General features: G+C 33.0%; 2 protein-coding genes and 1 long non-coding RNA gene across 3 annotated transcripts in view; 1 reads left to right on the forward strand and 2 right to left on the reverse strand.

Annotated features, from left to right (window-relative positions):
- The first annotated feature begins 6,465 nt into the window (after positions 1 to 6,465).
- Positions 6,466 to 8,847, forward strand: LOC133670668 (adenosylhomocysteinase-like). The gene is made up of 2 exons (XM_062091226.1): positions 6,466 to 7,279; positions 7,789 to 8,847. The coding sequence occupies exons 1-2, from the start codon at positions 6,569 to 6,571 to the stop codon at positions 8,533 to 8,535; spliced, it is 1,458 nt and encodes a 485-aa protein (XP_061947210.1). The 5' UTR covers positions 6,466 to 6,568; the 3' UTR covers positions 8,536 to 8,847.
- A 13,436-nt stretch (positions 8,848 to 22,283) lies between these two features.
- LOC133671601 (heat stress transcription factor A-5-like) lies at positions 22,284 to 25,098 on the reverse strand. Its single transcript, XM_062092396.1, has 2 exons — positions 24,738 to 25,098; positions 22,284 to 23,672 (listed from the first exon to the last, which is right to left on the reverse strand). Exons 1-2 carry the CDS (start codon positions 24,963 to 24,965, stop codon positions 22,443 to 22,445), a joined length of 1,458 nt encoding a protein of 485 aa, XP_061948380.1. The 5' UTR covers positions 24,966 to 25,098; the 3' UTR covers positions 22,284 to 22,442.
- A 46,766-nt stretch (positions 25,099 to 71,864) lies between these two features.
- LOC133671665 (uncharacterized) overlaps positions 71,865 to 72,089 on the reverse strand; it is a 768-nt gene continuing 543 nt past the window's right edge. The window contains exon 2 of the long non-coding RNA XR_009834333.1: positions 71,865 to 72,008. This is a non-coding gene — a long non-coding RNA (uncharacterized LOC133671665). The remainder of the gene's footprint in view (positions 72,009 to 72,089) is intronic.

Raw genomic sequence — 72,089 nt, forward strand, 5'->3', positions numbered from 1 at the left:
AACAAAAATAAAAGTTTACAAAATTAAACACCAATTAAATGTCGTGATATTTATTTAAGACCGCAATAACATTATAAAAAGCAAACCAAATAAATTATGAAGATCTATTCAAAATCAACCAAATGTTAAAGGATGAATGAAAAGAAAAAACAATAAAAAATTAATAAAAACCTGGTTGACAATCTAGGCGCTGGAGGGGGTGGCTTAAAAACTCATTTTCAACCCAATTTTACCCAAACACATCTAATAAACACTATAAAACCTCCATAAACCACATATCAATTCCAAAACACCTTAAAATCACTAAAAAAACAAAAAAAATCAATTAAATAAAAAAATTTTAAATGGAATCTAACATATGATTTTAGGCATATTTGTAGAAAATAACTATTACCATCGAACTTCTCTTGTTGAATGGAACTCATTGACAACAAGATCAACTATTTTATCATCGGATTATGGATAAACAACAACTTTCTCTCTTTATTTTCATAATTCAACAATCTTTTCTTTCATCTCTCAAATCTAAGGACTGAAAAATAAACAAAATAAACACTGAACCACAATTAAAATTGCAAAAACTATAGGGATTGTAAGAAAGAAAAGGAAAAACATGTGGACCAAAACGTATATTTTATAACAAATTTGTTATTTGCTATGTGATTTCTTCTTGTTTTACACTTTGATCCTTTTTTGTTAAATTGTTTATTTCATTAATAAAATTTTAGAATTTGGCCATTAGTTTGAACATAGAATGATGCAATTGGAAAACAAAGTTTGAGGAAAAAATTAAAGAAAAAAACATGATACTATGAATTGCTATAATGATTTACCTAGGTCTCCATTTTCTTTTCCTATCTCACACCCTTTTCAATTGTTCTCACCATGCATAAGTTTGCTTTGTAAGTTAGATGACGATTAACTTCACCCTTATCTGTATAAGAATCCTCTCTACATCTTATAGTCAATAAATAAGTTTTTTTATTCGCAAATTTCATGTGAATACTCATCTCGATCAAGAGACTACATCTTTTACGCACCTCACTTTGAAAATGATTTTTTATAAATGCCTACAGATTTGTGGTCATCATTCTCTTAGTGATCCTCTAGGGCTCTCACCTCTGCTATCTAAAGGGTTGATTATGTAATATTTCCCTGTATGTCTCCTTGCCATTAATTTATAGAAATCATCAATGTATTCATCACAAACCTTCCTCTTTACCTCAGTTTGTGGAGTTACTGGTATAAAGTTTAAGTAAACATGAAAGAAAGGATGTGATCTTTCATATTCTCTCAATTATTGATCCTCTATTTACTTGCCTATCTCACATCTTTTTTTATTGTTCCAACCAGACAGAAACTCACCTTATAAGTTTGATGGCGATCAATTTCACCCTTATTTGTGCTAAAGCTTACTTATACTAAAAGATCATTTTTATTTTGTGCAACCAATCAATAATCTCCTCTACTTGCACGATTCTTGTGAGCTCAGAGAGTTTTGTATAAAATCTTAAGTCTTTGCAATACTTATCTCGATCAAGAGACTGTTTCTTTTACACCTTTCACCCTTGAAAATGATTTTTAAAACTGTCGATGGGTCCATGGTCATAATTCTCTTCGCGATCCTCTAGGCTCTTACCTCTGATAACTAATGATCAATTCTATAATTTATCTCTACATGTTTTTTGTTACTAATTCATGAAATATGTTTATCTTAGGGGACCTCCTCTTCTCTTTTTACATGAGCACGTCTTATTCTATGATCTCTTTCAGTCATGGTTACTTAATAGCATACAATAATTAACCACCAAGAACCGTCAGACTCTGATATCAACTGAAACAATTAGAAAATAAAGGATAATAAGTTTTGTTACAAGTAAAAACTTTTAAAGAGAAAGAACACCATAACTATAAAAAAAGGTCCAAAATATTTAACTTTTATTCATTCAAGTCTCATTTGTCAGAATGCCACTACAACTTTTTATTTAGAAAAAAACTGTAAAACCTTATTAATATTAAAAAAAATTAAAACAGAAAAATTATTTCATTCAAATAGAAAAACTAGAAAATTTTAATAATACTTAATAGAAAAATAAAATTTCTGAAATAAAAATATTTATTTTTTTCAAAAAAATCCCTCTTTTGCCACTTTACCACTATAAGAAGAAAAAATAAAGAGGTCTCTTTGTTTTTATTGCAAGCTATCAGTATATATTCATAAATCCCGATTCAATGATAACAACCAGTCTAAATCAATTACAAATTATTTATTAAAAAAAATTATGTGATTAATAATATATTTGTACTGCATTTAATTAAACTTTGGGAGGTAGTGATGGCCCACAACCTCATTATCACGTGGAAATATTCCCTGTGCTGGCAGCTGCTGCTGCTGCTGCATTCGCGTGATCACGTTTTTTTTTTTATCACTTTTCCATGTATAGACACGTTGCTTTACATTAATTGGATGTCCACTACAGATATTTTCATTCTTTTTTTTTAAAAAAATTGATTTCATCATAACCCACCGACAGTCCATGATCCTCCGTCCTTCCCTTCAGATCTGAACGCAGTACACCCGTATCTATCTCAGCTACGCTGTAGCATCAGGGCCCTACACGGCTGTCCCACCGAATCATCACTCCTCCAACTCCAACACCCTGTGATTGTTTCTGCATTTTGCAGTCGGCGACAAGAATCGGAGATGGAATGCACTCTTTCATTGTAGTTTAGGAAGCAAGATTCAATAGGCTATGAGAAAATAATTTTTTAATTAATTTTTTAAAAAAATTAATATAAAAGATGTAAATTAGAGAGAAATTTCAATTGTGATACATAGAAACACATCAGAACGTCGTTATATATATATATATATATATATATATATATATATATATATATATAAAATAAGCCACCAAAGTCAATGTTAATCTTCTGACGAGGAAGAACAATGAAATAAATGCATCCTAATTAGTTTATCAAAGAATATTAGAAGCAAGTAGTTAGCTGCCCAGGAAACTTTCTGGCGGTGTATTATTAAACTTAGTTTGGATCGGTGAAGCAACATGGTGATTTATTGACTCGGATTCTAGTATGTATCAGTTTTTAAATTAAATAATATAAAAGTGGTATAGAATGACTTAGTTAACTTTTTTTTATATATATAAAAAATTAAAATAATAATATTTTGGATTGACTCAAGTCAACCTGTCTAACTTGAGACTCAAGTTATGGATCTAATCGGATTTAATAATTTTACTTTTAGTACTTATTTTTTATTTAATGATATGACAATAAAAATAAATATTTTTAGAAAAGACAACAAATAAATTTATGGAGGAGAAATGTATTTTATTCATCAAAATTGTCTTTTTTATTGAAAAAATGTATACTTTTTATTAAAAAAAACCTACTTTTTTATTCATGCATTTCTTTTTTATTTTGAAGAAAACATATTATTTTTAAAAGTATTTTAGGTAAAAATATATTACGATCATGAAAGCAAGTCTTAAATTAAAAAAAAACCATCAATTGACCATTTTCACATGTTTATATTAAAAAATATACAAAAACAATAAATTGGAATAGTACGTAAATAATTTACAATAAAAACATATATATTTCATTCTTGTTCAAAATAAATGAGCAAATTATTTTAAGAATTTCACATATCAAGCTATATTGACGGTGCTATAAAATTTAGCATGGTCCAATTGGCCAACCTGGTGACCTGTCGACCCGGCTCTTAACCTCAGTCAAGTTTCAAAAGAAACTGGGTGATAATTAACATGATGAGACATAAACGACTTAGAAAGTGCATCGATGACTCAATTGGCATGGCCAAAACTTGATTTGACTTGTATGCACATATATTCAAAATGACATTGTTTAAATATTTATTTTTTTAATAATAAAATGATGATGTACTAGATTGACCTGAGTCAACCCGCCTAACTCTTTATCTACATCATAGTCCTAACCATATTTAATAAATATGCTTTTTAAAATCTATTTTTTTATCTAATCATACAACAATAGAAAAAGATATTCACATAAAAGATGAAGAATAAAATTAGGGAAGATAAACATATTTCTTTCATCAAAAATATCTTTTCTTATTCATGCAATAGTTTTTTTAGCAATAAAATTGTTTTTCCATTAACAACATAGTTAATTGAATAAAAAACAACAACAATCATAATATCTTCAGAAAACTATAATGATTTGAACTAAAAATGAAAAAATGTATATTTTTAATAAAACACCTAATTTTCTCATTAATGAGTTTATTTTTATTTTGATAGAAACACATTTTTTAGAAAGTGTTATTTTTTTGAAGTAAAATTTTATTGTGATCGTGAAAGCATATTTCAATTAAAAAATTATAAATCGATCATTTTTATGCACCTATATGAAAAAAATAATAAATTTGAGAAAATTATTTAAAGCATTTATAATAAAAAATAAAAATAGGTTTTTTATTCTCATTCTATAGTAATTGAGCAAATCATTTTAAAATATTTGTCTCCTTACCACCAATACATAATTATCAATAAAACAATCGATAATATTATCATGAAAAAACCCTAACCTTCTTAAAAATAATATCATAATTGAACAATCACCTAGATATCATTTTAGTAAATGATTTAAAGGGATTTTTCTTCCCAAATAAGTAAAAAATAAACAAATAAGGGATATATAACCAAAAGGCTAAGTACACTTAGGCCTGACCTTTCTAACCTAGTCATGCCTAGGCTTGAAAGTGACACATCACTTACTTATATATACAATGTCAAAAAATTCATGGTTTGAGTTTTTAAATTTTAAAAACCTATTTTTAAAAATTTATTTTCACATAAAAACACCTCTTAAATATCTTAAAACCCTTAATAAACCCATTTCAAACATAAAAAAGAGCCTATAATCACTTTAAAAAACCAAAATCAAAATGAATAAAAAAACTTCACAAAACCCGATTTAGTTTTTATGATATATTAAAAAAAATCATTTTCATTGAACCTCTTTTTCTAATACTAACCCGTTGACATTAAAATCAATTATTTTAGTGTTCTAAATGTTGTTAACTGACCTTTTTTTTTTCTATTTTTTTAAAACTCCCTCACTCTCCTTTCAAATTTCAAAAACTGAAATGTAACATAAATAAAGTGTGAAAAAGAAGAACAAAAAAGAAAAAGTGAAAAATTTAAAGACTAAAGCATAGTTTTCCGTGAACAATAAAAAATGAAAAGGTTGTTTTTTAGGTTAAATTTGGTCCTTATTGTTTGAATGTTTTTCAATCGACAAAACTAAATTTTATTTTGCAAATTGAGCATCAATTTAATTCTAGAATTTTTTTTGACTTTGCAAATTCAACGAAACACCTGAATCGAAAACCAATTACCAAGGTTAAAATTGTGAACATAACATGAAGGATGAAATAAAAAAACATTAAATTTACAAGAGAGTTAAAATTAAGCGCATAGTAGCAATTCAAATGGTCTCGAAGTCTTGAAAAACAATAATTCACCTTATTGGATATCACTTTAATGCCAAAACATTTTTTAACATCGCGAATACAATAAAGTAGCCGAAATCAAAATCAATTATGAAGTTAAAACTTTGTAAATATAATATGAAAGATGAAATTAAAAATAATTTAGGGATCAAAATGAATAATTCATCAAGAACAAAAATAAAAATAAAAATGAAAGTGCCATAATTTAGTGCACTGTGACACTTCGCAATATAACCGTGTTGTCTCGAGAAACATGAATTCACATTTTTATTTTAGTTTATAGTATAATTATTTAGCAATAATGTCTCATTTTCGCCTCTATGCTCGCATTAATTCAACAAATAAGCACCCGTGATTTTTTTTTTTTTTTTATCAAAGTTTCCCTATATTTATTATCCCCATCAATTTCATCCAACTGAACTCAATGGTAAATAAACTACTAATTGCACAGTAACTTTTACTAAGGTAGATAGTAATAGCCATAGGGCACCTGTTTTTGACGGCAGGGACACCAATTTCAAGAGAAAAGAGATAATGTAAATGTCACTGACTAGCATTTTTTAAAATATTTTTTTTTTCAAAAAATTAAAAATCCCGAACTTAAAAAAAAATTCAAAATTCAAAACTATTAAATAGTTAGAAATGCTCAATAAAGAAGAAAATATATTTTCCGGGAAAGAATTAAAATGATTTAAAGTTAAAAAGTCAATATATATATATATATGAAAATAAAAATTTAATGAGACAAGACAGGAAAAAAAAAAAAAAAAATACACACACCAAACTAATACGAGGAAGTGTGAACTGGTCTTTATTACTTTACAATGTACACTCCACCAACTCCCTGAAAATACCCTCAAGACCCCTAATTTTAAGCTCACCCTCTCAACTTTCAATCTCCACCGTCGAATCCTCCCCCTCTAACCTATTTAAAGACACACTCTTCCTCCTCCTAACACTCGCTCTTTCCTTCACAGCCGCTACGCTTCTATTTTCGCTATCGAGGGTGAAGGAAAATAACTCTTCTCATCTTCCATTCTTTCTCTTACAATGGCTTTGCTTGTCGAGAAAACAACAAGCGGTCGTGAGTACAAGGTTAAGGACATGTCCCAGGCTGACTTCGGCCGTCTCGAAATTGAGCTGGCCGAAGTTGAAATGCCTGGATTGATGTCCTGCCGCGCTGAATTCGGCCCCTCACAACCATTCAAGGGAGCCAAGATTACCGGATCTCTTCACATGACTATCCAAACCGCTGTCTTGATTGAAACCTTGACCGCCTTGGGTGCTGAGGTTCGTTGGTGTTCTTGCAATATCTTCTCCACTCAAGATCATGCCGCCGCAGCTATTGCACGTGACTCAGCTGCTGTTTTTGCCTGGAAAGGGGAGACCCTCCAGGAGTATTGGTGGTGCACTGAGAGAGCTCTTGATTGGGGCCCGGGTGGTGGTCCTGATTTGATCGTTGATGATGGTGGTGATGCTACTCTCTTGATTCACGAGGGTGTGAAAGCTGAGGAGATTTATGAGAAGACTGGTGTTTTGCCAGATCCAGCTTCGACTGATAATGTAGAGTTTCAGCTTGTTTTGACAATTATTAGAGATGGGTTGAAGAGTGATCCCATGAAGTATCACAAGATGAAGGAAAGATTGGTTGGTGTTTCAGAGGAAACCACAACTGGTGTTAAGAGATTGTATCAAATGCAGGCTAATGGGACTTTGCTTTTCCCTGCCATTAATGTTAACGACTCTGTGACCAAGAGCAAGGTATTGTTTTTTCTGCCTTTTAGATCTGGGTTTTTGTTGCTTAGATCTGTTATGTCTTTTGTGTTTTATGTTTCAGATCTCATATGATTCATATTGGTGTTTTCAAAATGATAATTGAGTTTTAGATCTGATATTTACTTGATTTTTTTAGTTTGATTCAATTGTGGTGTGGATTTTTCTAAGGAAATTTTTTAGAGGTTTGTGGCGAAAGAATCCTTTGAAGATCTAATATTTTGTCTTCTTGAAGAAGCAAAATGACAGTTTTGGAATGTTTGTGTGATTCTAACTCCATTGGAACTAAAGGCACTGTTAATCAGTCGATTTGACTATTAGTGCTCAGCTGTTTGTGTCATGCAGTATGAAGTTGCTAGATGAATATTATGAGTTCATTATATTTTTTTGTAAGAATCAGCTGTTGATGGCATGATTGCCGAATTGGTTAATCGGGTTTTCCATGATTTCATTTCCTGTTTTGGTCAAACAGTTTCTCATAATCTTTGTGGATGCAGTTTGATAACTTGTATGGATGCCGTCACTCTCTCCCTGATGGTTTGATGAGAGCTACTGATGTCATGATTGCTGGAAAGGTTGCTGTTGTCTGTGGTTATGGTGATGTTGGCAAGGGCTGTGCCGCTGCCATGAAGCAAGCTGGAGCTCGTGTGATCGTGACTGAGATCGATCCCATTTGCGCTCTTCAGGCTCTCATGGAGGGTCTCCAGGTCTTGACCCTTGAAGATGTTGTCTCCGAGGCTGATATCTTTGTGACCACCACCGGTAACAAGGACATCATCATGGTTGACCACATGAGGAAGATGAAGAACAATGCCATTGTCTGCAACATTGGTCACTTCGATAATGAAATTGACATGCACGGACTTGAGACCTTCCCTGGCGTGAAACGCATCACCATCAAGCCCCAAACTGATAGGTGGGTTTTCCCTGATACCAACTCGGGCATCATTGTCCTGGCCGAGGGACGTCTCATGAACCTGGGTTGTGCCACTGGTCACCCCAGTTTTGTGATGTCCTGCTCATTCACCAACCAGGTGATTGCTCAGCTTGAGCTGTGGAACGAGAAGACATCCGGCAAGTATGAGAAGAAGGTCTATGTTTTGCCCAAGCACCTTGATGAGAAGGTTGCTTCCCTTCACCTTGGCAAGCTTGGAGCCAGGCTCACCAAGCTCTCCAAGGACCAGGCAGACTACATCAGCGTTCCAGTTGAGGGTCCTTACAAGCCTGCTCACTACAGGTACTGAGAGATGGAATTTGAGGAAAGACCATCTGTTTGGACGGCGCTATTGTTTCTTTTGTATCTTGCTGATGATTTGTCCTAGAATATCAGGCTTTGGATTTTTTAGGATTTGTGTTTTGGTGGGGAAGATTTGGGAGGAAAATATATGATCCGCGATCTCGGAGAAAAGACCACATGGGATTTAATTTAATAAGGTTTTGGATGGGGGTGCGTGGGATGATATTGTAACGGCTAGTAGAATGAGTTTTCTCTGCTGCTGCTTATCTTTTTTCTTCTTATCCACAAAAGGAAAAAAAAACGAGAACTGTTTTATTCTTGTTGTGGTCTCTATCATTTATATTATTTTCCAAACTAGGTAAAATGAAGCAGAAGGTACTGTAAATCACGAGGTATCTTCTGGCTTCAGCTACAACGCGTATGGCAAAATGAGCTGCTGCCATTTTTATCTCTTGCTCTTCGTAATAAACAGAATCGACCCTTTTGCTGCAATAGTGTGTCGTTGAACAAGATGCTTCACAGCTTTCGAACTTCGCTGGAAAAACACGCCTAAGATTTTCATTCGATGTGTGTATATCAGAAAACAGCCAAGTCAGGAACTGCAAATAACAACATTTGATAAACTTTAGCCATTGCAGCTATTTTCTCCAAATAAGAGAATCGTGACGAGAACTGCCGTTTGTGATGCGCAATTGCAAGTTGAAACACTGGCAACGTTTGAGAACGCAGCTGTGGTTATGTTTTTAAAAAATTTAAATTTTTATTTTTGGTTAAAATTTAATATGGTTTGTACGTTTTGAATTGTTTAGATGTACTAATATCAAAAATGATTTTTAAAAAATAAAAAAACATCATTAGCATATATTTTAGCACGAAAAATTATTTAAAAAACACTCATAACCACACTGTTAAACACGCTTTAAATGATTGCTCTTAACGCTAGCTAGCTTGCATGCCAGGCAAGAATTCTCTTCATGGTCCATTGGGTGGCTACTTTTAAAATGGTCATTGTTTTTTTATAATGTTCACTCGATGATAATTTAATTGGTTAGATTTTAAGTTTGTTTTGTAATAATCACGAGTTTAAGTATTTTCAGATCATTAAAAATTTATATGGTTATTAATTTCAGAGTTTACAAGATTAATCAAGATATACGCAAGCTGAGCCGAACACTAATATTGATAATAATAAAAAATTATCCATGGCCTGTTGCTGGGCGCACTGAATTGGCAAGTAACTTGAAGCCTCCTCTTGAAGGTAGACAATGGCTTGTGTTTTCTTGGGCCAAGGACTTGTGTAATAGTTTGTTCCATTATCGAGCCCTTTAGTAAAGTGAATCAGAAAAGTTAAGAATAATTCACAGGCATGGTGTAGAAAATTTAGAGTTGCATAGCTAGCTAATTGTCATAACCTGTATTTGAACCTCCCCTTTTTTTTTATTCTTTTTCAAAAATATAAAAAAATTTTAAAAATATCTTTTTATCGTATAATTCAATTAATTTACAGTGATTTTGAATACTTTTATTTTATTTTGAGCAAGTTTTTATATAAAAAAAACATGGAGTGAAATGATGAGCAACGGAGAAAAAAAGACAGACGAGGATAATGAATTATAAGATAATATAATGGAAGATCATGTAAATGAAGAAAAGAAAAATAAATAATTTTAATTAAAATAAAAAAATAATATAAGTGTTCCAATATTATTTTTCCACTTGATTTTTTCTAGTTTTAACATAACCTAACACTATAAATTAGGGCCTAGAATAAAATAAAATAAAAAAGTCAATCCATTGCCGATCAGCCAGGCTGTAACAAGCCTACATAGCCTTCACTTCCTCTTATAACTCCGCCACTTTCTCAATTCATTGCCGATCAACCAGAGCAAACCACGACAAGCCACCACGTTGACAAAAAAACACCACGCTAGTAGTCACAGCCCACTACCATAAAAACCATAACCCTTTTCGATCACCAAGTCCAGCCACCTGTACTGCCATTCTTCTCTCCTAACCACCGCGAACGAAGCTACCATTATAGCCTTGGTCTAAACCAACAACATTTGTCGACTTTGATCGGACACCACCATCTTCGCCATTCCCAAGACACCAGTGCTTCTCATACAACGAAGAAAACTAGTCGAAGTTTCCTCTACAGTGATCTCCCTTAGTAGGTCATGGCAAGCATCACCGTCGCGAGTAGAAAGGAAGAGGAGGAGCGAGCAAACTGCTACTATCCCACACGTCTTTCCACTGCCACCATGTGACTCTCGCACGTCTGTCCATCATTAGTGCGTGCCTCCCCCCAGACATTGGGTTTGAAGTTTTTTTTACTTAAAAATTTATTAAAATAATTTTTTATTTTTAAAATTAACATATTAAAATATTATAAAAATATAAAAAAATTAATTTTAACAACAAAAATTAAAATTAAAATTAAAAAAACACAATTTCAATTATATTTCCAAATAAATTCTTGATTTTACAGCTTCCAACCGATTTTAGTAGCTCTCAAATATTAATTTCAAACCTAAAATGAATTTTTGTTTATTTTGAATAATTTTTAATGTGTTGTTATTATTATTATTATATATATATTTTTTATGAATTGTGATGAATTAATATTTAAAATATCAGGTTTGTGGATAATGGATTGAGAGGATGGATTGTAATATGTTAATTTGAGGTGTAATTATTTGTTATTAATATAAATTTTATATACGTTGACTTGTGTGAACTGTACGAGCATTGACTTTGTCTACATGATTTGATATTTTTTTTGTTAGATATTATTATTCATAAGGTTAACTCAGTATAAATAAATCATCATTAGGCTGTTTTAGGATATTAATGAGGGGGTAATAGAATTGTCTAATACATGACTGACTCTATCATATTCAAATTATTTTTAAAATATAATTTATTTTCTTTTTTTTGTGTATTATTTTTTATTATTATCCACAAGTCAATAATGTACCTCATTGGATGTTGTTTAGGAGTGTAAAGGGTGAGCATTATGCCGGCCCTGTCAATGAGGTTGATTTTCAAATTATTATTTTAAATTTTAATAGTTTTTTTTTTAGTTTAATGTGGGTGTTCAGGCCAGCTTGCACACACCTCGATTAATCCTACATGCCCTGAAGTTAACGACCATATAAACCTCAAGTGGCCATCATATGAGCAATCACATGACTCGAACCTGAGATCACAGAAAGAGCAAACCTCTTAGTTCCAAACTCTTACCACTGAGCCACCACCTAAATAGTTTAATGTCTTTTAACTTTAATAATAAACACACACATATAACTTTTAAAAACATATATACCTTTATTAAGAAAGATAAACACATAGTAACTTATTTTAAATGAGATATTTTAGAGTGTTTTTTTATTTTTTTAGCATAATTAACTTATTACCTAGAATTTATAAAGTTTTTTTTAGGATTTCTAATTATTATAAAACCAAAAGTGACATATTTTTCTTAAAACCAAAAGTGCCATGATACTAACTGAGAGTTCCTACTATATGGTTTTTATCCTATGAATCTTGATTAGCTGGCAGATGCGACAACAGTAACCCATGAGATGGAGGCGGATAGGCGGTCCTGCATTTCAAGATAGAACTTACATTTTGGTTACAGTAAATGTGTTGGATTTACCTAAAGTCCTGTTATATTTTGAAATACTCGACAATGCTAGTCCTCAAGGCCTGAAAGGCTGACACTATGGTCTTGAAAATGCAGAGGGCTCAAACGTAGGAGCCAGCATTTGGAAGCTATGGAAATGGAGAAAAGATAGTGATTCAGCGCAAGCTTCATGTTGATAATGGCGTTTCACACGTGCTTTCCTTTATTAATGATGTTATTAAAACCAAGGAGATGGATTTATCTTCCAAATGTCACCGGAACGAGCTGTTAATTGCCTGGGAAAGGCTTTCTGATCTGGTAAGTAATAATATTGATGGTGCCTGCAAGTCTGGTTCTGGATGTGCAGGCGCAGGGGGCTTGATTAGGGACAGTTGTGGACGAATTCGGGCTGGTTTCATGGCTAGTCTTGGCTCATGCTCTTCGTATAAGGCTGAGCTTCGGGCTGGTGTTCTAAGTCTCAGGTTGGTTTGGCAGCATCGGTTCAAACATGTTATTTTGGAAATGAATTCTGCTGCTCTTGTTTCGGTTTCCAGAAGTAGCTTCGGTTCTATGGTTCTTGACCCTCTTTCTATACAGCTTCTTCACAGGGATTGGGATAGTTGTAAAACTTGATTGAAGCTATGACTCGGGCCAGGATAGTCACGGGTATGCTAGATTAACCGAGTTAACGTAAATTATTTCAATAAATCTTTGGAAGAATGTTGTTTTGAGTTTATTTTCTTTTAAAAACAAAATATGTTTAAAAATTCAGTATTTTGGCCTGAATTTCAAACCTACGTTTAGGGAGAAAGGAGATAGATGTGCTCATCTCACTCATTGAGGATCATTATTTTGATTCCTCTCAAATTGGAATTTCTAATCTTTTGTTTTAAGACATCACAGTGGTGACTATTTCCCTTTAACCTTGTTCTGTAGTTTCTTTACTTCTGGGCTTTTAGAAGCTAATGGATATTTTGTCCACACTTTGCGGCAACATGAACAGTTTTTTTATGTAAAAAAAAAAAAAGGGCTAAATAAAAATTTAAGTTTCAATTTATTGGCTTGTGGTAATTTAAAGAATAATAAAAAAATAAAAATAATAAATAAATTGATAAAAAAAAGAAGATAAAAAGAACCATGCTTGAGTCTATTTGAATTATCAAACAACTCAATGATAATTTAATTGAAGGAAAACCACAAAAAAAAAGAGAACAAAACATTAGTTTTTTTTAAAAAGAAAAAAAACCAAGTAAACCTAAACAAATCTCCTAAACTTGATCTAATTTAAATGGATCCGAGTTCAATAAAAAAACTTAAATTCCATCAAATTTAATTTTAAAAGATAAAATCGTTGAAAAAATATTAATAAAAAAACTTTCAAAGGAAAAATAACATAAAAAAGGATAAAATTTGACAAGAAAAAACCTAAATGAAATTTGAGATAAAAATAATAAAAAATGATCCCAAACAAAAAAAATTACAATTAAAAGAATTAAGATCAAACTTGAAAGATTAAAAAGTCATAATGGGGTGAAATTGAAACTCATTTGTAATATTATAGATTATTTATAGATTAAAAAATTGGTAGGGGGTAAAATGAAAAACATTGTTGAGGGCCAACCTACAAGAATGAAACCGAAAAAAATAACAAAAAAATAAGTTAAAAAAGATGACAAAAAAAATAAGAAAACATCAATTTAGAAAAAAAAAAACAAGGCAAATCCTACAAACTTTTTAAACATAGTCTAATCTTTAAAAGTTGCATCGCGTGAAATCTTTGACCCAAATTCAACATAATTCTCAACCAATTTAATTTAGAAGGATGAGATTGACAAAAAATATTAATAAAAAAACCTACATAAGAAAAAAAAGCAACAAAAAAATGCGAATAAAATTTGATAGAAAAACTCAAGGAGGATGAAATTTAATGAAAAAATTAAAATATAATTACAAATAAAATAAATATGAATTAAAAGAATGAAAATAAAATTTCAAAAATTAAAAAAAATCACAGAGGATGAAATTGAAAAACATCTTTAAAACCAAATGAACCCAGGTAAACATTCTAAATCTGATTAAATATTAAAAAGCTTGCAACCCACGAAACCCTAGATCTAGATTAGAAGTTTATTATGAGTTAATTTTTAATTTTTTTTTAAAAATAAATTTAAAAAATTATCAAAGCAAAAAACAACAATAAAAAGAACAAGAATTAAATTTGATAGGGAAAAAACAAAGAAGGATGGAACCATAAATTAAAACTAATTTTAAAAATGATCCCAAATAAAAACTTGACAAGGCCAAAAGATTAGCAATAAAAAAAACATGGATCAAATATGATAGGAAAACAAAAAAAAAGCTAATAAGGGTAAAACACAAAATAAAACCAATTTTAAAAATAAAAAAATAGTAATAAAAAGAATGAGGATCGCGTTTAAAAGATAAAAAAATTTTAAAAAGGGTAAAATTAAAAAGACACACCAATTTTATAGATTATTCAAGATAAAAAAATTATGATAAAAATAAAAAAGACCAAATCTGAATAACCAACAAATTAGAGGGATGTTCTTGAATTTTAAAAGGTTTAGCTCGAAAACCTAGGTGAGAAGAGAGAAAATAAAGGGAAAAAAGCTGCCGGTGCCAAACCGCCGTGAATTGTGGTACATACGCCGCCTCATTAGGTCGTTGATGCTAGGACCTTCCAAACACCACCCCATAATACAGTGTTTGGTAGCTAGACAGCCCCTTATGCATCGCCAGAACAACACAGGGGCTGTCCACACGTTGGTATGTGTGAGATTTATTTTTAAAAAATTATATTTAATAAATATAATTTGTAACAATGCTCGCATATTTGAAATTTACAATAAAAATAAAGTAAGAAGACAAAAAAATCCTTCGAGTGAGAGTTTAATTAGTTTTGCCTTTAAATATATTAAAGCAATCACACTATTCTATAAAAAATAAAAATACAAATACACTCGTGAGGAGTAGGCATCTAATTATTTTATTCTAAGGTTAAATGAGTAATTTTATAATGTATTTAAAAATAAAATTATTACTTTAACCCCATACAATTAATAAAATATATTTAGTTCATGGTAAAAAGATCACCCATGCCGAAACTAAATTAAAATATTAAATGATAGAAGAGTAATATAATCATTAAATTATTATAATAAATAGTAATTTGTGAATAGATGTAACTCCATGAGGACTTGAGGAGTGTTTTTTTTTTTTTTTTAAAAAAATCACTACAAATATAAAAACATAAGTTAGGAGACATGCACGATGCTTCCAAATGTAAACAATCATTGAGCATTGGGCAAATGAAAGACGAGGTTCTCGCTGTTTAAAGCAGCATGGTGACATGTGTGGGTATTATTGAATATATCTTGTAGTTAATTGATTAGCCAATTGTGGATATTATTGAATATATCTTATCATTAATTGGTTAGCCAATGATTAAATATATTTGGTATTGGATTTATTTGTGTGTGTGTATATATATCTATATATATAATTTTAATAAATATTTATTTATTTTTAATATTAATTAAATATTTAATTAATAAGTTTAGAATAAAGATAAAATTTTTGAGATAAAAATGTTTTGTAAAGAAAATTCTAAAGTTATTATAATTATAAGATTCTTATTATATCAAAGTATTATTATTAAATATTTCTAGTCAATACTTTATTAATACTGTTTATTAATTAGAGTTGTCAAAACTAATATATATTATATTTTTGTCTTTATAAAAAAAACAATTATTTTTATAAGATGAGATATGAGAAATACCTAGAACTAATATATAGATATTTGTTAGATGACATGTACACTGAACTAACTTACACGAGAGTCTCATATGGAGAGATCACCTTTGTTTATAAAAAGACTCACTAAACGGTCGTGTAAGTGATGTTTAAACTTTAAAATTACTATGTTATCTTATATAAAAAATGCTATACTTTGACCCTACTATATATTATCCTGATTAAGAATAACAAACGAGTAAATATTTAACATGAACTATATGAATGAAGATGTTTGAGTAATCAAGAAAATACTCATCACCTTAAATAAATTAGAAAAAATATTTTATATATTCTTTAATAATATTTACTGTAAGTTCAATAATAGACCGGTAGTTGGCCTGGGAAACAAAGCTGAATGAGCAAGAGATGGTGCAGCTAGCCAGGAATAGACGGCATCAGCCGAACCAGTGAAACCGAGAGAAAAGCTGCCTTGCGAAGGGTTGTCCTAACATTGCTAGGGAGGGACCAGTTTAGGAACCTATGTTACAGCTTTGGCACGAGTCATGATAAAGCAACTAGGAAGCTTACATTAGGGATTTGCAAAGAGAACTTTCATTCAAGGCATTGAATTACTAGACAACGGATTTGAACACAAAGTAGGAAGGATATAACAAAATTTCAAATCCCTTTTGATACCACAAGGGTCTATACTCAAACATATCTCCACACATTCTTCGACAAATAAACCATGAATGACGAATCCCAAGAAGTCAATGTTAAGCAGTAAATTTGATGAACATAATTGCATGATTACAAAATCCCTTTTTGTTTTCATCTGAGGTGAAGGTGGAAAGTTTAACTATCCTGGTACCATGATTTAACTCTGGAGAGTCTAAAGCCATGAAACTGATGATTGCTGCAGCTGATGTCCAGGGTCATGATTCAAGACTGCCTTATCTGCCCAGTACTAAAATTCTAAAGAAACACCAAGAAAACTAGTAAAATCTAAAGGTATTCTTGACTCAGAATGGCTAATGTTAAAAAAGGGTACTGCAGAAATTCCCATCCAGCAAAGCTGCTTGGTTTTGAAGGGCAAACATGATCAACCTTACGCTTCTGTAGAAAAGAAATGACCTCAAACAGTTCTTGGTTTCCAAAGACTGATCTTCGCAGAAAGGATTCAGAGTCACTACTCACAAACAAACACTCTAAGAGAATTTCATGCCAGTAAACACACAAGAAGCTATAAGATAGCCACATACATGTATAGTTAAGTCAGAAACAGATTAAGAAAGCTCACTGCCAGATATGAGTCTAGGAAAAGCAATCCTATGTAAAATAGTGCTGGCTGCTGAAGAATATCAAGGAAGAGCCATTTATCGTGCCACGACATTTTATATGTTATTACCAAAGTTGAGGAGGGACAAAACAAATAAGCAACCATCAGAAAGCAGTAAATCTAACTTTCACATTTTTTGATGATATTCAACTTGCTATATTAAATCTTCATTGCAATTCTGAACTTCAATGGCAGACAGCACTTTCAATGGAAAAGGACTATGAGCCAAATAGGAATTGCGAAACATGATGGATTGAATCCACTCTACAATAGAAAACACACACACACAAGTATATGATTCCTAGTGTGAAGAAAAAGAAAAGCAAATCATATGCATACTGGTTCTCAAATGCTGGACTAACCACATTTTTTTTTGCTAGGCCTAATGTTTTATGACAAAAAATGGTGGAGAAAACCTACAAGGTATGCCTTACATATGGCAAAAGAAAAGCACACAAATTATAGGCAACTTTCACCTAAGAAATACGAAGCATATAAGCTGCTATGCAGATGCATTTTGCAAAAGAAGATATAGAAAACAAGGCAAAATAAAAGAATCACTACCAAGCAGCAGTGCAACATACAGTAATTGCTTTCACAAACAAGAGCTTTCTCTGAGAATTCTGAGTACCAGTACCTGGAAAATAAAGTTAGCGCAAGGCAATAGCCACAAGTTTTCATGCAAAGATTGGAATGGTAGGTCATCTTATTTCCAAGTTAGGAGGTCAATTACAGCAAGACTTGCATCTAAATAAAGAACTGCATCTCAATTAGTAAGAAGTTGTTGGGTGGTCTCCCCATAGCTTCAGTGTTTGGGCAGAATATGTCGAGATTGCAGAGGAAGTTAGATTGACAAGAAGCTAAATTTTGAAGTCAATTTTTTCTCTTTTTTGTCTATTAATGCAACACTTCTACATAGCACTTTCAATCCATCATCTTCCTATGGAAATCTTTGAATCTTGGCAAACCTCCAACCTCCACTTTTCATTCCTTAAGTTCTCACAATCTGTCAAATAAGGTGGAGGGATATTGAGATTGAAATGTAGAAATTGCATTTGCTTTGCCTCCATAAGCATATCTGGAAGAAAAGAAGAAGGGTTTTATTTATGATCACTTCCAAAAGTAAGCTTTTGCTTCCACGGCCAGTGATTTCTTTAATTGATATGAAAGTGATGCGCTAAGAGTGTGTAACATCAACTAGGTCTTTCACATTAATGAAAAGAAAAGATAACCTCAAATCTTCCCTAAAAGAATGCTGAGATTTCCAAGGCGTGACATCCTCTACTCACCAAAACAAGTATCAACTATATATTGTATAAAAGGACAGTCCAGATCTCTCAAAAACTAGGCTAATATTTTCGTTCTTAAAGCAGATCAAAACATGATTCTCTTAAATTTACAGATGCAACCAAGAAAATCCCAAAAGGATACAGAATCAAGAAATGCAGTAACACATTACCAATTACATAAGATCATGTCAATTTGCTATTTTCTTCTTCTAATTGTTAATGTCATTGATGCTTCTTGCGCACCTTGTAATGACCTCACAACCTCTGCTATAAGGATGAGCCTGTCTAGCATTACAATCATAGTATGATACTCCTGGTTTATTGCATGGAACCATATCCCTCTTCAGTGTCTCATAACTTATGTACCTCTTTTGCATCAGCAACACTCTCCTACTGATCTCCGACTCCATTTCTGTCTCTTCAAAGCATTCTCCAATTTTATTGGAGCAACCCCGACTCACAGTGGTGGCATCAACCTCACTGCTTTTCATTGAACTGAGGCCTAATACTGAATCAGCATTGCAAACAGAGAAAAGGGTGAGGAAGAAAAGCAGTGAGAGATGGAATGGGGGGGTATTAGGGAGAAATTTGAGCTTGGACATTTTTTTTATGGTTTTCTTGAATTGGTTGGAGTTAATGATTTCTTCTAGTTAAGTTTTCTTGTGGAGGTGTGTGAAAGTAGAATTTCTTGTGGATGGAGGCGTCATAACAAAGGACAAGACATCCAAATAGTTACCAGTTGCCTGGCAATGTTTGTTTGGCTTCCACTTACATATGAAATCATTTTAGGCTTTGTTTGGTGAACTCCACCAAACTATTTTTGGATATCAATTTTTAATAATAAAATAAAATTTTTAATTAATAAAATATTATAAATTATTTTCTAATTTATTTTTCATTTTATAACCAAATATTAAAACTATTTTATAACTTATTTTTTATAACAATATCAAACATAAAAAAAAATCTATTTTCAAAAATCTATTTTTATAAAAAACCACTTTTTAAATATTAAAAATTGTTTTTTAATTTGTTTTTTTTATAACACTATCAAACATAAAAAAAATCTACTATTTAATAATTTATTTTCTACAAAAATACATTTTTTTTTAAATTATTTTCTTAGCAACCAAATGAGACTTTAGCCTGCATTGAAGGCCATCACCTACTGCTTGAACTTGACATTCAAACTCCATTGTCGTTGTTACAGGTCTAAAAGTCTTTGTTGGGAGTGTTATTGTAGTTTTCTCTCTCTTTTTTAGAAGACCCAGAAGGCATATAAATAAATATCAATGATCATTGGATCTCCCACCAAGAAGTATGATAATCAATCTACTGGGATTTTGTGTAGAACAGAAACTGACTAAGATTTGAGGCAAATATCTAATTAATTTAAGTATTTATATTCCCATGATAATCAGCTTAAGAATCACCTAAATCCATGTTTAAGCCAAGTTTATAACCAGAACAAACCTTACAAGTATCAAGTTTTTCAAGAATACCAATTATCTAGGTGGTGGTCCAGTGATAAAAATTTAAAACTAAAAGATTTGTTCCATATGTGATTTCAAGTTCGAGTCTTGTGGTTGTTTATATAATAGTCACTAGAGGTTTACATGGTCGTTAACTTTAGAGTCCGTAAAATTAGTCGAGATGTACACAAGATAATCCGAACAACTACATTAAACTAAAAAAATAAATAAATTTCCAAGGATCCCCGAAGGCATCCATGTTCTTACAAAAAGTACAACATCTTATGTCAAAGTATTTTCAAACAAGTAAAGCTTGTGGTCCATCGGAAGAAACGCATGTGTGCTTTTCATTTTTACAGCTTCCCTTGGGTCCATCAAGAACTTGTTTATTTCTTCTCTTGTTAGCTCTTTCAATTCAAGAAAAGGAAGTAGACAAAAAAAAAAGAAAAGTTTCTTATCAAGATAAATTATTTGTTTCAATTTTTTCTAATTAATATGAATATCTGAATTAATTTATATATTTATCGACTAAACAGAAAATTTAATATTAAAAATGAAATTAGCTGTGACAGCGAGTATCAAATCGCCAATCACATCTTAAACTATATGGTTTTTATAAAAATATTTTTTAATTGAAAATCTATCTAATAAACACCCCTTTTAACTCTTTTAGTTGGAATCAAATGGGAAGCTATGAATGCTGAGTTGCATTCCTTTCATGGCAGCTCAGACTAGCAAGAAGAAAAATACAGGGGGGTAGACTGTAACAGTATAAATTCTTTCACCAACTCAAGCCTAATTATGTCAGAAGTTTAAGTTGTTTCATTCAAAGTCCTGGCAAGGCAAATGAAGCTGATGAACAAATTGTACAGAGAGGATGATTTGATCGCATAAAATTCTTGATCAAATAAATGAGGTAGAAGCCACAGTCCTTGAGTGGAGTAATGAGAGGGTCCAACCCACCACTGTCACCCACTGTGGAAACTTTAATGCAAGGTTTTTCCAGCATGATGAAGCGAACCCGCTCAGCTGTATAATTATGCTCGTGTGCCTCTGGGCATTAGCTTGGGCTGTTGTTCTCTAGAATGATAACGATTCTAGACAGTAACTGATGAATGATTTAGGTTTAGGCCATAACCTATAACATCCGGTTCATCCAAAAGGTGACGAAAGGCACATTTGAAGAACCCTATGTTTTAACTCTGTTTGTGGTTCACTCTTTACATAGACATAATTTTGGTTTTTTTTTTTAAGTGGATATTTCAATTAATTAGTTGATTATATGTAATATTGATTTTATTAATGTAAAATATATTTATTATTAATAAAGATTTTTTTTATCTTTAATACTCAATTATATTAGTTAATGAGTCTAGAGTAAAGATAAAGTATGTGAAATAAAAATACTTTTCATAGAACATTATGTCTATGTAATTGAGTATCATACAAATAAATATTATATCAAAACATTATTTCTAAATGTTCATGATCAATGTTCTATTAAGAATAAATATTAATTATAGTTGTTAAGACTGATGTATATTATGCTAATTTCTTTATGAAAGAAAACAATTGCTCTCCTAAACTGATGTATGAAGAATACCAGATACTAGTATGCAGGTGCTTGTTAGATTATATAAATCATATGCTTGTCACTTAATAGTTATGTAAATGATCTTGATATCACTAAATTATTTTATATAAAAAATGTTATGTTTTGATTCTGATCATATATTGAATTAATCAAGAATAACAAACATACAAAAATTAGATATAACATAAATTATATGTAGATATTTGAGTAATTAAAAGAGCTTTCATCATCTTAGATAAATTAATAAAATGTTCTATCTGTTCTTAAATAATATTAATTTTAAAATTCTTGGCCAATATAAAATAAGGTTTATTTTTTTTTTTATTTTATAAAATTGGGGAAATGGCTGAAAGCAAGATAATCGAGAGTGTAAGTTTTTAAAAAGAAATCATGAAAAATATGACCAAGTATAAAGCAGCAAATGCTTTTTAAGATAATCACATGCGCCAACATAGCATAAAACAAGTGTGTTGTCATTGTTAACTTTGGGCATTAAGCATGAAAAGGGGAGATTTTTTTCGAATGTGCTATTGGTTATGAGAAGCAGAAGACAGTTTCCAACCAACAACAAGGATCAGACATTGCTTACTATTCCACCACTCAAATCTGTACCATACTACAGCCATATACTTCGATTTCCCACATCAATAGGTAAAAATAAATGATAGCAACTACAATTACTAGTGGCATGTCAACATTATATTATTTAAACCAAATAGATAGTTTCATGTCAAGTTATATTCTAGATGTTACCAATTGTAAATTTTTGAAACTACAGAAGGTACCAGGAGAAACCTCCGCACACCTCTCGCTAAGCTTTAAGACAATTGTGATGCTCATAGAGAGAGCTGCTCCATGTTTTTAGCATTTCTTGGCACTCCGAAACCTAACCTTCTTTCATCCTGCTCATCATAAGAGTTTGCTCGGTAATTACAACTTGCCTCTTCATTTTCAGAAGAGCCCGGTCTTTCAGTTAGGAACTGTTCCCAGAAACCATCATTGACTCTAGCTGGAGCTGATGCAGGCACTTGATTGTTATTTGGGATCTCCTGGGAGGAGGATAAAGTTGTGCCCTCGTTACCCAGATTCATGTTCTGAATAACTCGCATGTCAGAATCTTTGTTACTCTCGTTAAACCTTGATTCTGGAGATTTGACAATTTCCTGACGTAGTGGAGGCATCCTAGCTAAATAAGGATTTTTGTTGACTTGCAATGCAGAAGATGCCAGGGTTAGGTTCAATTGACAGGAAATAAGGCCATCAACTTCTTCATTGGAAGTCAAATTCGCCTGAAGTGAATGTTGTGCTTGGCTCCCACTTGCTGGTAAGTCTCTTGGGACAGCAGGATTCACTTTAAATGTATACGATGTCCCAGTATCCGAAAGTTCCAATGTTTCAGGTGCCAATAGTAAACCTGATGTCCTAGTAGGTCCATCTTTTGGATTCCCTTCAGATATTTTCCTTTGTGGGCTTCCCCTGTCTTCATTGGAGCTCTGCGTACTACGTGAAATCAAATTAATATCTGAAACAGCTGGTGATAATTCCAGCCTCAACTTATTTGAGAAATCTTGATGGATGACATTAGACTCAGGCCTAGAACTACAGTGATTTTCGACAAAACTATTTTCTGCAGTTGGCATTGAGTGATCAACTTGAGGCAGTCGTCTCTTCTTGCTATATGCTGAAAAATCCATAGATTCAATCTTACAAGCAAGATGTTCAACAAAAGCAGGGTTTTGAACAGCCTTCTCTAAGAACGACAGCAACTTTTTCTGCCTCTGCTGCATAGTATCTATCCTCTGTGTTAGATCTTCCACATGAAGCTTTGCAGATGACCGCTGCTGTGAAAACCCTAGAATACTTGCCTCGAGTTTGGCTTTATCACGTGATAGCTTGTCTATTTCTTCCTCATATGCTGCTCTTTCTTGATCCACTAAAGAACCTTGAGGGTTGCTGTGACTGTGGATTGGTTTTCTTCTGTGGATGTTCTTAAGCAGATGCTTTTGATCTCTCAAAAAATCTTCATTGGCAAATTCCCATTTCTCAGGATCAATCTTTCTAAATCCCTGTAACCAAATCATGCTGTGCTGAGTTAAGCTGATTTAAAAAAAACCAAAATCCTCTACATGTGGACAATAAGCTAATTAGACTCCACACAATCTCACCCTCCTTTCCCTCTTCAAACAAAAAACTCAACGTAGAAAGACACACTTAGGCTCAAAGACAGTAAGAAAGACATATCTAAACAACTAGATTAACTTTGAAAATGGGAAGTTACTTATAACAAAAAGCACACTGGTTGATAATATTCCACCTGAGGAGTTGTTCACAAGATACAAGGCAGTTTGCACACAGTCCAATAAGTGTTTTATGAGGCGATAAGAAACTTTGAAATCCAAAGATAAAAAGAGATTTCTCTTTCAAAAGAGAAAGAGCATGAAGCAATACAAAATTTTTCACTACACAAATCAATTACAGATCCAACCATCATTGACTACAAGGACAAAGTTGCATTCCATCTTTGAACATAAAGGCTCTTCCTTCATAGCTGACAATTATAAAATGCATGAAACACAGAAATTTGCAAATTTCACTGAAATAGAACATCGTTAACTCCACCACCCACCAATATTTTCCTCTTTTATCAATGCATTCATTGTTTCCAAATCCATTTCCTGATCCAAAATCCACCCACATTAGAGATGAGCTAGTACTCCGGAACTTGTATTCTAGCATCTGATAATCGAGCTGATTTCATTACTAAACATCCATTCAATACTGAAGCAGATCAGACACGCACTCTATCATTGATCCAAGGGTTCATGTATCTAAAATAGAAACTCAGATTACAAGTTAACACTACCGTCACTCTTTTCCAGTTAATCTCTTCCATTTCTAAATCTTACCATCCCATCAAAACCAATTCCTCAATCCGCGGCCAATTAAACACAATATCCACACAGCCCAACCAAACGATCTAACATTTTTACACTTGAGCAAAAAACTAAAAACGAACTTTCTTAACTACCAATATGGCATCAACAATTTCAATTCAGAAAAAACCTAAATTACTCATTTGATTCAAAATTATAATTAGAAAATAAGAAAAAAATAGAATTTGGAGGACTCACATAGGTATTTAATTGTCTGATAAAGCTAGAGAAATTATTGTGCTTGAAAAAGGTAGGAAGCAACAATCTGGCGAATTCTGGAGGGTTCCATACGACAAAGCTGTTTTTGTTCGAACTCCAAGACACAATCTCGTCAGTCGATGAATCATCCACCATGTCATATGTCTTTATCAAGAACGGTGCCGGTCCTCCGCCGGCGGCGGCGGATGGCGATGATCCCGCTTCCATTTGATAGGTCTGCAGAAGAAGAAGAAAACGTGTTGAATTTTGGGAATATATGCAGAGAAAGTGGTTGTACTTGAAAGTTTTTAATGTGACACGACAGTTTTGTTGAGGAGTTATTTTAGCATTTTCTGTTTTCCTTCGATATAATAAACTTTGGGTTTTGACCTGTCTTAATAAATTTTATGATATTCATACTATAACTAATAAATATTTATAAAATAAAAGAGATAATTCTTATATATTTTTGCGGATGATATATGATTTTCTCTTGTGTTTTTATATCTATCATGTGTATAAAACAATTATAGTTTCGTCACAATAAAATTTTCTTTATAAATAAAAATACAATTTAGTTTATAATAGTCATGTTTATTTTTACGTTTCAAAAATATTTTTTTAAAAAATTATTTTTTTATTTTTTATTTTTATTTAATATTTTTTTGATATTTTAAAATCATTTTGATGTGTTGATATCAAAAATATTTTTTTAAAAATAAAAAAAATATTATTTTAATGCATTTCTGTATGAAATACTTTGAAAAATAACTACAACTATACTTCTAAATATTAGACTCAATATTAGAATTAAAATGGTTAAATGAATTTATTATTCAAACAAAAAAAATCATTTCTCTTTTGTTCTATTTTTTCATCCAAAAGTTCAAAAAACCTTGAAGAACACCATAACAAGCCTAAAATATACTTTATTAAAGAATGCTACTGGGTATACAAATATTATACAATAAAATATAAAATTGTTAACTCTCAATAATTATGGCGGAATCACTATCCATATGATAAATTTTCTCATAGTCTTGAAACCAGGTTTGGCCCGGCGGTTAACATGAGATCCAGCTGATCCAGAACTGGAATCAGGTTGGGTTGAAAAAAAAATAGAAGAAGAAAAGATTTGGTATGACCTGGTTGATTAGGTGAATTGACCCGATAACCCGGTCAAAACCCGGTTGCAACCCATTGACTTTTGATTTTTTTACTAAAACGATATCGTTTTGATTTTAAAAAAAAATTAACCCAAACAATCCAGTAACCTGATTAAAACCCGAAACCCAGATTTTAAACCGGACCTGTCACCAGATCGGGTCCAAAAACTATAAATATTCCCTGCCTCAAAAAACAAATCCATGCATTCAGAACACGTGATTTGATGTAATTACTGACATCATTATTTTATTTGAATAATAAGTAATAATTATATTTTTAAATTTTTTTAATTTTTTTACATCATTTAATATACTAATTTCAAAATAAAACAAACCCTGAAAATACCACATAATTCAGAAAAATTTTCCATAGTGCTTATATATATATACACTTTATTTTATTTTAATTACTATTTTTTATTAGATCTTTTTATAATTTAATTAGGCTCTATCTCTCTCTTTTTTTCTTTCAATTTAACCCTTTTTAAAAATAAATCATATTCAAACTCCACCCTAATCTCCAATGCAATTGATCTCACCCTACTCTATCAAGCATATGCCACCTGTTTTTTGGACTAATGCTTTTTTGCTTAGTTATATACCTAACAAATTAAGAGGTCGCCTGCTCATATGAAATCCTCTTTTGAGAAGTTATTTTTATCAAAAGCCAAACTATTAAAAACTTTGAATAATATTTGTTATCCCTAGCTTCCAACCCTATAATGCAAGTTTCAATCGGTTAGGTTTGGCCCCTCCCCTTTTGAACCATACTCATATAAACCAAGTAAAAGAGAGACAAAGGCTTAAAATTTATTAAGTTATATAATTAACTAGGTATAAAAAGCTAAATTTGATGTATTTTAAAGCACGCAATGACATATATAAAAAAAATATGAGAGGAGACGACAATTTAATTAGTTTTTGTTCAAACTTCAATATACAACTGATTTATTAATGGATCGATCTGAATTTTTAATAATAGATTCCAAACACATAGCTCTTTATTATATATATTTGAATTGAATATTAAAGATGTTTAAGTTGATTTGTTCTTCACAAAAGCATGATTTATATTGTAGACCTTTGTTTTAACTATGAAAAAACATTTATGTACCCATTATTATTATTATTGATAGTGGGAATTCTTAGATCAACTATTACGGTCCGTAGTTTTTTCCCATATCAAGATTTTTCACATAAAAATATTGGTATTGATTAGTTGTTATTGTGAATTTTATTATATTGGTACCTTTGCAATAGAGTGGTATCAAAGTTTAAATGTGCATATTGATTTTCTTGTGCAATTAAAATGAAAAAAGAAAGATTTAGGGACTTTCATAACCCAATTCTTAAATCCTATTTTTTTCAAAACGTAGAAAAATTTCAAAATATTCTCTTTTCAATAAATTTACTGAATTTTAATCATTTCATTATTTTTAATCAATTTTCTTATACAGTTTTGTGTTTCAAATTAAGTTAGGAATAATTATAAATAAATAAATATAAAAAACATAAATTAAACAAAAGAAAAAACACAGAGTTAGGGATAAATTCAGACAAATAATTGAATTTGACAAGTGTAGGACTCGGTGTAAGAAAAAAAATCATGAATAATTTTGGGTATAATTTGGAACTCAATTGAAAAGTAATTAAGCGAAAAAGATTTAATTTGACTTTAAGTAATTTTTTAAAATTTTATTAGGGGTGAAATTGAAGCGAAGAAGTGAGAATTAGGGTAAAATTAGTCAAAATTAAAAAATTATGAAAACCAAGGATCAAATTTTAAAAAATTAAATTAGAGGATTTAATTAATTTAACTAGAGACGAAATTGAAGAAGAAAAATGAGATTTAGGACAAATCTAAAAGGAACAATTTTAGAAACTAAGAATCAAATAAAAAAAGGCTGCGAAATTAAAGGTTCAATTAATTCATTTGAATATAAAAGACAATTTTATTTGAAGGAAAAGGTAACACAAGACGAGTTTCCAATGAGAGAATAACGTTAGCATGATATGGAAAGCATATAAACAAAAGTAAGGATAGTAGGCTCCTGGATCAATTGGAGATAAAATGCAAGGAAGTTTCTTTGAGATTGGGTCACATATCCTCAAAGTCGAAATTAAATTTTTATTGCCGTACAAGTATGTAATTCTCTTTTTATTTCAACTATTTTTTTTGGTTTAATAAACTCAATTAATTTAAATAATACAAATAAAAATTTACAATGATAATATATAGTTTGAAAACTTTTTTTTTGACAATGTATAAAAAAACTGATTCAAGTCTATCCGAGCTAACAAATTAATGACTTGATCGTGATATCGGGATAACCCTGAAAACAAACCAAATAAAACTACGAAGCTCAATTATTAAACAACCCAATGTTGGAGGGTAAAATTAAAAAAAATTAATTAAAAAAAGCAACAAAAAAAAAGATCCAAGTCAACTCAGGTTAACCCCCTAACCTTGCAACAATGGACACAAGATTGAGATGATCACATGAAAAGGAAATTGAAAAAAAAACATGAAAACCAATTCTCAATAAATCAAATGTTGAAGGATAAAATTAAAAAAAAAAATCAATTATAAAATAAACCTAAAAAAGACCAAAATCACCTCATGTTAGACTTTAAAACTTGTGACCTAGTCATGAGCCCAATACTAACCTATATAAAGCAAACCCTAAAAATAACAAAGTAAAATTTTAAATCATCAAAATAATAAGGGATGAAATAAAAAAAATAAAATAAAAAAAGATAAAAAACAAAAGAAATAACAATTAAAAGAATGTGTACTAAATTTGATATAAAAATAATTTGAAATCAAAAGTTGAAAGATGAAATTAAAAAAAATTTTAATTAGAAAAAAATTAAAAATAAACAAATAACAATAAAAAAATAAGAATCAAATAAAACCATTATATTTTGAAAAAAAAATAAAATCTATTGAACCTAACAACCGCATCAAGATTAGGGTTTCTCTTTTGAAAACGATGAGTCTTTTTTTTAAATCTCTCTAGTTTCTAGCTTTGAATAATAAGACAAAGAAAGATGGAATGATGGTTATATACCTGACATAAAAACAATGTCGCTTGACACTGTTGAATTTCAAAATGGTCCTTGAAAATTAGTGCCCTTTTTAATGTTAATACCCCTTTAATTTTTAATTTTTTGAACGAGCCCTTAACTGAGACCAAACAATTAAAAGATTCCAATCATTGGCCAAACTCAAGACAAGCTTTCAATATCTTAATTTTTCTTAAAACGGTAAATGAATTTCAAAATCCTCTTAATTGAAGTCAATATCATCTATAAGAACAAAAAATTATTTTCACCACTCTATATTTTTTTATTGAGAATTTTGCTTCATTTTGTTTTTTTGGATGTGCTTTCCATGTGGTCAATCCAAGCCTTATGACTATGATTATGAGTTTTGAAGGTTAAAATGTGTTAATTTTGGTTTTTTTAGGTCTTTTTTTAAAATTAATTTTTTTTATATTTCATTATTCAACATTTATTTTTTTACAAATTGATCTTCATGCTTTTTTTTTCTCTTTCCTTTCTATGGGGTTATTCCAATCATGTGCCCATGGTCACGGGGTTAGTTTAATTTGTTTTTAGTTTTGCTATTCATCATTGAATTGTTTAATAGTTGGACTTCATAGTTTTATTCAACTCACCTTCGTTACAACTTTTTTTTTATACCTTTTATTGACACAATTAATCATTTGATTAAGTAAAACATTTATTCTAAGAAATAAAGTTATTACACAAAACTGAGTGTATGACCTGTTTTGTGAGATCAAATATCTTAATTTAAGTTATTTGTTGATCAAATATCAGTTTATTAATTAGATGCATGTAAAAGCATTTCAATTTATAATTTAGAATTTTTTAAATCTAAAAACACGTTGAAAAGCCTGTATATTGTTTTATTTACTGAAAAGAAAATATATTCAACTCGCGACGAAGTGCGAGTCACATAGCTATGGTCTAGATTATGTTCCATATATCAAAATAATTTTTCTAATTGTAGATCTGCAAGTTTGGGTGGTAAAAGGGAGGCCACCATTGAGGTGGAAGGACAAGCCTTTGGGTGAAGGCTTTATTGTTTGAAACTAAACAAAAAGATTCAGAGAAGAGATCCCCTTTCCAAAGAATAGAAAGAACCAGATTATTGACCTATGCTAAGCGGATCATATCACTTTTTAATGTAAAAAAATATATTTGGTGTTGCTAACGTGTTTTCTAGTAAAATATAATAATTATAAATTCAAAATTTGATGCATATTTGATAATATATGTAACAACCTCAAATTTTATATCAATTAAATACTTCAAATGATTATATTTATGTAAATCAAGCTATTTTTGTTTTACAGTAACCTTCCCTTACCTTAGCTCATACATTATGGTATAACAACATGTTATATTTGGAGAAAAAGTGTAAACAAAAGTGCATTAAATGAAAGTGTCCAATGGCTAAATGATCAAAAGTCTCCAATGGTTAAATTGGCCAGTCCATTTTGGAAAAACGGTCTAACTATATCTAAGAACATATCTGACCATTTTAACAAACAATTAATCTATTTTCTAGAAATTCCAAAAAATTTCCAATAAAGTCAAAACATTAACATACCAATAAAAACACTACTATCATTGCCAAGACACAAAATATACATTATGCATGCACATTAACAATGCAAGTGGTCTTCTATTTAAAATAAGTTATCCAATTTAACAATACATTATGCATGCACATTAACAATGCAAGGGGTTTTTCATTTAAAATAAGGGATTTATCCAATTTAACAAAATTTCCAGCAAAGTCAAAACATTAACATACTAATAAAAACACTATTATTATTACTAACACACAAACTATACATTGTGCATGCACATTAACAATGCAAGAGGTTTTCCATTTAAAATAAGGGATTTATCCAATTTAACAAAATTTCGGTAAAGTCTTCCTTTCACAGAAGCCCTATCCAAAACTTTATCCATATTAGTACATGTAGAACACAACAACAACAACCCAAATCACTTTCGACTCATATCACCAATAATCAAGTAGCCTTAGGCATACCACCCAATCAATTTCATCAATTACAATCGTTTATGACATTTATACACATATAAAGGTTATATTATTTACGTCACACACACACACACACACACACACACACACACACCATTCTTTTAATTTCTTACAACTTCATAATATCAAAACTTAACATAAACATTAAGTTAATTACATGCCATAAAATGGTAATTACAAAATTCCTCCTAATATAAAAGGATTAAGTAAAACGAGGGCATTGTATTAAGGTTGAGATTTTGGACGGAAAGATACTTGTAAAACATATAAATTGTTTGAGATAAATATTAACATAATATACGATCATTATTCACTAGACAATAGAAGTAAGCACAACATCATTAGACCTTTTATATGCATATTTAAACCCTGCCTGGTTTCCAATTCATTTCATCCTCATCATTAAGCAGTAGCCACCAATTCCTACATTATATATATTAGACTATCATTCTCATGAATACTTCAAGGTATCATCTTCTATATGTTCCTTAATCCATTTTAATTAATCAAAGTTTATACTTTAACTTGACTGTTTTCGTCAAATTGCATCAATACCCCTAACTCATGGTTTACATCAATTATGCCTTCATTTATTTATTATGATAATTATAGCTCATGCTTTACATTAACCACATTTGTTGAATCATTTCATTATCTTCAATATATGTTTTATATCAACCTTATACAATACTTAAAGTTCATGCTTTTACTCGAATATGGATTTATTAATCTCATTCAATACATTTAACTATTAATTTTTGTTAAGGGTTCGTTAACCCTTTTCAATACACGTAACTTATATTTAACTGTGGTTATCGGTTTATCAAACTTGTTCAACACACTTGAATCATATTTAACTTAAGTTGTGGGTTTATTATTCCCATTTAATACATTTAACTCATACCTTATTTTGATTATGGTTTCATTCCATCTTTCAATAATCATGGCTTATATTTAAAGGCAACCTTATTCATTTAATCAATTTAATACTCTTAGTTATCGAGTTAATTGACCAATCTCTTAATCATGACCCATGCTTTAAGAATTTCTGAATTCATCAATCCATTTCAACAATCATTGGGGCCATGTTTCTTTTTTTTTTTGGGATCAAATGTAAGAAATTTTATAGATAAAAAATTAGACTAACTTGAAAACCAGCAAACATACACATTTACCATGTAGAGCTAATGGGAACAGGCACCCATAAACCATAAGATAAAAGAAACCAGAAAGCAATACATCGGTTATCCTGGGAACCCAAAGACTACAGGTGTCGAGGATAACGAAGCAAAAGGCAAAACAAATAAGACTAGCATCAATACAGGCTAAAATCTGGTATCCACCAGCATAAGCAACCAAACCCAGTGCAACATCCATTAACCTCCACGCAAGAGGAAGTGATCCTTTTCATGGAAATGAAAAATTATATAAAACAAGATTTGGAATCTCCTGAAAACTACATCAATGATTAGTACTTAAAAGTGCATTTTTATCAAGGTTTTATATCATCATTTTGCACTTAAAGTATCAATAACTCCTTAACTAAAGCATGTTTTATAATAACATATCTAATTATATAAGATACCTTTAATTTATGGTAAATGTTCATCTTAAATGCAGGCCTATCACATAAATGAAAGAATTGATTGATGAGTTGAAGTACTGAAATTGAAAGGACAAAGAGATGGCCAAACTTAGAAAAGAGATGCTGGTGCAGTCCAAACTGGAACACTGTTCGGTAATTGGGTCATATCTGGAGCTGTAGATCTTGGATTTAGGTCTATTTTATATGGATGGAAAGATAAGACATAGGCCTACAACTTTCATGTGGAGCCCAAGATTTAACAAGGCTGTTTTCAAGTCCAAATTATAGCAACAAAGAAGCAGTTCGAATCTGTCCTATAGCCCAGACACTGTTCAGTGTTCAGCCCATATCTCAAGTTCTAGAAGTCCAAATGATCTCAAATATTTACCCTGGAAAGATGAGACAATTTCCTAGAACTTTCATGATTTAAGTTTGTTCAAATTATGACGTCGTCAATGACGTTTTTGGCAGACAAGAAGATAAGAATTGTCACCAAGTCAAGATGTGGCCACCCACTCATCAATTAGTCAAAAAATCAATAGTTCCGAATTTTGGCCTATAAAAGGAGGCATTTGCCATGTATTTAGGCATCTTGGTTTCCAAATCAAGATCATGCTCTTGCTTTCTCTCTTTATATTTTGTAATGCTTAAGTTTTGCTTATATTAATCTCTTGCTTATGATTTTCATTTCCTTTCCTTGTTTATTTATGATTCTTTCTTTCATTATGTTTAGTTAAGTTAATTATGTCAAGGAGAAAAGGGTACACTAATGGTGTAAGAATAAGTATAATATAAACTTAACATGGACCTTAATGTTGGATACTAACATGCTTTATATTTGCTATCTTATTCACTTTTAATACTTTGCTTGTTAAATGGTTAATCTAGATTTATGTTGTATAACACTTGGTATAACAAATACTTGGTACTTTCATAGCCCATACTGTATGGTATAACCGACACCTGAGCTATGAAAGGAACTTGATTTGTTGTTAACATAAGTTATAATCATGAATGCCTGAAAACATTTACAAGTATTAACATTATTCGAATAAGATAACTAATGTAATCATGTTAACAATTTATAATCTGATTGGAACCTCCTTTGTGTGTGGTTTCCAATTGAATAATAAGGGTTTATACTATACTTGTTTGAAGTACCATTAGTGGATCCTCTAACCTTGACATTTGTTGTTATCATTGTTTAATCCTTGCGTTAATCTTCCATCTCAAAAGTTCTCATCAACTTCTTCCTCTTCTTCTTCACTATTATTATTATCATTATTATTATTATTATTGTTGTTATTGTTGTTGTTATTGTTACTTTTGTATTATTGTTATCTATAATTTATACAATTAACCTCCCTGTGGTTCGACCCCGGTCTTGCCGGGTTATTTATTACTTCGACACTCCTGCACTTGGGAAAAGACATCAATCTTTTGGTCGTGTCAAGTTTTTGGCGCCGTTGTCGGGGAGGTAAATTCTTGTACAAATTATAGTATTTACTTTATTTTCTCTTTTCTCTTTTCTTGTATCTAACTTTGTTTCTTTTGTTTTGTTTCTCTTTCTTTTGTTTTCTTCTTCCTTTTATTCTCTTCTTACACGTGCATGAGAGTGTGGTCACGTACATTAAGTGGTAGACTTTGTAGGGTATCCTCATCATTTTCAAAAAATATGGCCGAAGAAGATAACCAATCACTTTATAATGAAAATAATGAGAATATTCGGGTTAGAACACTTAGAGACCACATGAATCCCACAAGAACAAGTGCACCCTCATGCATAGTTTTTCCTCCTGATGCATCTCATTTTAATTTTAAGACAGGCATTATTCAACTTTTACCATCTTTTCATGGCTTAGATTTAGAAAATCTATACTTGCATTTAAGGGAATTTAAGGAGGTTTGCAACACGTATAATGACTCAAATTGTAGCATGAACACCATTAGATTGAAGGTTTTTCCTTTTTCATTAAAAGATAAAGCTAAAACATGGCTACAAAATTTAAGACCTGGATCCATTCGTGCTTGGGATGAAATGCAACAACAATTTTTAAAGAAGTTTTTTCCACCTCACAAAACAAACTCTTTCAAAAGACAAATCATTACTTTCTCTAAAAAACCAGGAGAAACATTTTACCAATGTTGGGATAGGTATCGAGACTTACTAAATACTTACCCCCATCATGGTTTTGAAACATGGAGATTAGTTTCACATTTTTATGAAGGGTTAACTCCTAGAGATAGGCAAATGGTTGAATTGATGTGCAATGGAAGTTTTGAGGATAAAGACCCTAATGAAGCAATGGAATACCTAGACTTGCTATCTGAAAATGCGCAAAATTGGGACACCACAGGTACTTATGAGGCATCAAGTAAAACCCAACCTCATACATCTAGTGGAGGTATGTACAACCTTAGGGAAGATCATGACCTCCAAGCCAAGTTTGCATCTTTAGCTAGAAAAGTTGAGGCACTAGAATTAAAAAAGAGTGGTCAACTAAAATCTGTTCAAGATATTGCGTGTCAAATGTGTGAAACCAATAAACATTCAACCAATGACTGTCCAACCTTGCCTTCTTTTAAAGAATGTCTCCATGAACAAGCCCATGCATTAAACAGTTTTCAAAGGCCCAATCATAACCCATATTCGCAAACATATAACCCTGGTTGGAGAAATCATCCAAATTTCAGTTGGAAGAGTGAGAACAATAATGCTCAAACTTCACAGCCACCGTTTCCAGCACATCATAATTTCCAAAATTCTCATGGATATGCACCTCCTTATGCTCCCCCTCTTAGAAGAAATCTTGAGGAAACATTGCATGCATTTATGGAAAAGCAAGAGGCAATTAACACTCAACTTGCTCAAAGCATGACAGATTTTAAAGATACTCTTGCAAAGTTTACATCTGCTCTCAGTTTCCAAGAGAAAGGTAAGTTTCCATCTCAACCACAACAAAATCCTAAAGGGCAATACAACGCGAATGCAAGTAGTTTGGGAAGCCAACACATGGATCATGTAAAATCAGTCATCACTCTTCGTAGTGGTAAGGTTATTGAAAAACCCATTCTTGAACTTTGTGAGAATGATGATGAATCAATCTCTGAGGGTAAGGAAGGGCTTGAATCTGATCATTGCAAAGAAAAGACTGATTCTCTGCCAGCACTTCCATTTCCTCATGCCATGACTAAACAAAGAAAAGTTAATCACAACTCTGAAATCTTTGAAACTTTCAAACAGGAATGGACTAATGAAGCTATCTTTTGGAAACATGACATTGGAGATGAATATTTTCAACATTTGCAAGCAACCTGGGGATGATAATGATTTACAGGAAGTGGACTTTACTGAAAAATTAGTTCATGATCAATTTCAAACCACTTCCAATGAAATTGAGATTGATGAATCTGATGATTTGCAAATGGTTTATTTTCAGGAAGAATCAAAGGCAAGTAATTGGAGACCACAAATTGAGGAATTGCTGCCACGATCAATTGAGCCAATACCTTCAAGTGTTCAACCACCAAAACCTGATTTGAAACTGTTACCCCTCAATCTCAAATACTCATTTTTGGGAGAAAATGAAACTTTTCTGGTAATAATCTCTTCCAAACTTAATGTACAACAAGAAGGTAAGTTATTACAAATTCTGAAAATGCACAAAAATGCATTAGGATGGACCATAGCTGACATAAAAGGAATTAGTCCTTTGATTTGCACTCACAGGATTTATTTGGAGGAAAATGCTAAACCCTCTAGAGAAATGCAACGAAGGCTTAATCCTAATATGAAAGAAGTAGTAAAAAATGAAGTCATTAAGCTTCTAGATAATGGAATCATTTATCCTATTTCTGACAGCAAATGGGTAAGTCCTACTCAAGTGGTACCTAAGAAGTCTGGAGTCACTGTGATAACAAATGAAAAAAATGAGTTAATTCCAACTAGGACTATTACTGGTTGGCGCATGTGCATTGATTATAGGAAACTTAATTCAATGACTAGAAAAGATCATTTTCCTTTACCTTTCATGGATCAAATTCTAGAAAGAGTTGCAGGTCATGAATTTTATTGTTTCCTAGATGGCTATTCAGGCTACAACCAAATTGAAATTGCATTAGAAGATCAAGAGAAAACTACTTTCACATGTCCATTTGGTACCTTTGCATATCGAAGAATGCCTTTTGGATTATGTAATGCACCAGCCACGTTTCAAAGATGCATGCTTAGTATATTTAGTGATATGGTTGAACGTTTTCTTGAGATTTTTATGGATGACTTTTTTGTTTTTGGTGATTCATTTGATGATTGTTTGACTAACTTAGAAAAGGTTTTGAGCAGGTGTGGAGAAGAATCTTGTATTGAATTGGGAAAAATGTCACTTTATGGTAACAAACGACATTGTACTTGGTCACATTGTTTCATCAAAAGGAATTGAGGTTGACAAATCTAAAATCGAGTTAATTGCTAACTTGCCAACACCAAAATCTATTAAAGATGCTAGATCATTCTTAGGACATGCTGGTTTTTATAGAAGGTTCATCAAAGATTTTAGTGTAATATCTAAGCCCTTGAGTAACCTTCTAACAAAGGATAATATCTTTGAATGGACTGAACATTGTGAAGAAGCCTTTGTTAAACTTAAAAACCTGCTTACTTCTGCTCCAGTCATTCAACCTCCTGATTGGTCTTTACCTTTTAAAATAATGTGTGACGCTAGTGACTATGCCGTGGGTGCTGTCTTGGGACAAAGAAAAGATAAGAAACCCTATGTGATTTACTATGCAAGTAAAACTTTGAATAGTGCTCAAATGAATTACACCACCACTGAAAAAGAATTACTTGCAGTAGTATTTGCATGTGAAAAGTTCAGGTCTTATCTTGTTGGCTCACCTGTTGTTGTTTTTAGTGATCATGCAGCGTTGAAATATCTTCTTTCTAATAAAGATTCTAAGGCTAGATTGGTGCAGTGGATTTTGTTACTTCAAGAATTTGATATCACAATCAAAGACAAGAAAGGCACCAAAAATGTTGTCGCCGATCATTTGTCAAGATTGACAACAGATTCAAAATCTGACATCACACCAATCGATGACTACTTTCCTGATGAATCTTTATTTTCTGTCTCTACGATGCCTTGGTTTGCTAATATTGTTAATTTTCTTGTTTCAGGACAATTGCCAGCTCATTGGAGTACCCAAGATAAAAGAAAGTTCTTGAATGAAGTGAATAACTTTTATTGGGATGACTCTTATTTATTTAAATATTGTCCTGATCAAATATTTCGAAGATGCATTCCTGACAATGAGGTAAGTAGTGTCATTAAATTTTATCATTCTGAGGCATGTGGGGGCCATTTCTCATTAAGAAAGACAATTGCAAAAATCTTACAATGCAAATTTTACTGGCCCACCATGTTCAAGAACTCACATGCATTCTGTAAGATTTATGAAAATTGTCAAAAGCTGGGATCTATTTCAAAACGTCACATGATGCCTTTAAATCCTATTCTTGTTATTGAGATCTTTGACTGTTGGGGTATAGATTTCATGGGTCCATTTCCTTCATCATTTGGTTTTGTGTACATATTAGTTGCAGTAGATTATGTTTCAAAATGGATAGAGGCAATTCCAAGTCGAAACAATGATCACAAAACAGTGATAAAATTTTTGAAAGAAAATATTTTGAGTCGATTTGGAATCCCTCGAGCCATGATAAGTGATGGTGGAACACATTTCTGCAACAAGCCATTTGATTCTTTAATGAAGAAATATGGAATCATTCACAAAGTTGCCACCCCTTATCACCCTCAGACTAGTGGACAGGTAGAGCTTGCTAATAGGGAGATCAAACAAATCTTGGAGAAAACAGTGAACCCTAATAGGAAAGACTAGTCTTTAAAACTTAATGATGCACTTTGGGCTTATCGAACTGCTTATAAAACATCATTAGGTATGTCACCTTATAGACTAGTCTATGGAAAACCTTGTCACTTGCCTGTGGAACTTGAACATAAAGCTTATTGGGCTATTAAAGCTTTTAATTTAAACCTTGATGATGCTGGTCAACTGCGAAAATTACAAATAAATGAGCTTGAGGAAATAAGAAATGATGCATATGAAAATTCAAGAATTCATAAAGCAAGAATCAAAGAGTTTCATGACAAGAAAATATTGAGAAAAACATTCAATGTTGGTCAAAAAGTCTTACTTTATAATGCTCGACTACATTTATTCCCTGGAAAACTAAGATCAATATGGAGTGGTCCTTTCATTGTGAAACATGTGTATCCATATGGGGCCTGTGATATCGAGAATCCAAAGAATGACAATGTTTTCAAGGTAAATGGACATCGTTTGAAAGTCTATTTTGATAATTTTTCAGTTGAAAATGACTCTATTGAATTGAGTGATCCTGTATATAAATATTGACTCATTTTCTCACATTGTTTTGTGTTTCATTTTGCTAGTTTCTCTCACCCCGGTCAAAAGGCGGATAACGGTACTCCGTGACTTAAGTCGGTTCTTTCAGTTTCCCATAATAACTGATATTTGTATATATTTGTGCAATTCTTTGCTCTTTCTCCCTTCTTTGACTCTGTTCTCCAATTATCATTTGAAAATGGACATCACTCTTGAAAAATTGAAAAAGTATTTTCCCGCTTTGCCTCAGAATACGATTACAAAAATTTACCGTGCTAGGTGTGCAAGATTGAAGTTGTTGATGAATCATGGAATTCCTGAAGATATTCGCTGGCTGATTGAAGCAAAGGTCCGATTGTTAGGTGAGTCCTCCGATTCTTTCATTTCACACATGCCTAGAACAGGTAAAAGCACTTTTGCAAAGAAACGTCATGCAAAACGACTGAAAGTCTGTCACAAATGTGCCAGATGGACTTGCAATGCAACATGTCGTTCTTTAGGAATGATATCTATAAACCGTGAAGATAAAATACAATTCATTAAGGATGGCCTGAGTAAGGGGTCTTTAGATAATCTTTTGTTGACCCTTGAGACGCATCCTAATGGAGATGTGCATCGTGCAATTCATGATTTATGACCCCATTTTCATAAAGAACATGATAGACTTAGTCTTGGGAATTTGACTAAAAAAGACCATGTTTGCCAGTTTTTAAGAAAACTGGATGGGAAGCCTATCCCCGACCCATAGAGGGCGTTTAAGCCGTTCTTGGACGTAAAACCAAGGAAAGATGTGAGCCACAATCACAACTACCTGTACATACACATGCTTTTTCAAAATAAATAAATAAATAAAGAGAGAGAGTGTGTGAGACTCCAGCTGGCCTACATATAGGTGGTATGATTGCATCTTCAATTTCTCATCTATAAAATCTTCTCTTCCTTCCTCTTATTTCTACTCATCCCTTACATTAGATAGATATAGAAGCGTGTAGAAATGGCAGGTTCCTCAAGTTATCACATAAAAAATATTTATGTTTTCGGTGGATCCAGTCCTGGGAAGGAAATAGTTTTTTTAGAAGCAGCAAATCATCTTGGTCAGGTACTAGCTGAGAAAAAGATTCATTTAGTGTATGGGGGAGGCAGCCTTGGGTTAATGAGGTGTGTGGCAATAGCTGTATTTTTAGGAGGTAATCAAGTTTTGGGGGTTGTCCCCGAAGCTTTAACAAAAGGGGACATCATTGGAAGAACAATTGGAGAGGAACTACAGGTCTCCACAATGTTTGATCGAATGAATACAATGTTTAACCATGCTGATGCATTCATTGCCTTACCAGGTGGTCTGGGCACATTGGAAGAGATCTTTCATATTTCCTCTTGGGCCCAACTTCACATTCACCATAAACCTATAGGTTTGCTCAATGTTAATGGTTTTTATGATACTTTGTTGTCTTTTCTTGATCAAGCTGTGGGACAGGAATTTCTAACATCTTCGGCACGACAAATCATAATCTCTGCTGCTACTGCTGAACAATTGATCGACAAACTACAATCTTTCACCCCTGTAATTGATCCTTCCATGAGTCGCATAAATTGGTCAACTATAGAAAGTTGTAAAAAGCTTAGATTGGATTTGAGCCTTCGTTTGTGAATCCTTGTGTCTTTTGGTTTTATTTCTAGCATAGTATTTTGTTCTGTTATTTCTTATATTTGTTTAAGTGTGTTTCAGGTTTGTCAGTGTTCGTTGTTTCAGGTGATGTCTTCTATACTCTATCTTTCTACCTTAGGACATTGAGGACAATGTCTCGTTTTGATTTGGGGGGGGGGGAGAGTAGTAGTATTTAAAAAAAAAAAACTAACCAACTAACTGTTTTTGTTTTAAAAACCATTTGGCAAAACTGTTATTACTAGGATGGCAGAGTAAGGGGGAATGACTCTTGAGACGCATCTTCGTAAATATTTTCTAATGGTTATTTGCAATATTCATAACAAGGCCTATTAGAATACTTCTTGAAATATTCAGGTTTACAAACTCTCGCATTGTTATCACTTGGTTCTGCTCATATACTCATTTAACAAATATTCTTAAACCTTCATTTTCACACACACACACTTTAACATATGATTGTGGGTTGCACATTGGATTATTATATTATTTATGTTCTTTTGTTAAAAGTAACAACTAAGGGATAGGGATAGTTTATAATTTGCAAAAAAAAAAAAAACAAAAAAGAAAAAAAACAAAAAAAAAACAAAAAAAAAGAGAAAAAAATTGATGATAATAAAAACGTAGATAAGTTTGGTTTCGTAGCCTCCCTAACCTGAGCAATTAAGCCCGAAGGGGTGTTTTAACACCTAATACCCTAAAGTCAACTGACTTGGGAGCTATTGGCCCAAAGCTTGTTACATGGGTTAAGGAGAAAAGCTTAAGGGAATCAAACATTGCACTATCTACGTATCAGTATCTCCAACCCGAGTTACTAAGCTCGTAGGGGTGTCTCAACACCTAATGCCCTAAGATCAACTGGTCTGGGAGTCATTAGCCGAAAGCTCGTTACATGGGTTAAAGATGCATTGTGTTTTAAGTTATATGTATAAATATTAAAAAAAAGGGTAAAAAAAATAAAATAATCCCAACCTAAGGAAGTTAACCTTAAACATTAGAACAAAATATTGTTTTCTTCCAATAAAAGCCCCATCATCTATGTTTCATACATTGAGCACATAACGAGGAAGGTTTATTAATATTTTGTTTAAGAGATATTGAGCAGATATATAAAATTTAATGAGAGTTTGTTTATCTGGATAGATTAATGGAAGTTGAATGATGAATGCCTTGCTTTGTGGAATTTGCAAATTGTTTTTCTATTTTAACGCCTTAATTACTAGGGACTAGTAATAAGCTGGTTGAGGGGTGTGATTAGTACTTAAAAGTGCATTTTTATCAAGGTTTTATATCATCATTTTGCACTTAAAGTATCAATAACTCCTTAACTAAAGCATGTTTTATAATAACATATCTAATTATATAAGATACCTTTAATTTATGGTAAATGTTCATCTTAAATGCAGGCCTATCACATAAATGAAAGAATTGATTGATGAGTTGAAGTACTGAAATTGAAAGGACAAAGAGATGACCAAACTTAGAAAAGAGATGCTGGTGCAGTCCAAACTAGAACACTATTCGGTAATTGGGTCATATCTAAAGCTGTAGATCTTGGATTTAAGTCCATTTTATATGGATGGAAAGATAAGACATAGGCCTACAACTTTCATGTGGAGCCCAAGATTTAACAAGGCTGTTTTCAAGTCCAAATTGTAGCAACAAAGAAGAAGTCCGAATCTGTCCTACAGCCCAGACACTGTTCAGTGTTCAGCCCATATCTCAAGTTCTAGAAGTCCAAATGATCTCAAATATTTACCCTGGAAAGATGAGACAATTTCCTAGAACTTTCATGATTTAAGTTTGTTCAAATTATGACGTCGTCAATGATGTTTTTGGCAGACAAGAAGATAAGAATTGTCACCAAGTCAAGATGTGGCCACCCACTCATCAATTAGTCAACAAATCAATAGTTCCAAATTTTGACCTATAAAAGGAGGCATTTGCCATGTATTTAGGCATCTTGGTTTCCAAATCAAGATCATGCTCTTGCTTTCTCTCTTTATATTTTGTAATGCTTAAGTTTTGCTTATATTAATCTCTTGCTTATGCTTTTCATTTCCTTTCCTTGTTTATTTATGTTTCTTTCTTTCATTATGTATAATTAAGTTAATTATGTCAAGGAGAAAAGGGTACACTAATGGTGTAAGAATAAGTATAATATAAACTTAACATGGACCTTAATGTTGAATACTAACATGCTTTATATTTGCTATCTTATTCACTTTTAATACTTTGCTTGTTAAATGGTTAATCTAGATTTATGTTGTATAACACTTGGTACAACAAATACTTGGTACTTTCATAGCCCATACTGTATGGTATAACCGACACCTGAGCTATGAAAGGAACTTGATTTGTTGTTAACATAAGTTATAATCATGAATGCCTGAAAACATTTACAAGTATTAGCATTATTCGAATAAGATAACTAATGTAATCATGTTAACAATTTATAATCTGATTGGAACCTCCTTTGTGTGTGGTTTCCAATTGAATAATAAGGGTTTATACTATACTTGTTTGAAGTACCATTAGTGGATCCTCTAACCTTGACATTTGTTGTTATCATTGTTTAATCCTTGCGTTAATCCTCGATCTCAAAAGTTCTCATCAACTTCTTCCTCTTCTTCTTCACTATTATTATTATCACTATTATTATTATTATTGTTGTTATTGTTGTTGTTATTGTTACTTTTATATTATTGTTATCTATAATTTATACAATTAACCTCCCTGTGGTTCGACCCCGGTCTTGCCGGGTTATTTATTACTTCGACACTCCTGCACTTGGGAAAAGACATCAATCTTTTGGTCGTGTCAATCAACACCTCTGGTTTTCCCTTCAAAGAACCACTTGTTTCTTTCCTCCCAGAAGAGATACACCGTGATGCCCAATGAAACTCTTCTCATACGAGCCTCCATACTTTTCTTCTTAGGATGCAACCCACGAAGAGCACTGTTCAAAGACATCATTCTCGTGCCTATCCACAACCAGGATTTTATCTTAACCCACAGACGACACGACCAATCACATATAAAGAATAAATGGCTATGGGACTCCTCCTCGTGTCTATAAAAAACACAGGAGGGATCAATGGGGAGGAACCTCAATCTGTCGCGACTTCGAAGCTTTCCCAAGACAGCCAACTACTGGATGAAGCTGTATTTAGGTAGAGACCAATGTTCCCAAACCTTTCTATCCCATGAAATAGGGGAACCTACCGACCTGAAGAAATTATATGCATGGGCTAGAAAGGGACCTTCACTAGTAGACCAGTTGCTCATTAAGGTTAAGCTCTCTTCTGGGTTTTTATAGTGCTGAAGGATAAGGTCCCTGACATAAATGATAGACTTTCACAGTGGGGAGGAAGAATGGTGAGCAATAATAGTCCAGATGGTGCCACTGCTCAAGTGGAAATGGTGCACCCAACGAATCCAAACAGAATTTGTTTTGAGATGAATATTCCAAAGCTGCTTGGCAAAGAAACTTCTGTTAGGAGCTTTGAGATAAAAAAGGCCAAGGCCTCCTTCTACCTTAGGCATGCATATAGACTTCCAAGCAACCAGAGCAGAGTTACTCTTCCTGACATCACTAATCCATAGAAAATTCCTGCAGACATTAATTATTTTCCTGACCACAATATCTGGCATGAGAAAAATATTTAACTAGAAGTGAAACTTCCCAAAAAGAACAGACCGAATAAGCTTCAAACGCCCAACATATGTGAGATGTTTGCCAATCCAACCTTGGACTGACAGCTGCAAATCTTGCAGAAGCAGTGAGAATTGGTTGACTAGCAACCTATGAGGACTCAAAGGAACTCCAGGGTAGGTGAAAGGAAAACTCCCCTCTCAGAAGCCAGATGCAGAAAGAATGGATTGCTTAAGAGCTTAACTAACTCCCCCAAATAAGATGGTTGACTTTTGTGGATTGATGTCCAAACCTGATGTCTGGCCAAATAATGTGAGCTGTTGAAGGATATAATGAATTGAAGAGAAGTCACCACGAGAGAGGAGTAAGATATCATCTGCAAAAGCAAGGTGAGTAATGCCCTGAACGCCGCACTTTGGATGAAAATGAAACCCCACCTGCTGGGAGGCCAACTTGAGCATCCTGGAGAAATATTCCATATAATAAATAAAAAGATAGGGAGACAAGGGGTCTCCTTGCCTAACTCCACTTTTCCCTTGGAAGAACCCATGGATGTCGCCATTCATTGCAACAGAGAAAAAAAGCTGTGAAGACACACTACATAACAAGGAGAACAAAGTTATCAGGAAAGCCAAGATGCCGAAGAAGGTTTTCCAAGAATTCCCACTGGACAGAGTTAAAAGCCTTTCTAAAATTGACTTTTAGCAAACTTTGGGGAGACGAGCGCTTCCTGCCATATTGTCTGAGGAGCTCCTAGACAAGGTTAATGTTGTCACTCATAAGCCTGCCACCCCAAAAAGCATTTTGAATGGGACTAACAATGTCCGATAAAACCTGAGCTAGGCGACCAGCTAAGATCTTTGCAATCACCTTATAAATCACATTGCAACACGAGATTGGCCTGAAATTAGATGTAGAAGAAACATTAGCTGATTTAGGGACCAAAGAAATAATGGAATGGTTAACTTGCTTTAACAGCTTGCCAGAATGGAAGAAATCCTGAACAGCCGCACATAAATCCTCCCTCACAACATTCCAAGCTTGCTTGAAGAAGAAGGAAGAGTAACCATCAGGACCAGGAGCTTTTTCATTCCCAATACCGAAGACCGCCTTCCGAATGTCCTCATATGAAACTGGAGAAAGAAGGAGGCCATGAGAACTGGAAGAAAGGTAGGGACCACAACGAATAACTGCATTGTCAAGAGGAATGGTGGCCTTGGAAGTGCCAAGCAGCTACTGATAATAATTCACGAATTCAGCTCCCACTTCCTCAAGGAGTTGCTAAGATGGCCATGACGACACATATTGATAGGAATAAAATTTCTCCTATGATTCTGACCCCTAAGAGCATGAAAAAACCTGGAGCCTTTGTCACTATCTTTAAGAACTTTGCATTTAATTTTTTGACTAAATAACTATTTTTCTGTAAATTTCAGGCTGGATAATTTGGAACAAAAAAGCCTGTCTCGCTCAACCATGAGCTGATTATCCCTGTTTTGCTGCAGAACAGATTGATGAAACTCCAACTCAGATTCAAGCCGCAACACCCGCTTTGATATATGGCTGAAGTGAAGACGGTTTAACTCATTTAGATGCCCTTTTAGGAGTTTAAGCCGCCGACAGAGGATGTACATATGAGTGCCATACACAGTAGGAGACCAATTATTAGAGATAACCTCCAAAAACTGATCATATAGAGCCCACATGTTAAAGAATTTAAAGTTGCGCTTGCCTTGCATAAATTGGTCCAGACAAACTTCTGCAGGAAAGTGGTCTGTAAAAGCACCAGGAGTACCAAAGTGAACATGGGTCAGGCGCTGCAAAGAACATGAAGGATTGATCAAAACCCTATCAAGCTTACTCCAAATAGTACCATTACTCCAGCTAAAATGACAGCCAATATAGTTGACATCATGGAGGCCAAGATCAAAACAATATTCTTGAAAGTCTAAGATTTCATAGAAGGAAACATCTTCACCATTGTGCTTGTCCGCTGAGGAAAGCATAAAATTAAAATCACTAAGAACCATCCAGGGGCAGTTGGGATTCCATCACCTCAAGTCCCTCCACAGAGACCTTCTTACAGAGATAGTATTGAAACCATATACAAAAGTGATTATGAAACTATACTAGGAGATCAAACTATGAACAGAAAGGTAGAGAGTTTGCACAGAGGAAGCAATCAGATCCACATTGATTGTAGATGGATTCTAAAAAACTACAATTCCAGCATTATTTGCCACATCAGCATTTGTAAAATACTTTAATTGCCTGAACCGAAATCTGTGCATACTGGCAACTTTAGAGGAAATCAATTTGGTTTCAAGTAAACCACAAACATCCATCTTGTATTTCTTCATGAGGCCAACAACCTCATGTTGTTTTAAGGGATTATTTAAACTCATAATATTCCAACTGTAGATGATCATGGGGTTGAAGGAAAAGGGGAAGCCCTTCCACTACCATCACGGTTTCTCTAGGGACTACTTCTTGCTTTACTTTTGGCAGTATCTCCCAAAAGAGGAACTTTTGAAGGGTTTCCAGTAAGAACTCCTTCTCGCGGACTAGCTGCTACAGTGCCAACAGGGGAGATATCCTGAATCTCTCTTGCACATACTGGGGGAGAAAGAGTTTTATAGGGATTCACATCTGACACATCCTTAACTACAACCACCTTCTTCCTCTTGGGATTACAACAAGGTTGCTTACTTGCCTTTCTCCTAGACTCCACCGTAATCCAACCATCAAGAATAGCACTAGGAGCTTCACGTACTGGATCCACAACAGGAGCTATTGAGGGAACCTTATCTTGTGAGGCCTAAGTCCTTTGACAGTGTAGAAGGAGTAAACCCCTGTGGTTTCAGTAGTGGTCCCAATCTGCTGAAAACACTAGCTTTATCTGCTTACACAACTTGAGTCTGAGGATGGTTGCCATTCTTTTTTTGGGTACTAGCTGCAACTTTGGGGCAGAGGAGACGAGACTGGCCAAGGACATGACAAAAGTTACATAAAGAGTAGGACCAGAAGGAAAACACACCTCAATTGAGTGTCTAAGCTCCTCACGAAGATCGATTTCGATCAACACCCTTGCATAGGACAGAAGGGAAAGATTCAAAGTAAGTTGATCATACTAAATGGGTTTTCCCGGAACACTAGCAATCTTTGATAAACAGGGGGGCGACCAACAACGCAGGGGAAGATTGGAAAATTTCACCCAAACTGGGGCTCTTGACATGTCACGACCCGAATCCTGGGTCCATGACCGGTAACACATGAGCGGTGTTGAAATGACACCCCACCTACGCTAAGCCTCCGAACGAACATATCAAAAGAACAATTTATTCAAAAATACGCAGCATTTCAAAATTTTCAGAAATACTATATTATTCAAAACTAATGAAACCAAATGATAGTTCAAAACTTCTCATCAGTAATTAAAACAAAGACAATATTTTATAATACTCATTCTATTATTAAAATCCAAACTTAATTAAAACAGAGTAATAGTGGAGCGTCTAAGACATCGAATCAAAACTAAAAGGAAAACCTCGCAAAACAAGCAAGGCATACCGACCAAAATTGAAGAAGCAGGAACACTCAACAAGTCCGCATGCTAACAGAAACTAAGAACCTGAAATAATATTAAGAATGAGGGGTGAGTTCAACCAACTCAGTGAGGGAATAACATTTAATATACATTTTAGATATTAATAGTTTGCAAGACGATTTATCTTGATATACATATACATACTAAACATATTATCATAAAGTAGTGGAATACATGTCAAAGATCAGATGACACCCGAAGGTGACCAGATGACACCCAAAGGTGACCAGATGACACTTGAAGATGACCACTGTGGGATGATCAGTTGCCACAGGCTGATGCCTCTCTCACCAGTTAGGTATACAGAATACTATGTGCAAATAGGCTAACTACTCTCCGTTAGCATGGAGTTACTGACAAGTCCTATATCAAGGCATAATAGGTATTCACATAATCATCAAAGAAATATATATCATATCGAATAGAATTTAGCTTGACGAAATGCGAGTGCAATTCAAGAATAAATGAGTACTCGGAAATAAAGTAACATATATAAATATTCAAGAAATTAACTAGCCGTACTCATCGTATAATCAACATATATATTTATTTATATTATATGCATATTAAATATTATCTCACTCACCCGAAAAAATATAGAACTAAGAGGAATGTCATTGAAAGACCCGAAAATCCTATTAAGGATCGTTAGGAGAACCTACAACAAATATACGAAATATACTAAAAAAAAACTCAAAACAACACAAATAAAAGATTCCAATGCATAAAAGAAAACTAGGTTTAGTCTCCTAGGTTTAGGGACTAAAATGATAATTTTCCAAAACAGGGACCAAAACATAATTTTACCAAAATTGGAGGACCAAAATGTAAATACATAACCATACTGAAATTCCACCCATAAACCATCCTTAATTCTGTATAGAATGAAGCAGGGACCGAAATGTAATTTTCATAAAGTTTAGGGACTAAAATGTAAATTCCCAAAATTGAGGGACCAAACTGAAAATAATCCAAATCAATTATCAAACTGAGATTCATCATCCTTATAATAACACTATCCAGAATCTCAAAATACATTTAGGGGTCAAATTGTAATTTTTCCAAAGTTTAGGGACTAAACTGAAATTTTCATAAATCAAGGACCAAAATAAAATTTGGTCATCTTCAACCTCAAGACCATTCTGTCAAGATTTTACAGCAAGGTAAAAATGAATTTCTTAACCCCATAAAAATTAATTTAAATAAATCAACTCACAAATTCTTATTTCTAACAACATACTAATTAATCACCTAATATTAACCCTTAATAATCATAAATCAATCTTAACACATAAACTTCTAATTCTTATAAACCCCAATCTCTTCTTTAATCATTCCATAAACAAACTATAATCGAAAGTAATATGAAAGAGAACCACTTACTTGCTACTTCCACTTTTCTTGAACCAAAAACTCAAGATCAAAAACTAAAATATTTGGTTTGAGGAGGGGAGGGTCATGACGGCCACAAGAATTAGAACAGAGAAAAGTAACTCTCTTACAACTTTTCCTTATATACCCAGGTTAACTTAGGTTAGGTTTGGGCTGACTTGGGCTTGAGTTTGGGCTGACTGGGGGTCTTACATGACATCTCCTTATATGAGAAATCAAAAATTTTTGTCATAGGCTACAGAATAAGAGGTCTTCCATATATAAGGTAAGGGTCTCCCTAAAGAACAATAAGCTTGTCCTCCTTAGATTTAAATCTGTAGACCAGCCACCTAGAGTCATGAGTAGTAAGGGGGGCCTTACACTTCCAGACATTAGAGATAATATTGTTCAGACCCCTATAGCCGAGGCTTTTACCAGAGACATACCCCACAACACATAAGTTCCAGACATCAAACTTAGGTTGAAAGTCCTCAGGCGAGATGGCACAAGTTTTAGTGAGGTGGTTAAGTGAGAAATTTTAAAGCTTTGTACAAAAGACAATTGATCTATTAGAAGAGAAGAGGTCCCGCCATTTACTACTACTTGGAGTAGAAGAAATAAGGTTACTTGCTACAACGGATGTGATGGGTGCTCGACCATCAGAAAGAGAAGGAGGAGACACTATACATAAGGAGGAATCAAGGTGAAAGATTTGGGGGAGCCATCACAATCTTCATCCGAGAAATTAAAATCTAGTTGTTCCTCTTCTAGGAGCTCCTCATCATCTGAGTAGTCTTCAACTAGGACATTATCCAAAGGCTTAGAGCTGGAAGCAAACTCAGGGACAAGTGAGAGAGCACAGGGGCGCTCTTCACTGGTTTTTGATGAAGGCATGTGGGGAAGATCATAAGGGGATTCACGGAGAACAACACTAGGTTGGGAAGCAAAAGCAACTTTGAGAGCTAAAACAACAGATCCATCATGGCCATGACCATCAGAAACTGATACAAGATCATGTAAGATGTCTTTTCCATGTGCTACTGTAGCAATAACTTTTCGCTTATTTCTGGCCATTTGAAATGAAGAATGGGTAGGAAAGGAGAAAAAAAAGGGAAACGGGGAAAAGATGGAAATCAGTAGAGGAGGGGAGGGAACAGAGAAGAGATGAAAACAACATTGGGAAGAAAAAAAAAGCCAAGAGATGATCAAACTTAAGAATCTACCAACAAACACAAAGGAATCATCTCTATGGGGGAGGAGAGCATCTCTCTCTAGATTCTCTCTCTGACTTAGAGCTCTTTCTTGGCCCATGTTTCCTTTTAATCATATTTGTTGTTGCTTTTCGGTACTCGTAATCTTACTTTATGTCAACTATGTATTTTTTTTGATATAATATGATGCTTGTGGTTAGTGTTTGCATCAACCCTACACTTACTTATAATTTTGTTTTGTTTATAGTCCATGTTATACATCAACTATGTTTATCGACTCATTTCAGTAGTCTTGATGTCATGTTTACATTCCCAAAAGTGAAGCACTGGTACTTGGGGTCCCAAAAATACATTAAGGATGTAATTGGTGAATTCTGCACGGACACCTTTGTGATTTCCATTAACTTTCCATATTTATTCAAAACTTATCCTCACGAATGCTTTTCATATGTGAGATGAGCTTCTTCAAGTCATTTTCAATGCAACTCACATTTCTGATGGGTAGCAATTTACTATCATTTAGTCTCAGGCAATCCTCTTCTAACAGTTGTAAAGATTTAGAATCTAACCCATATTTAATAGAGTTCATTTGTTTAATGGTGGCCATTTTATCAGCCTTAAGTCCTGCAATACAAGATGCTTTTTAGGGTTAGCATGTCTTAATGCAACAATTTTTAATTATGGAACATACATTCTACATGCAAGTTTTATGTTTTTTTACGTGAGACATTAAGATAAGCACTAACTAGTCTCAAAAGAGTCTCTTGCTGTCATAGTGATTACCCTCGTGAAAGTAATATGGGGGCTCAGTAGGTAGTGAGATGATACGTATACCAATCACTACTAGTCCAAGCACTCAACAAAGAGTTAAATGGTTTCATGAACTTAAACCCTAATTAAAAGTCATAGGGTAAACCGTTACTTCCCTACCTAACCTAAGTTTCCATGTATGTGCATTCCAAAGTGATATATAATAAATAAACTAGTGATGCATGATGATATTCATCCATATCCAACTTACATGTACGAGTAGGATGAAACATGCTAAAATGTAAATAAGTAAAAAAAAGGAAGCCTAATATGAAAAAAAATTAAACACATCACATTACATAAAATACAAAGCCTAGTCCAATACTGTAAAATATAGAACTCTCTAGTAGAGTCACCATTCTTTTACATGCGGCATGGCAGGACGTTGGGGTCAAGGAGTCGCCACCTAGTTGTTTGGTTTAGGGTCACTAGAAGACTCAGATGGACTGTTCTTATCATAAATTTCAAGATAAATGACTGATTGTGGTTAAAGAAGGTATTTGCACCCTTAACGCACTTTACCTAGCGCACTTTACCTGAGGTAAACTTCATTGTGTGGTCTTGATGTGGTTTAAAAGTGTTGATGAGTTTCTAGCCAGTGGTTTGTCTATAGTTAAAAATAAAGATTTACGTTCATGAACAAAATTGGCATTTCAAATTTATTATGGGCTTGTATGCCTAGATAAATCTTTATAGGAAGAATCTATGAAGGTGCCCTGTAAACACAAAAAAAAAAGAAGAAGTAAAGCCAAAATGAATCCACCATCGCTGTCGATTTCTGAATCGAGAGCGACACAGTTTTGGTTGCCGATTTCTGAATCGGTAGCGGCACTGTAAAACCCAACAAAAACTTAGTGTTAGATTGGCCTATCCTAGGGGAGAATTGGAATAGGAACCAATCTAGGATAACTCAAAAGAGGGATAGGAACTAGAGATATCCAGCACCCAAATACACCCCTCTCATTTAAGAGGGGATATAAATGCAAGGAGAGAAGGAAGGTGACCTTTCCTCTTCCCGAAATGGGAGGCCAGCTGCATACAACAGGCCCTCTCCCTCTTTTTCAAGGCAAAACCGACCAGCTGCATGCAACAGACCCTCTCCCTTTTCCCAATAAGAAGACTGAAACTGACCAGCTACATGCAAATCTCCTAGGGTGCCGCGTGAGAAGAGAGCTAGAGGAAAGGAGAAGTGACTGAAAACATGATGGAAGCTGAAGCCTAGACCTTCCTCCAAAACCGGCAGCAACCATGGCTACAACACACACATTCCTCCTCCAAGCAGAAAACCAAACCCAACTAGCCTGCATGCTACTTTCCCTGAGTGTGGAGTGAGAAGTGAGTAAGAAGAAGTAGACAAAACAAAGAACCTAGGAGAAAGAGGAGCCTAGAGGCCGGTTGGACAACAAGAGAGGGAAGGAAGAAGACCAAAAAGGAGAAGGAGAGCAGGCCACCGCAACCTGCATTGAACTTGTTAAATTCGTGAGGTATGAACCAATTTTGGTCTTTAGTCTTTTATTTCCTTCAATTACAATAGATTTTAATTCAAATTAACCCTTCAAAAAATTCATTTTGTCCAATTAAAACATGAAAAAGTTTCGTCCAATCAACTTTTAAAATATATTCTTGGATTTTCTTGTTTTATGATTTTTTTGGAAGAATTTTGATGTTTTTTAAAAACAAATTAGAGGTAACAATTGAGTTATAACCAGGATGATTTCATAGCATATTAGGAGACAAATTGATAATGAATCTAACTAGGGCAGCAAGCTTAGGTTTTTGTCATAACCTAACAACATGTCATAATTGTCAATTGAGTCTAGTTCCTGGAACAATGATTATGCTACACATATCCAACTTGTGTCCATCCATCAAAATATTATTGAGGTACTTCGATGGCAAGACAAAATGAGAAGGCAAAAAAGGCCATATTTGTTCTCATTTGCTAGTGTACCAAGGCCTAATCTTCAAGATTTTATTTGAGGCAAGATCATTGAGGAATGCCAAGCTTTAAAGAATTTGTGCAAGTGTTAATGGTGCTATTACTTGTGATAATCCAGATAAGGTGATGAGATTGTTTCAAAATTCAGTCTATTGCTTACAACCCATGGGGGATTCATACACCAGGCGATTGATATTTGATTCCATTTTAGCAAGGTGCATTCTAGTTCTTTTTCCAACCGGGCACAACTTATGCACAATATAAATGGCATTTTCCACAGAAATATATCAAATGTTCTGTGTATATGCCAGTGAAAGTTGTTAAAGATTGGAAAGCTTGCTCTGAATTCTGGAGGAAAGAGTAATATCTAAGAGGGAGGAGGTCATAAGTCCCATTCCAAGGATAATATGTGTAGATCCTAGATCCAAATTGAAGACCTTTGAAGATGCATTTTGATGAAGTCGTGAGTATGTCCTGGGTAATAATTGACCTGTAAAATAAATCCCTGTTGGTGTAAGGGGCTATCTAATACTTTTATAAATTGAATGAGTTAAGTGTGCATAGTCCAACTCTCCAACCTAGAACTTCTTAGCTGGTGACTGGGTGTATAAAGACACCTACTCCTTGAATTGACCTTATGGAAAATAAAAATATTTTCCTAGAAAGGTAATATTATCCTTACAATCAATCGTCGCTGGAAGATTGATAAAGGATCAATATAACGCTGCGAACAACTGCTATACATATCATTGACCAGCTATATAGAAACCAAAAAACCAATATTTAACAATTTCTAATGGTTTAGTCAAAAAACCATTAGAAATAATTAAAGAGGAAGAGTGGAATGATCTGAGTGAAGAAAAATAAAAGACAAAACTCCAGAGAATTTCACAGGGAGAAGTTAAATGGAAAGCTCTGTTGATGAGAATAACAGATTGTTTGATGGGTTATGGGCAAGGACAATAAGTGCATTTAATTGTAATAACTAGATATGTTAGTTACACGCCTGTCTTGGTTGCTAGACAGCTCGGGGGTATACATCATGTGTCTAGGATGACCAAACTATCATGATTCTCTAGGTTATTTAAAGACCATTCCGCTTTAAAAGTTATCATGGAAAACATCAAACAAGACTGAAAGCTGATGGTACTGATAAAAAAGGAATCAGGTGGTTTGAGGAATCTAATCACTACTGAAAAGTACCCGAAGTGAAGAAATCTATCATTCATAATTGTCCCCATGAATCTCGAATTTGAATCTGGGACTTTGCAAGCCATTGAACTAAGATGAAAAAGATTAACAACAAGAAAGAACTAAGAGAACAACTAGAAAAGCTCCAGGTAGAATTGAGCACTAGTAAAACTCTTAGGATCTCCCTCGAGGAGCAACTCCTCACTAAAGAGAAATTATGGAAGTTTGTGGAGCAACAATTAATGGAGAAAGACAAGAAAGTTGTGTTTTTAGAGAAGCAATTGAAGGAGGAAAAAATGGCCAGAAATCGATCTAAGAAGGAGCGAGGAGAATTATGAACATGTTGGATGCAAACCATAATTGTATTTGAGACATTGAAAGCATATTTCAATGATTGCAAAGAAAGGACTGATATGTCTTCAAGAGTCCAAGCGGAGTTAGAAAGCCGGATTAAGCAATATGAGTAGTTATACAAGGAACATGTAATGCTTGAGAGTGAGTTGGCTGAAGCAAAAGTCCAAGGAAAAGCTGTCAGGAATTCCCAAACTGATAAGATCAACATGTTAAAGAGAGAGCTCGACACCAAAAAAATCAAGGCAGAACATTTAAAAAATCAATACTTTCATATATTGTTAGTTTGTAATGAAATTTACATGTTCTGTAAAATTGTTATCACAAGAAATTGTGTTGATTAGGCAAGATATATATATACACAACGGGCGTAGCCTGAAGAAAATAGTGATTGTGGTTTGGGCTATAGAGTTTGTTGTGTTTGACTGCTTTATGTTTAATCCTTGTCGATGCATGAGTCTAATTGCTGCTACTTTGATTGTTGGAACTTTATGTATCTTAGGTTCTTTTTAGTAGATTTTAGCTGTTGATCTTTTGTGTCATTTATTCTACCATAAGATTGTGAGAGCTGGGTTATGAACCTAATGTGGTTCTAGGGCTCATTTTGTTTTTTATATGTGAAATATAATGCTAGAAATGAGTGATGAATTTCAATACGCATAATTTAGCCTTAAACTTAAGGTTTTATCTATAAATTGGTAATTCTAAGGGAATTCACTGTGATCCTTGTCAAGCTTTAGCTAAGAATATTATGGAAAAACCAACTTTTTTTGTCATCATGAATGAAGACTGTGAAATGTTACAAGACACATTTCTTTTATTGCATCAACTCTCTTTAGTTGTTTTTGTTGCACTTTTTTTTTTTTGGTTTGGTGTCTCTCATGGACTTCTGGGATCCTTGCATTCCTTGAGTTAAATTTGTGCATCTTTGACTTCACCTTTTCATATGAAGTTCTTGGTATTGGAAAATCTACATCTTTCTTAAGCTTCTTGTTTTGACGCATCGAGGTGCAAGTGGTGTACATTTCCATGATTTAAATGCTGAAGTCCTTCGATGCCTCACCATTCCCAATGTAAATGCCAATCTTTTAGTAAGATCTCACCATTCTGCAACAAAAGAGGTAAGTGTTGGTATTGAAGGAGAACTACGTTCCTTTGTTGGTGATTGGAGCCAAGTCCATCTATGTCTTCCTCACGTGCATGAAAAGGAAATGGACCTAAGTTGCAGCTCAGGGCATAGATCATGCTCCCACTAGATAGCCTTTCGTTCTTAATCGAGAACTATACTATAAGTCTGTTTGTTGAAGTTACAGATGGCTCATCTAATGTTCGAGAAGTGTGGAAGCTCTCGGTTCAGCAGATCAAGGTCTTCAATTAAGTTGAATCAGATCCTCTCAATCTCTAAAGCTAGATGTGGCCACAATATGCTCCTGCTTGTGAGATCAAATCCATTAAGCGATGTACAATATGCTATGAACATGGTTAAAGATTTTTATTGATTATAATAGACTTCTCTCATCTCATTTTCTCTCTGCACTGCATAAACTTTGTTTTTTTTTTTTTTCAGAAATTGAATTAATCAACAAACACTCTTTGTTTATTTCCAAATCCTCGGCTAGGAAATTAATCAGAAGCTTCCACTTCTATCTGTTGAGGCCATGATGAAGGTCACTCGTTCTAAAACAAGTACTCTTAAGACAAAAAGGTTGGGAGGATTTTAAGGCTTGTGGTGTGCATCTCTTTTTTCTTGACTGCTATAGATAGCAATGTGTCAAAACTCTCTTGGTGCGTAAAAGAGAGGTTAGAAATGCCCTATAGATAGCAATGTTATTTTACCATGCTTCTTTATAATATCAGGTTTAAAATTATGTGGTAGAAATGAAATAGCTAAAAAAGTGCATATAATCTGGGAAGCAATGAGACAACCACACATTAATCTGAGTTGCCGTAAAAAAAAAAAGCTATAAATGGCAAACACTGCATGCATGCTACATATTTATAAAAGCCATACGTTGCGTATTATTATCACCAAATCAATATTCAAAAAGGAGCGAAACTTATATTGATTGTTGGTGTTTAATGGCATCGTCTAATGCATTGCTGGTTCTGGGGGTTTTCATGCTGTTGATGACCACATTTGTAACCGGAGATGTGGCTGATACCATTAGACACAAACCACCATACCTAAGTTATAAAGGTCTTCGATGTGACCCAAAGAAGAATCCCCGGTGCCTCAACCCACCCCTTTCGAGAAGAGGTTGCAAAGCTGAACATCGATGTAGGCAAGGCTAGTGAGGGGAGCTAGTGAATATTCTACACCTTTGGAAGTAGGCCAACATCGTTGAATAAGTTTATTCTCATGGTAGCAATACGATCATCAATGGATGATTTCTTTTGCTCATGATGATTATTTCTTCTCCTTTCAATTTCATTTTATGAATATTTTCACATTATAAATTGTGTTGTAATAAATATTACATTAACAGATAATCTAAAATAAAAAAAACTATGTGGATGTCTACTATGAAAAGACAATTTCACCCTTCTCTACACAAACCAAATAACATGCAATTCGGGTCATATGATCTTTTTCACATGGACACATTGATCTTTTCCAAATTAATTAATACTTAAACAATTAAATTACTGCATTTTAGGGGGAAAACGAACTTGCATCCAAGGGCTTTATGTACATTTCGTTTTGTAATGAACAATGATATTAATTAACTGGCCTCATAATAAATAAAAAAAACTTTCTTGTAAGAGCTTTTTTGTCTTTGATTGTTGGTTTTTTTGTTATACTCATGTGGACTAAGAGGTATTTTGATATTTTGGTCTTTTAGTCACACACACACACACACACACACACACACACATATAAAGTAGTTGGTGCGAGCCATACACGCCTTAGCGAGTGGATGCCTCACATGCTCTTCACTTGCGGTGGCTAAACACCACATTTTGTGACTGCGTTGGAAGCACATTGACGTCCTCTTTCTAGTGGTGCAATCTATGTGTGGGGCAGAGCGGTGGTTGGTCTTTGGTGGTTTTTTTTTCCTATTCCTCCATCTTTTCTCTCTCTTCTCCTTGTCAAGGTATGGTGGTGTCCTATCATTTATTTTTTATATCCAATAAGGTTCTCATTTTTTTGATTGCTATTTGTTTTGTATTTTTATCTTCTTTAATTTTATCTCTTAATTCAATTTCCTCCCTAATCATTTGGTTTAATTTGATTTTTTTTTTTATCAAATTTGGTCATTCTTTTGAATTTTTCCCTTTTACTAATTGAATTTTATTTTCAATTTCATCCCTAGCATTTCATATCAGTTAATTTTTATTTTGAATTTGATCCCCATTCTTTTTATTTTATTTTAATTTTTTATTACATTTCCTTTTCAATTTCATTCTCAACATTGTTTTTCCAAGTATTTTGCTTCGTTTTTCTTTTTAGTTTTGCCTTTTATAGGATTAGTCCCGACCTCATGATAAGGTCACGGGTTTCAAAGGTTGACACGAGCTGGATTTGGTCTTTTTTTAGGTCCTATGCAATTGATTTAATTTCAATTTGATCTTTCAATATTTGATTTTTTTGGAATTGGTCTTTACATTTTTTTTTCTCTAACTTTTCTTTCCTTGTAGTTATCACTGCTCATGGTGGTGAGGGTTAGTGGGTTTACTGAGTTGACTTCAATATTTTTTTATTTTATTTATTTTATTATTTTAACAATTCTATATTTTTTTATTGAGAATTTTGCTTCATTTGTTTTTTGGATTTGCTTTCTATGTTGCCAATCCAAGCCTGATGACCATGATTATGTGTTTTTGAAGGTTAAAACATGTTACTTTTGGTCTTTTTTTAGGTCATTTTTGAAAATTGAATTTTTTCTTTATATTTCATCATTCAATATTTAATTTTTTGTGAATTGATCTATATGTTCCTTACTCCATTTTAGTTAATCAAAGTTCATACTTTAACTTGACTGTTTTCGTCAAATTGCATCAATACCCCTAACTTATGGTTTACATCAATTATGGCTTCATTTATTTATTCTGATAACCTATGGCTCATGCTTTACATTAACCACATTTGTTGAATCATTTCATTATCTTCAATATATATATATATATATATATATATATATATATATATATATATATATATATATATATATATTTTATATCAGCCCTATACAATACTTATAGTTAATGCTTTGACTCGAATATGGATTTATTAATCTCATTCAATACATTTAACTCTTAATTTTTGTTAAGGGTTCGTTAACCCTTTTCAATACATGTAACTTATATTTAATGCGATTATAGGTTTATCAACCTTGTTTAGCACACTTGAATCATATTTAACTTAAGTCGTGGGTTTATTTTCCCATTTAATACATTTAACCCATACCTTATTTTAATTATGGTTTCATTACATCTTTCAATAATCGTGGCTTATATTTAAGGGTGACCTTATTCATTTAATCAATTTAATACTCTTAATTGTGGCCTTAAGTTAATTATAGATTTAATTGACCAATCTCTTAATCATGACCCATGCTTTAAGAATTTCTGAATTCATCAATCCATTTCAACAATCATTGGGGCCTAGGACATACTCACGACTTCATCAAAATGCATCGTACGAGGTATTTCAATAATCTTTGACATTAATACCTTCATTAATGCCTTTGTATCATACAAAATACCTTGTACTGACTTGATCATCGAAGAGTCCCCCAACAACACCCTCTTAGAGGTCTCTAAGGGACTTTGTGCTAGTATTCATTCAAGAGAAGATTTACAAGTCTTCTATTTTGACAGTGAGAATAGCGTTGCAGTTGTCAAGATGGGTTTCCAATAAGAGAATAACGGTGGCCTGATATGGAAAATATATAAGAAAAAGTAAGGATAGTAGACTCCTTGATTAATTGGTGATAAAATGCAAGAAGGTTTCTTTGAGATTGGGTCACATATCCCCAAAGTCGAAATTAAATTCTTCTTGCCGTACAAGTATGTAATTCTCTTTTAATTTCAATCATTTCTTTTCATTTAATAAACTCAACTAACTTAAATAATACAAATAAAACTTTACTGAAAACTTGTTTTTAACAATGTATAAAAAAAACTAACTCGAGTCTATCTGAGCTAGCAAATTTAAGACCAAGTCGTGATATCGGGATAATCTTGAAAGAAAATCAAATAGAACTATGAAATTCAATTATTAACAACCAATGCTGGAAGTCAAAATTGAAAAAAAAAATTAAAAAAAAAGAGATTCAAGTCAACCCGGGTTCACTCGTTAACCTTGCGACTATGGACATAAGATTAAAATAACCACATAGAAAGGAAACTGAAAAAAAGCATGAAAACCAATTCCCAATAAATTAAATGTTGAAGGATGAAATTAAAAAAATAATTTGAAAACAAATCTAAAAAAGACCAAAGTCGCCTCATGTTAGACTTCAAAACTCGTGACCTTGGTCAGGAGCCCAAGACTACCCCCGTATAAAGCAAACCCTAAAAAAAACAAAGTAAAATTTCAAATCATAAAAATAATAAGGGATGAAATCGAAAAACATATAATAAAAAAAGATCTAAAACAAAAGAAATAACAATTAAAAGAATGTGGACTAAATTTAATATAAAAATAATTTGAAATCAAATGTTGTGGGATGAAATTAAAAACAAAATTCAATTACAAAAAAGATTAAAAATAAACAAATAAAAACAACAACAACAAAAGGATAAATAACACCATTATATTTTGATAAAAAAGGAAGAAGAAGAGAGAATAAGAAAAAAAATCCATTAAACCCAACCACCGCACAAAGATTAGGGTTTCTCTTTTGAAAACGACATGGTGCTGGTATTTTTTTTATCTCTCTAGTTTTAGTTTTGAGGAATAAGACAAAGAAAGATGGAATGATGGTCATATACATGACATCAGAATAATGTCGCTTGACACTGTTGAATTTAAAAATAGTCCCTGAAAATTAGTTCATTTTCAATGTTAATACCCCTTTAATTTTTAATTTTTTGAACGAGCCCTTAATTGGGACCAAACAATTAAAACATTCCAATTGAGTCATTACCTAGACTCAAGATGACACGACCAAAAGATTGATGTCTTCTCCCAAGTGCAGGAGTGTCAAAGTAATAAATAACCCGGCAAGACCGAGGTCGAACCACAGGGAGGTTAACTATATAAATTATAAACAACAACAACAACAACAACAATAAGTTAAAGAGAGCTTTGAGATGTGATATTGATGTAACGATTAAACAAGGATAAAATAATTGTCAAGGTTAGAGGATCCACTAATGGTATTTCACACAAATATAGTATAAACTTTTTTTATTAGTCAACTAGAAACCACACACAAAGGAGGTTCCAATCGGATTACAAATTGTTAACATGATTACATTAGTTATCTTATTCGAATAATGCTAATACTTGTAAATGTTGTTAGGCATTCATGATTATAACTTATGTTAACAACAAATCAAATTCCTTTCATAGCACAGGTGTCGGTTATACCATACGGATGGGCTATGAAAGTGCTAAGTATTTGTTATACCAAGGGTTATACAACCTAAATCTAGATTAACCATTTAACAAGCAAAATATTAAAAGTGAACAAGATAACAAATATAAAACATGTTAGTATCAAACATTAAGGTCCATGTTGAGTTTATATTATACTTATTCTTACATTATTAGTGTAACCTTTTCAACTTGACATGATAAACTTAGCTAAACATAATGAAAGAGAGAAACATAAATAAACAAGGAAATGAAATGAAAAGCATAAGCAAAATATTAATATAAGCAAAACTTAAGCATTACAAAATAGAGAGAGAGAGAGCAAGAGCATGATCTTGATCTGAAAACCAAGATGCCTCAATACATGGCAAATGCCTCCTTTTATAGGCCAAAATTCAGAACTATTGATTTGTTGACTAATTGTTGAGTGGGTGGCCACATCTTGACTTGGTGACAATCCTTATCTTCTTGTCTGCCAAAGAGGTCATTGATAACGTCATAATTTGAACATATATAAATCATGAAAGTTCTAGGAAATTGTCTCAGATTTCTAGAAAAAAAAGGTTGAGGTCATTTGGACTTCTAGAACTCGAGATATGGGCTGAACACTGAACAGTGTACGGGTTGCAGGACAGATTCAGACTTCTTTGTTGTTGCTACAATTTGGACTTGAAAACGGCTTTTTAAAATCTTGGACTCCACATGAAAGTTTTAGGCCTATGTCTTAGCTTTCCATCCATATAAGGCAGACCTAAATCAAGATCTACAGCTCCAGATATGACTCGATGACCAAACAGTGTTCCAGTTTGGACTAAACCAATATCTCTTTTCCAAGTTTGGCCCTCTGGACTGAACCAATATCTCTTTTCCAAGTTTGGCCCTCTCTTTGTCCTTTCAATTTCCGTATGTAAACTCATCAATCAATCCTTTAATTTATGTGATAGGCCTGCATTTAAGATGAACATTTACCATAAATTAACGGTATCTTATGGTATCAGACTTGTTATTATAAAACATGCTTTAGTTAAGGAGTTATTGATACTTTATGTGCAAAATGATGATATAAAACCTTGGTAGAAATGCATTTTTAAGTACTAATCACACTCCCAACCAGCTTATTACTAGTCCCTAGTAATCAAAGCGTTAAAATAGAAAAACAATTTGTAAATTCCACAAAGCAAGGCATTCATCATTCAACTTCCATTAATCTATCCAGATAAACAAATTCTCATTAAATTTATATATCTACTCAATACCTCTTAAAAAAAATATTAATAAACCTTTCTTTTTATGTGCTCAATGTATGAAAACATAGATGATGAGGCTTTTATTGGAAGAAAACAATATTCTATTCTAATGTTTAAGGTTAACTTCATTGGGTTGGGATTATTATCTTTTTTTTTCTCTCTTTTTAAATATATATACATATAACTTAAAACACAATGCATCTTTAACCCATGTAACGAGTTTTCGGCTAATGACTCCCAGACCAGTTGGTCTTAGGGCATTAGGTGTTCAGACACTCCTACGAGTTTAGTAACTCAGGTTGCAGATACTGATACATAGATAGTGTAATGTTGATTCCTTTAAGCTTTACTCGTTAACCCATGTAACAAGCTTTGAGCCTATAGCTCCCAAGTCAGTTGACTTTAGGGTATTAGGTGTTAAAACACCCTTTTGAGCTTAATTGCTTAGGTTAGGGAAGCTACGAAACCAAACTTATCTATGTTTTTATTATCATCAATATTATCAACTTGTTTGTTTTTTTTTTGTTTTTTGAAAATTATATACTATCCATTTCCCTTAGTTGTTATTTTTAACAAAAGAATATAAATAATATAATAATCCAATGTGCAACCCACAATCATATCTTAAAGTGTGTGTGAAAATGAAGATTTAAGAATATTTGTTAAATAAGTATATGAGCAGAATCAAGTGATAACAATGCGAGAGTTTGTAAACCAGAATATTTCAAGAAGTATTCGGATAGAAATGCACTTTTAAGTACTAATCACAAGACAAGCCTTTAATATCTCAGCTTTTCTTAAAACGGTCCCTAAATTTCAAAATCCTTTTAATTGAAGTCAAAATCATCTATAAGAACAAAAAAAATTATTCAATTAAGCCCTTGATTGAACTAATAATACCTCCCTAATTATGCCAAATTGACAATTTTGATCCTTAGTTTTTTTTATTTCCTTCAATTAAAACAGATTTTAATTCAAATAAACCCTCGAAAAATTCATTTTGTCCAATTAAAACCTGAAAAAGTTTCGTCCAATCAACTTCTAAAATATATTCTTGGATTTTCTTGTTTTATGATTTTTTTGGAAGAATTTTGATGTTTTTTAAAAACAAATTAGAGGTAACAATTGAGTTATAACCAAGATGATTTCATAGCATATTAGGAGACAAACGGATAATGAATCTAACTAGGGCAACATGCTTAGGTTTTTGTCATAACTTAACAACATGTCACAATTGTCAATTGAGTCTAGTTCCTGGAACAATGATTATGCTACACATATCCAACTTGTGTCCATCCATCAAAATATTATTGAGGTACTTCGATGGCAAGACAAAATGAGAAGGCAAAAAAGGCCATATTTGTTCTCATTTGCTAGTGTACTAAGGCCTAATCTTCAAGATTTTATCTGAGGCAAGATCATTAAAGAATGCTAAGCTTCAAAGAATTTATGCAAATGTTAATGGTGCTATTACTTGTGTTAATCCAGATAAGGTGATGAGATTGTTTCAAAATTCAGTCTATTGCTTACAGCCCACGGGTGATTCATACACCAGGCGATTGATATTTGATTCCATTTTAGCAGGGTGCATTCTAGTTCTTTTACCAACCGAGCACAACTTATGCATAATATAAATGGCATTTTCCATAGAAATATATCATAATATAAATGGCATTTTCCATAGAAATATATCAAATGTTCCGTGTATATGCCAGTGAAAGTTGTTAAAGATTGGAAAGCTTGCTCTGAATTCTAGAGGAAAGAGTAATATCCAGGAGGGAGGAGGTTATAAGTCCCATTCCAAGGATATTATGTGTAGATCCTAGATCCAAATTGAAGACTTTTAAAGATGCATTTTGATTAAGTCATGAGTAAGTCCTTGGCTAATAATTGACCTGTAAAATAAATCCCCTATTGGTGTAGGGGGTTTTCTAATGCTTTTATAAATTGAAGGAGTTAAGTGTGCATAGTCCAACTCTCCAACCTATAACTTCTTAGCTAGTGACTGGGTATATAAAGACACCCACTCCTTGAATTGACCTTATGGAAAATAAAAATATTTTCCTAGAAAGTTAATATTATCATGACAATCAAACGTCGCAGGAAGATTAACAAAGGATCAATAAGACGCTGCGAACAACTACTATACATATGGTTGACTAGCCATATAGAAACCAAAAAATCAACATTTAACAATTTCTGATGGTTTAGTCAAAAAACCATTAGAAATAATTAAAGAGGAAGAGTGGAATGATTTGAGTGAAGAAAAATAGAAGACAAAACTCCAGAGAATTCCGCAAGGAGAAGTTAAATGGAAAGCTCTGTGGATGAGAACAACAAATTGTCTGATGGGTTGTGGGCAAGGACAATAGGTGCATTTAATTGTGATAACTAGATATGTTAATTACACGCCTATCTTGGTTGCTAGACAGCTTGGGGGCATACAACATGTGTGGAGGACGACCAAACTATCATGATTCTCTAGGTTATTTAAAGACCATTCTGCTTTAAAAGTCATCATGGAAAACATCAAACAAGACTGGTATTGATAAAAAAAAAGAGGAATCAGATGGTATGAGGGATCCAATCATTACTGAAAAGCACCCGAAGTTAAGAAATCTATCATTCATAAGAATATTATGGAAAAACCAACTTTTTTGTCATCATGAATGAAGACTATGAAATGTTATGAGACACATTTCTTTTATTGCATCAACTCTCTTTAGTTGTTTTTGTTTATGAGTTTGTGCACTTTTTTTTCTGCTTAGGTGTCTGTCATACATTTCCTGGGATCCTTGCATTCCTTGAGTTAAATTTTTGCATCTTTGACTTCACTTTTTCATGTGAAGTTCCTAGTATTGGAAAATCTACATCTTTCTTGAGCTTCTTGTTTGGTGCATCAGGGTGCAAGTGGTGTACATTTCCATGATTTCAATATTGAAGTCCTCGGTTCAGCAGATCAAGGTCTCCAATTAAGTTGAATTAGATCCTCTCAATCTCTAAATCTAGATGTGGCCACAATATGCTCCTACGTGTGAGATCAAATCCATTAAGCGATGTACAATATGCTAAGAACATGGTTAAAGATTTTTATTGATTAGAATAGACTTCTCTCATCTCATTTGCATTCCGCACTGCATAAACTTTGTTTCATTTAACTTTTTTTTCAGAGATTGCATTAATCAACAAACACTCTTTGTTAATTTCCTAATCCCCGGCTAGGAAATTAATCACAAGCTTCCATTTCTGTCCGTTAAGGCCATGATGAAGGTCACTCGTTCTAAAACCAATACTCTTAAGACCAAAAGGTTGGGAGGATTTTAAGGCTTGTGGTGCACATCTCCTTTTTCTTGACTGCTATAGATAGCAATGTGTCAAAACTCTCTTGGTGTGTAAAAGAGAGGTTAGAAATGCCCTATTTCAAGTTATACATAATGTTTTTTTTACCATGGTTCTCCATAATATCAGGTTTAAAATTATGTGGTAGAAAGGAAATAGCTAAAGAAGTGCATACAATCTGGGAAGCAAGGAGACAACCACACATTAATCTGAGTTGCCAAAAAAAAGAGCTATAAATGGCAAACACTGCATGCATGCTACATATTTATAAAAGCCATACGTTGCGTATTATTATCACCAAATCAATATTCAAAAAGGAGCGAAACTTATATTGATTGTTGGTGTTTAATGGCATCGTCTAATGCATTGCTGGTTCTGGGGGTTTTCATGCTGTTGATGACCACATTTGTAACTGGAGATGTGGCTGATACCATTAGACACAAACCACCATACCTAAGTTATAAAGGTCTTCGATGTGACCCAAAGAAGAATCCCCGGTGCCTCAACCCACCCCTTTCGAGAAGAGGTTGCAAAGCTGAACATCGATGTAGGCAAGGCTAGTGAGGGGAGCTAGTGAATATTCTACACCTTTGGAAGTAGGCCAACATCGTTGAATAAGTTTATTCTCATGGTAGCAATACGATCATCAATGGATGATTTCTTTTGCTCATGATGATTATTTCTTCTCCTTTCAATTTCATTTTATGAATCTTTTCACATTATAAATTATGTTGTGATAAATATTACATTAACAGATAATCTAAAATAAAAAAACTATGTTGATGTCTAGTGTGAAAATACAATTTCACCCTTCTCTACACAACCGAAATAACTTGCAATTGACGTCATATGATCTTTTTCACATGGACACATTGATCTTTTCCAAATTCATTAATATTTTAACAATTAAATTACCGCATTTTAGGGGGAAAACAAACTTGCATCCAAGGGCTTTATGTACATTTCGTTTTGTAATGAACAATGATATTAATTAACTGCCCTCGTAATAAAAAAAAATTAAACTTTCTTGTGGGAGCTTTTTTATCTTTGACTGTTGGTTTTTTAGTTATACTGATGTGGACCAAGAGGCATTTTGGTCTTTTAGTCATACACACACACACACACACACACAAACATAGATATATATAAAGTAGTTGGGGCGAGCCATACACGCCCTAGCGAGTGGACGCCTCACATGTTCTTCACTTGCGGTGGCTAAACACCGCATTTTATGACAGCGTTGAAAGCATATTGACGTTCTCTTTCTAGTGGTGCAGCCTATATGTGGGGCAGAGCGGTGGTTGGTCTCTAGTTGTTTTGTTTGTTCTTTTTAGTTTTGCCTTTTATAGGATTAGTCCCAACCTTTCAATGATAGGGTCACGGGTTTCAAAGGTTGACACAAGCTGGATTTGGTCTTTTTTTAGGTCCTATACAATTGATTTATTTTCAATTTCATCTTTCAATATTTTATTTCTTTGGAATTGATCTTTATATTTTTTTTTCTCTAACTTTTCTTTCCTTGGAGTTATCACTGCTCATAGTAGTGGGGGTTAGTGGGTTTACTAGGTTGACTTCAATATTTTTTTCTTTTATTTTTTTATTATTTTAACCACTCTATATTTTTTTATTGAGAATTTTGCTTCATTTTGTTTTTTTGGATTTGCTTTCAACGCGGCCAATCCAAGCCTTATGACCACGATTATGGGTTTTGAAGGTTAAAACATGTTAATTTTGGTTTTTTTTAGGTCTTTTTTGAAAATTGAATTTTTTCTTTATATTTCATCATTCAACATTTAATTTTTTATGAATTGATCTTCATGTTTTTTTTTATCTTTCCTTTCTACTGGATTATTCCAATCATGTGCCTATGGTCGTGGGGTTAGTTTAATTTTTGTTTTGTTTTGCTATACAACATTGAGTTCTTTAATAGTTGGACTTCATGGTTTTATTCAACTCACCTTCATTAACAATTTTTTTTACCTTTTAATGACATAAATAATTGTTTGATTAAGTAAAACATTTATTCTAAGAAACATAGTTATTAAACACAACTGAGCGTATGCCATGTTTTGTGAGATTAAATAACTTAATCTAAGTTATTTGTTGATCAAATATTAATTTATTAATTAGATTCATGTATAAGTATTTCAATTTAGAATTTAGAAGTTTTTTTATATCTAAAAACACGTTGAAAAAGCCTGTATATTCTTTTATTTACTAAAGAGAAAATATATTCTACTCGCGACGAAGTGATAGTCACATATCTAATATGATCTAGATTATGTTCCATGTATCAAAATAATTTTTCTAATGGCTGATTTGGAAGTTTGGGTGGTAATGGGGAGGCCACCACCGAGGTGGAAGGACAAGCCTTGGACTCTTGAAATAAGTATGGTGATGAATGTGATTTAAGGATGCAAATGTACTAAATTATGGCCATTGATGTCTTAGGTGGTGTAGTCAGGATCGGACCATCGTCAAGACAAGGACAACCCGTAAGTGGAGTAGATAGGTGGTTTCCACCTTTTTCTTGTATAATGTTTATGTTTTGAAATGATTTACTTATGAAGATATTTTATTAAATCCTTGTTGAATGATGAAACGACGATGAAGTGTGTGATGGAATTCTTGATGATTGTCGAATTGACTAGGAAATGTCGATCGAGTTCTTGTTGAATGTTGAAACAATGACGAAAATGTTAATGTTCTGAAATGACCTATTTGAGGTGGATATATATTATTGTGTTGCGATGAATATGAAACCGATTATGAGATGTTGATTAGGCTATTATGAATTTGGGCTGCTGATGAAGGGTAGTATGAGGATTTTGAAGGATTTACTGTACTATTTTATTTAATGTAATTATGACAAATGGTTCTATGAGTATTACGAACGATCTATAGTTGTATTTTATTGAGTGTAATCGTGACAAATGGTTGTATGAGTATTATGAAAGATCTACCATTGTATTATACTAAATGTTAATGAGTATGAATGGTTTGTATAGGTATTACGAGGGATCTATTATTGTATAGTATTGAACATTAAATGTCATAAATGGTTGGATGAGTAATACGAAGGATGTATTGTTGTATTATTGAATGTTAAATTGTTATGGAATGTTTCTTTGTGTATTATAAAGGATCTATTATTGTATTTACTGAATGTTAAACTATTACGAAACGCCTGTACGAGTACCATGAAAGGTTTGCTATTATGTTGTAGTGACTGTCAAATTGTTATGAACCGTTTGAATGAGCAATTCAAGGGATATTACCATGTTATAGTGATTTCCTAAAACGCCTATGGAACGTTCGATTGGTTGATGATTAGCTTCGGCTAATGACATCCTAAGCAGATGATAGGGATGAGCAAATGATTAGTTACGGCTAACGGCATCCAAAGCGGATGACCAGGATGAACAAATGATTGATTAGCTTCGACTAATGGCATCCAAATGGATGACCGGGACAAATGATTGATTAGCTTCGGCTAATGCTGAATGGCTGGGACAAATGATAGATTAGCTTCGGCTAATGACATCCTAAGTGGATGGGCATGATGAATAACTGATTGGCTTCAGCTAATACCATCCTAAGCTGATGACCGGGATGAACAAATGATCAGCTTTGACTAATGGCATCCTAAGTGGATGACCGGGATGAATAAATGACTAGCTTCGGCTAATAACATCTTAAATGGATGACTAGGATGAACAACTGATTAGCTTCGGCTAATGGCATCCAAACTGGATGACCAAGATGAATAAATGAGTATCTTCGGTTAATGACACCTTAACTGGATGACCAGGATGAATAAATGACCAGCTTCGGCTAATAACATCCTAAATGGATGACCGTGATGAACAAATAATTAGCTACGGCTAATGACATCCAAATTGGATGTCCGGGATGAACAAATGATTAGCTACGACTAGTGGCGTCCAAAGTGGATGATCAAGATGAATAAATGAGTAGCTTCGGTTAATGACACCCTAATTAGATGACTAAGATGAATAAATGACTAACTTCGACTAATAGCATCCTAAGGGGATGACCAGGATGAATAAACGATTGACTTTGGCTAAGGGCATCCTAAGAGGATGGTCGAATTTGAGAGTTATGAGTTAGTTTAAAGAATTGATGCATTCATGTATACTATGTTTTGTATATACCAAGTATATGAAAGAACTACGATTGTTGTGCTTTAACAAAGAATAACGTTAGTTCGGCTAACGGTATTTGAGATGAATAACCGGGTTTGAGTATTGTAATTAGCCTCGGTAATTGATGAATTATTAGTGATGGTATTTACATAAGTAAAGAGAAATGAAAGAATTATGCTCTTTTGGTTCATGAATGAAATGTAACGTCAATATTCTTTACTATGTTTCTTTAAATTGCCTATAATGCTGGAAATTTTCTTGTGCTATAATAGGGACATCATACCAACATGGCGCATGAGGAAATTCGTTTCACGTCTCATATATTTTAAAAAAGAACTATATATTCATGTGTTATGGGTGATATGAGTTCTACATGAACGAACATGTTAATCACTCAATTAGTCATCCGACCCCTTTTGTAAAGACTAGTAATGAAAAATTGAAATGAAACATGGATGTGAATGTACGAACAAGTTGATATGATATGTATGAATATACATATGAGGCATACATCTAATGAGGATGTCGTGTTGTGAAATTACATGAGGTCAGGATAACGAAGTACTAGTTGTGTAACTTGTTGCTAGATCCTCTTGTATGAACTCGTGATGATAACGAGATTAGAACAAGAATGTGAATTTATGGATATGTTGATATGATATAATGTAAACCTATAGGTATGTAAATATAATATTATGGACACGTGTATTGAGAATTCATTATATGAAAATGTTGATTTACGTTATCCTACATAGATTGTGCCTTGTTAATGAACAAAATACAATGATAAACCTGAAAAACACCCAGAAACCAGATGATTCAAAAAATAAATTTACAGCGATCTTAGCCTTGAAAAAATCGTGTCGTTACAAAAATGATATAAAAACACCAAAAAAATATTGATTTGAAACCAAGAAAAAAATAAAATAAAAATTAATATTTTTCAAAAATACTTTTAAAACACAAAAACAAACAAGCTCTTAAGCTAAAACCTTCAATTCTCTCACGTAATAAAACACATAAGAAGCTCTCACAAAACTCCATTACTAAACATGGAATTACAATAGCATTCAAATCTTGATGTTTCTCATTAACAAAAGACCATATAAAGAGTCAGAACTTCCACTCAGAACTTAAATCCCCGTGGCTGCACATTCCAAAGTTCTTCCATCTTCTTCTATCCATATCGCAAGGTTTTTATTTTTATTTTTAACTTAGCTTCAAAAGCACAGCAACTAGACTGACCTCCCAAGCATAACATTGTCATCTGAGCACTTAAAGTGTAGTAACAACTGATTATTAAGGTATGCAGAAGTCCATAAGCCTTCAGTCCAATACAAGAGACAAGCCATATCTTAACATTACTGAATTAAGAGCAGGGGACACTAAAGCAAATAAGAAGCCTACACTGATTGACTTAGTAATACTAGAAACAGTACTTTTGTTTTCTACTATCATTGTTAATAACTTTCAACAACTGATATAATACTATTAATAATAATAATAATAATTGGCCCTTCAAGACTAGACCATAAGAAGTAAAATTTCCATGAATTGCCTTGGTATTGAAGTATAGGTATAACCTTGTGTATGCAACACTCATAAACTCACAGCAAAGCCGCTCCATGCATCATCTGGATATATATATATATATATATATATATATATATATATATATATATATATATATATATATGTTATGTGTTATGTGCAAGAACAACTGTTTCAATTGATAGTATAAAAACTATGAAACAGATGAAATTTGAACTGTGGATTATGTTTCACTTTATATATCCCTCTGGGATTAAAATGAAAAAGGAATACAATCCTAATTTTTCCTTTTGAACTCAGGAACATAGTGTAACAGATGGATCTTCTTCTTCTTCTTCTTCTTCTTTTCTCCTACGAGATGAAATGATGCATTGATTTAATCAATCCCCCGCCCCCATGAAACATGATACTTGGTATTTCAAAAACAAAATC

This window comes from Populus nigra, chromosome 13 (genome assembly GCF_951802175.1).
Source record: "Populus nigra chromosome 13, ddPopNigr1.1, whole genome shotgun sequence".
In the NCBI taxonomy this organism is placed as follows: Eukaryota; Viridiplantae; Streptophyta; class Magnoliopsida; order Malpighiales; family Salicaceae; genus Populus; species Populus nigra.

What these genes read in the sequence shown, in the direction of transcription:
- LOC133670668 (XM_062091226.1), top strand. Translation starts at nt 6,569, where the DNA reads ATGGCTTTGCTTGTCGAGAAAACAACAAGCGGTCGTGAGTACAAGGTT. An exon ending in ACTCTGTGACCAAGAGCAAG is followed by an intron (nt 7,280 to 7,788) that starts GTATTGTTTTTT and finishes TTGTGGATGCAG; the next exon opens with TTTGATAACTTGTATGGATG.
- LOC133671601 (XM_062092396.1), bottom strand. Translation starts at nt 24,965, where the DNA reads ATGGAAGCGGGATCATCGCCATCCGCCGCCGCCGGCGGAGGACCGGCA. An exon ending in TCAGACAATTAAATACCTAT is followed by an intron (nt 23,673 to 24,737) that starts GTGAGTCCTCCA and finishes ATTTGGTTACAG; the next exon opens with GGATTTAGAAAGATTGATCC.